Genomic DNA, 68,830 nt, shown 5'->3' on the forward strand with positions numbered 1-68,830 from the left:
AAGTGTAAATATTGTGATTGCAAATAGGTTTTTCTGATTTATTGCCGTAATTATATGCACATATGTACATTGTACATGTATGTACATATATATAAATATCTCATATTCCATACTCTGATTCGTAATCGTATTTGTATTCATATGCAAAATCAAATCGTGCGGCAAACGTGTAATTTAATGCGATTTTGCTGTAAGAAACGCCAACAACGTCGCCGACACTGACTGTGAATGGAGGAGAAGTAGTTGAAAAAGGAGAGGAAGAGAGAGAGAGGGCGACACAGATGCAGTTAGAGGTAGAGAGGGAGAGAGAAGGAGACACAGAGCAGCGACAAATGACAAAGTTGCCTGTGCACAGCTTTTCGCGCCTTTTATTGTCAGTCGGCCAGTTGCCGCATTTTCAGTCCGTCAGTCAGTCCGTCAGTCAGTCCTTCAGTCTGTCCAAGTGTCAGTTTAATGCTCGACTGACTTAACACGCAAATTAATTAAATGTGACTGCGACTGCGGCTTTGAGTGTGTTGCCAACAAATTGCTGTGTGGTTGCAACAACAACAACAACAAGTTGTTGCATACAAATTGTGGCAACATGCTGCAATTGCATCTCATAAGATTCCCATGTAAATTGCGTGTGCCTTGAACCCGCAGGTGACACTCAATTAGTTGATCTTGACCCTGAAATTGGCCCTGAACCTGACCATTAAAATGGAATCAATTGATCTCTCTTTCTCTCTCTCTCTCGCTTTTTTAGCATTGCAGGAATTATTTATTGTAAACTATTATTAAAGTGATAAAATGAAAAATATCAATAAAAAACTGCGTAAATTCTCCCTTTTTTTGCCAAGCATAATTGACATGTTAAATATAACTACACTAAAATATAAAAACCTTGATATATATTAATAAGTCTTTAAAAAATGTATTCATTTCAAATTACAATAATCTTTTGTTATTGAGATATTTAAATATTTGTATTATTAAACTCGGGTTTTACTGATCCTAATTGTAATATTTACATAAAGTCATTTCGAGAAGTGCAAATATAAGGTTATTCCAAAAAATTACAATTTTATATCTAAATACTTGTGAATAAAAACACACAATTCTATTTAAATAAATTGCATCATGTTATTATTCAATCGTGGGAGTGAAATTTAATTTATGATTTTTACAAATCAACTATATATTTCTTTCTTGTACAAACAAACTGTCAAACCAACTTTAGTAAATACAATCACATACTTTGTAGCGTCTATTAAACCAGCTTAAAAGCATGTTTACTTTATATTTTCTCGCACTGTATTTTATTCTGTCTTCAGCTACTTGACATTGCACTTCTGTCTGAAGGCAACTGTCAAAATGCGACAGCAATGGGAAAAACAAACAATTACAAATGTCGCTCATCTCCATGCCACACTGTGGCATCGTCAGCCTCTTAATTGATATTTTTTTTTTTTTTTTTTTTTTTTGTGCAACACTCTTCCACCATAAGGTGTAGTTTTTCTTATCGAATTCGAATTGGAAGTGGAATCGAAATTCTTTTGCCGTCAGCTGGCGGCACATAAAAAAGAAGTGGAAAAGGCTATAGTCGAGATTCCGACCATATTATACCCGTTACTTATTTCAATATATATAAAAATGCTTTAAAGAAGTTACTTGTATTACTTTGAAAACATTAAATCGCCATAACCGCCGTTTAACTTGTCCGATCTTAATGCGATTCAGTGGGATAATACAAAGTTTGTTATCTGTATTTCTTTCAGTCTCTGAGATCTAGGCGCTCACAGGGACAGACGGACAGACAGACAGACGGACAGACGGACGTGGCTATATCGACTCGGCTGTTGATGCTGATCAAGAGTATATATACTTTATGGGGTCGGAGATGCCTCCTTTTCCCTGTTACATACATTCCAACGAACACAATATACCCTTTTACATATTTTTTAAGTAACGGGTATAAAAATAACTGACGCTGTGTACTCGTTAATTAACTCAGGTGGAGTGAGAGCTCTACGAAATTAATTGATTGCATTTTATGCTCGTTCATATCTCGAACTGCAAACTGGAACTCAAACTCGTAACAATTGCCCCAATTTCAGAAGGCGGCATCGGCATGTGCCTGACAAGGGGCGTGGCAGCGTCAGCGGCTCTAATTGGAGTAAATTATGTTTACACATTTGGTCGTGCAATTAGGTCAACACTCCGTGTGTGTGTGTGTGTTTGTATTTGTGATATGATATGAACTGCATGTTGTGGCTCGATTTTACATAATTAAGAATTAAGTTGAGCGGGGTAAGAATTCAGTGCGGGTCGTGTGAGGTCTCAAAGTGTGTTTTATCTCGCATTTAGATTTTGGAATATTTAATTAGTTCTTGCGCTACAATTTATAGCGAGTCTTACGAAATGGGAAATGTAGAAACTGCTTTAAGTAATATTTTCTCAAAAGGTTAAGCAGCATAAAAATGTCAGCAGGTAGTTAAGAGAACCATTCCCCATCATGGGTTATTCAGACAGTCATTAATTGCAGGAAATCGAAAAGTTATGAGTTTCTCCCGGTTTCAATCTCAATCTCTGACTCTCAGCATTCGAGAAATATAAATAAATGAAGAACAAACAAGTATTCAGCTGGTTTTTTCTAATGTGATAACACGTAGATTGTCTTTAACATTCTCCGACTGACTCACGGGGCCGTAATCGTAATCGCAATTGAGATTGCACGTGTGTGTAATGCAGACCCGAGCGATTTTCACAGTCTACGAAGACAACGCCCTATTCGAAAACTTTGGAAAATCTGACTGACTGACTGCTAGACTGACTGTCAGGCAGTAGCAATTGTGCATATTTTCTTTATATAATTAGAAGCAACAATGCCGGGGGTTTTTCCAATCTCAAGCTGGAACACACTTGATGCCTCAATGCTGCTGCCGGCAAATTGAGAGCCAAGAAAGTTCGCAGTTCTCGTACTCGTTCTCAACTGGGAAGCAAGCAAAGTGACAACTGGTTTTTTTTCCTTACAACATGCGAGAGCGCACCCACTGTGCATGGAAGCGTTCTCGTAGACCGGTTATCTCGACAAGCTCATCCGCAGCTTGAGAGCTTCACGCTCTCAGCTGAAATTCGCCTTTGGCTGTGCTCGACACTTTTTGCAAAGATCAGTTTTGTATTAAAGCTGTGATCGAGCTGAGCTGACTTTCAAACGGACGGTGTCCCAACAAAAAAGAACAGCACAAAAAGCGAACAAAATAAACAAGTTCCCAGGGTATTCCGAATACTCAGTACTCAGTTCACAGTTCTTAGTTCTCCGTTCTCAGTTCTCAGTTCTCAGCACTGAGCAGCAAGTAATTGGCAGCCATGTCGTGCAAATATTGTAAGCAGCAATAGCAATTGTGGCGACTGCTTCCAGAACTCTAACCAAGTCTGTTTTATAGCTTCTCCAGCCCTGCTGCTTCTCTTGGGTAGCAGCCTTTGTCTGCTGAGTGGATCCGTCAACTCCACCGACGTTTATACCAGGGTTAACAACGTTGTCTTTGGCAATCGCGAATGGGAGCACAGCGAACCAACCAGTTTTCAGAGCAGATCCGGACTAGGTTCTCCAGTCTCCGCTTCGGCACCGGCAGTTTCTGGCCGTACGGACTTGCAGCGTCCACAGCCGGAGCCGGAACAGTCCTGGAATGGTAAACGTAATCCAGTACGTCCAGCAGCTTCCGCATACGCCCCCGCACCCGCCCCCTTACCCGCCCAAGACCACGCTTCTGCTGCTGCGCCTATTGTAATCACCGGACAGAACCCGGATAACCGGAGAGTGAAACCAACTGTCAGCACTGCGGGACCCACACGTGCTCCGGCACAATTGAACTACCGGGAGCGCTTCAGCTCGGTGCTCTTCCAGCCCATCATTCGTGGTAGCTCGCAAAAGAATGTGGTCTACTCGCCCTCCTCAATCCACGCCATGTTAGGCTTGCTCTATGGCGTGTCCAGTGGACAAACTAACCATGAGCTAATGAGAGCGGGCCAATTTGTCCAGAGCCAAATCGATGTGGCCAGAGACTTTAAGCGGGTAAACGAACTGAATCGACAATTGGACAATGCACTCTTGATTGTGGCCAACAAGTTGTTCTACAACCGTGAATTGGCGGAGCTTAATCCCGACTATAGGCGCTTTGCAAAGGAATACTATGGCGCAGACATTGAGGCTGTCAATATGAAAAGATCGGCCAATACGGCGGCCAGGATCAATGCCTGGGCATCGGATGCCACGAATAACATCATACGGGAGCTGGTGAGTCCCGCCGACATCGATGTACAGACCCAAGCGATGCTGGTCAATGCGATCTACTTCAAAGCTCGCTGGGCCACAGAATTCTCAGCCATGGACACCACTCCGGCAAAGTTCCAGGTGAACCGTAATGCAGCTGTCACGGTGTCCATGATGTACAACGACGATATATTCGCCTATGCCGAGCTGCCGGAGTTGGATGCCACGGCAGTGGAGCTACCGTATGCTGGCACCACGGCAACCATGCTGTTGATACTGCCCAACCAGGTGGATGGTCTGGCCCGGCTGGAAAGTCAGTTGGCCAATCCCATGAATGATCTAAACGTAATTGCATCCCGTCTGCGCCGTGAGACAGTCACCGTACGTCTGCCCAAGTTCCGCATTGAGTTCGAGCAGGACATGGTGAGTCCACTGCAGCAGATTGGGGTGAATCGTATGTTCACCAGAGAGTCAGAGATTGATTCCATGCTCCTGCGTCCGGTGACTGTGTCCAAGATCTTGCAGAAGGCCTTCATCGATGTCAATGAGGCTGGCTCCGAAGCAGCCGCCGCGTCCTGTAAGTACCTCCGAAAAAAGGATTTACCTTCCAACAATTAACTGATTCTATTCGCAGATGCCAAGTTTGTGCCTCTGTCGCTGCCGTTGAAGTCACGCGAATTCATTGCCGATCATCCCTTCATCTTTGCCATACGCACCCCCGAGTCGGTACTCTTCATCGGACATGTGGTGCTGCCCACCCAGCTGCCTGGGACCCAATAATGGCCTCTTCCCTAGCTCTTAAGTTGTACGCATTTTAATACTCTATACTACATACTCGTAATCGTAAATACTTCATTATAATCCATCTGAAATTTCTCAACAAAGATTTGAAAAAAAAAAAAAAAAAAAAAAAACTTATTCAGTCTGTGTATATATTCTTTCCTGATAACCTTTGGCCTGCTGATTGTTCAGCTTTCGAACCTTTTCCAAATGCAGCTGTGAGTCGACGCTCTTTGTTTGTCTCAGTTTCTCAAAACGGTTTCCACAACGCAACCCAATCGAAGTCGAGCTGGTAAACCCGTTTTGTTCGCCGTGATGGGCACCCCTCTGGCGTATGCCCCCCGTAATGGGTGCTGGGAGCTATAAATGCAAATTTCTCAATCACATTGGCAAAAAATACCTTCCTCATTGATTCAACAGTCGAAACGTAAACATATTCAGGTTCAACTCGGGAAGTCCAGGCTTGTAGCATTTGAAATGAGTAATCTAAAAATTCCCACTGAAAAGCCAATAGTTTAACTAATGTTTAATATATTGTATTGCGTCATAACAGACTATTAAGAATTGTTATTGATAGCCGCTGTAGAGAGAGAGAGAGATTGAGAGAGACAGAGAGAACAAAGTTCTAGTTCGAAGCGGAGAAAACGATCTTGAATCAACTTATTTGTTTATTTAGAATTTCCACTGATAAGAAAAAACCAGTTTCTCTGTTAATAATCCCATTAAAAGCAAACATTCCAATGCGCCTCATAAATAATAAATAATTGGAGTATATTAACCATCATTGCCCGTGTAAAAATACTCGTAAGCTTAAAAATAAACTTTAAATAGATCTAAGTAACATTTGCTTATCTGGTTAAATGATTGATAAAAATTATTGTTTTATAATTATATGATAATATTTATGCATTGAATGATGCAAAAAAATTGTGAGCAACCATTTTGCAAGCTGTATTTCCACTTATAGGGGAAACATTCTACAATGTCTAATATAACTTGCTTAATTTTTTTTTTTTTTTTTTTTAATTTGCTACAAGCTGATGCTTATTTTTTGATTTCTAATCACTCGGTATGGTATGGTATAATTTAAGAAGACTCCAGCAGGCTTTTGAGATCTTAAATTATACAGATTCTAGAAGTAAGACTAGCCAATTAGGTCACTAACTAGACTTTGATTAAACCGTTTCATTCAACTGCCTATCATCTCAGTGACTCTGCTCTCATATCAGCTACGAAATTCAATTAAAAATAATGTCGAGAGCTTTTTGTTTGGACTTGGCCGGCTCAATGCCATTTGCTGAGAGTGCTGTGAGTGTTGTGAGTGTTGTGATTGTGGTGATTGTGGTGTGTGTGTGGAATGTAAGTCGCAGTTTAGTTGTGTGCGAGCCACAGAAGCAGCAACACTTCTAGTATAATTGAAAGCTTGGAATTACCCAACTTAAAGCATGACCACCGACAACTGGAGACGACTTCACGTTGCCGCCTTGTTGTTGCTGGCACTTCTCGCCTTCAGTTGCCCGACGAGCGGCAATCTGGCAGCTGTGAGCGTCTCCAACGAACGCTTTGCTCTGCGTCTGGCCACAAATTTGGGATTATCGCAGCCGAGTGGCAATGTGGCAGTCTCCCCGTTGCTGCTGCAGTCGGCGCTGGCACTGCTCTACGCCGGAGTCGCCGCCGATGCGGCTGTGGCACAACAGCTGCGGGTGGCATTGGAGTTGCAACACTTGGGAACTGCAGAGCAAGCTTTGCGTCAGTTTGAGCAAGTGATTGCGCAACTGAAACAATCTGCGGCAATTGGTTGCAAGCTGCGGCTGCTCAGCGAGTTCTATACGGCACAACGTTATACGTTCAACTATCGCGATGAGTTTGTGGCACGTGCAGCGGCATTGGGCATCGGAGTGCAACGCCTGGACTTTGGCAATGTGGCAGGCGTGGCACAAACTATCAACTATGAGTTTCTCACACGCAGCAACTTCAGTGTGGGCGAACTGGTTACCAGCAGCCTGTTGCATGCCACAACTGGCTCCGACACGCCCCTGCTGCATGCCTCAGCCCTGACATTCCGCGCTCCCTGGGCCCAGGGCTTCGATCCGCGGCAGACGCAGCGCATCAAGTTCTTCAGCGATCGACAGAGTCACAAACTTGTGGATGCCATGTTCGTGCAACATAGCTTCCGGTATGCCGAGTTGCCATCGCTGGACGCATGCCTCATTGAACTGCCCTATGCCACAGCCGATCTCAGTCTGCTCATCATCTATCCCAACCGCGTGGAAGGACTCGCTCAGCTAGAGAGTCAGCTGCAGAGCCTTGATCTGCAACAGTTGAGGCAAGAGTTGAGTGTACGCAAGTTGGCCTTAACCCTGCCCAAGTTCACTTTATTGGCACACACCGAACTGCAACTATTGCAACTTCGTTTTATTCACTTGCAGCTGGGCCTGGGCAAACTCTTCACAACGGAGGCACAGCTGCACAATGTGTTCAGCTCGCTGTTGGCCAGCTCCATGCCACACTTGACGGCCGTGCCACATACGGCGTTGCTTGAGTTGCAAGAGGCAGGCGGCGTTGTGGAACGCACTTTTGGTAAGTTGCATGAATCTGTAGCGCGTTGAACTCTCTTTGATCAGCTGCACATTTCAGTGGCAGCCTTCACCGATCTATTTCGCAGCACCCTCTCGTTGGTCATCAATCATCCCTTCTTCTACGCCCTCGGCAATGGAAAGACTCTGCTGCTGGCTGGCCATGTGGTCGACATCTAGTCGCCGTTGTCTAACTAAAGGTTATCGCCTTATCAGCGACTCAGTAAACAACATGCCAAAGGTGATAAATGACGTGTAAACAATTCAAACGAACAAGCTCAGCTGTGCTCTGAGTGAATCGCAATTTAATTCTCTAAACTGAATCCAAGTCCGAGTCTCAGTTTCAGTTTCAGTTCACATTTAGACGCTCAACGACGCCAGTCAAAAATAGTGTAAAGCGCAAATTATCAATAAAGAAAAAACCGAGTCTATATAGACTATATATATATACGTATATATCAATTAAGACGATCATGACGTTCCACAGACTGCAATGTCTCTTACGTAAGTCTCAATCTGTGATCTTTATGAGTTTGTGATCGACTCTGACAACGAGTTATAAAAGAGAGTGACAATATTTATTGCTCGATTTCGGTAAAATCTCAATAAAAACTCAGTCAGTCTGTCTGGCTGTCTGTCAGTCTGTCCGGCTGTCAGTCAATCTCTCTATCTCAAGGTTCAATGTATTGTGCTGTCATAAAAGAATCCAACACATAATTAAATTGGATTTTTATGCCAAGCTATTTGTAATAAATGCGCATATTTCGTAGCTCTTAAGTGAATGAAGAATTGGTGAAAATGTTTTTGCAGTTTCCTTGACGCTCATCGTCGGCTGTTGTCACGCAACAAGCTCAGCCGGTTCGGATGCCGCCCGGGATCGCAATCTGCTGGCAGCGGATCTCTACAATGCGGTGGGTGCCGGGCGGCTCAATGAGAATATTGTGATCTCACCGGCGGCCATACAGAGCTCCATGGCATTGGCCTTCTACGGTGCCAAGGGAACGACGGCTATTGAGATCAAGGAGGGCATGAGATTGGGCATTGGCGATGCTGATCAGGTGGCCCAACGAATTGGCAGCTTCCAAAAGTCGCTGACACGCGACAACAATCTGCGATTGGCCAACAACATTTACATTAACGAGAATCTGGAGTTCAAGGGCGCCTTTCGCGATGTGGCACAGCGTCAGTTCGACTCGAACATTGACAAACTGGACTTTCATCCGCCGTACAACAAGCGCACAGCCGATGGCATCAATCGTGGCATTGCCATCAAGACAAATGATCAGATCAAGGATATTTTAAAGCCAGAGCTGCTCAATGATCGCACCGAGGGCGTCATTGTCAACGGCGTGACTTATTCGGCCCCCTGGCAAAAGGCCTTCAAGCTGGACAAGACCCAGCGTCGTTCGTTCCGCACCGGCAATGGCCAGTCCGTCCAGGTGGAGACTATGTGGACACTGCAGAACTTCAACTATGCTGAGGTGCGCAGTCTGGATGCCAAGGTCGTGGAGTTGCCATACCAGAACTCTGAGTTCTCCATGCTTCTGCTGTTGCCCAATCGCAAGGACGGACTTCGTGCCTTGCAACAGAGTCTCGTTGGCAAGAATCTGCTAAGCGAACTGGGCGAGATGAGCCAACAGAAGGTCGAGGTACAACTGCCCAAGTTTAGTGTGACCTTCGGACTTGGCCTAGAGCAACCCTTTAAGCAGGTAAGTCAATGCCGTGAACAAAATTTGAATGCAGAATCAATTTAGGGGCCGATACATGAACAAAATGACATTCCGCATGAAAATCGGTTGAGTTTTGAAAAAGTTATGAGAGATCAAAGTTTTTGAAAAAATGTCAAGGGGTTGGTATGGAAAATTGTATAAAATTAGGCTTGTAGTCGAAAAATATGAAATTTTTTGAGTGTATAAAATTTGAATGCAGAATCAATTTGGGTGCCAAAACATGAACAAAATGATATACCGCATGAAAATCGGTTGAGTTTTGACAAAGTTATGAGAGATCAAAGTTTTTGAAAAAATGTCAAGGGGTTGGTATGGAAAATTGTATAAAATTTGGCTTGTAGTCGAAAAATATGAAATTTTTTATATGTATAAAATTTGAACGCAGAATTAAATTGGGGACCAAAACATGAACAAAATGATATACCGCATGAAAATCGGTTGAGTTTTGACAAAGTTATGAGAGATCAAAGTTTTTGAAAAAATGTAAAGGGGTTGGTGTTGGTATGGAAAATTGTATAAAATTTGGCTTGTAGTCGAAAAATATGAAATTTTTTGAGTGTATCAAATTTGAATGCAGAATCAATTTGGGGGCCAAATCATGAATAAAGAGACATTCCGCATGAAAATCGGTTGAGTTTTGACAAAGTTATGAGAGGTCAAAGTTTTTGAAAAAATGTCAAGGGGTTGGTATGGAAAATTGTATAAAATTTGGCTTGTAGTCGAAAAATATGAAATTTTTTAAGTGTATAAAATTTGAATGCAGAATCAATTTCGGGGCAAATTATGAACAAAATGACATTCCGCATGAAAATCGGTGGAGTTTTGACAAAGTTATGAGAGATCAAAGTTTTTGAAAAAATGTCAAGGGGTTGGTATGGAAAATTGTATAAAATTTGGCTTGTAGTCGAAAAATATGAAATTTTTTATTTGTATAAAATTTGAATGCAGAATCAATTTGGGGGCCAAATCATGAACAAAACTACATTCCGCATGAAAATCAGTTGAGTTTTGACAAAGTTATGAGAGACCAAAGTTTTTGAATGCAGACCACACAATATATACTCTACCGTTCTTAACTCCCCATTTTGTATACCCTGTACAGCTGGGCATTTCGACCATGTTCTCACGCGATGGCGACTTTGGTAACATGTACCGCATGTTTGTCAGCCACTTCATCAATAGCGTCGAGCACAAGGCGCACGTTGAGGTCTCCGAAGCGGGCTTGGAGCAACCTCTTGAATCGGGTGGTAAGCTTGTTAAATATCCATTAATTTCAATTAATTAATTCAGCAACTTTTCTTTCTTTTTCGCAGTTCTTAAGAGTCTGTTCTCGCGCTCCAAGAAATTCGAGGCAGATCATCCGTTTGCCTTTGCCATCAAATACAAAGACTCCATTGTTTTTATGGGTCACATTGCCAACTATGCCTATGTGTGAAATATGGAGAGTACCCCCCTTTTTCCCTCAACTTCGCTGGATCAATTTGAGGTGTAAATTAATCACACGAATTGTTTGATTTTGTTAATGAATGCAAATTGGTTCAACACTCAAATAAACAATTGACAACTTTTTGCGCAAGTTCAAATAAATATTAATTTAAATTTATTAAAATAAGAAGGGCATCGAGACCGACAAAAAAGGGGTAGTTTAACAATAAAAATCTATAAACAATTTACAATCCAATAAATAAATAATCTCTGTAGAAAAATGCCTAAAATGCATAATTTAGGAAATATTCAGATAATATTTCTAATTTAGACTCAGACATTTTTTAATAAGTACAAAAATTAATTTAGCTATTTTTGAAGTATGTCGAAAACATATTTACATTTGTATAATATTGCTTATCCCAGTAAACTTTTTCAATTAGCATACTTATAAGGCAATATAATTTTTATATAGGACAGTATTAAATAATATTTAATTAAGTACGAAGAAGCTTATGCTTAAAAAATCCCTCTCAAAGTAATAGACAATTAAATTTGACCATAAAGTTAAACGTTAATTCGGCACTTGTAAAAGCTTAAAAAATTTGAGTTATTGTCTTTTTTTAATCTATTCACAAGAGCACATTTTTTTTCTAATAATTTTGAAGGTGTGGGTTAGACTTTTTTACTCACCTTTCAAGCTCGAGCGGAATTTGATTTGTGTTATCCATTTTTTTTGCTGGCAAATCCTTTTCTCCTTTTTGTCCTATCTAAGCGGTTTATCAGTTGATTTTGTGTTTTGTTTTCGCTTGATTTACATTTATCTTTCACACTGCACAAATGCACACATAAATTAACATTAACCGATTGGGACTGATTTAATTTTTTTCTTCTCTTTTATATTTCTTATTAATTTGCCTGCCACAGACTGTGGCAAATTTGTAGATTGGACTGTGCGCAGGCGCAGCCTTTTGGCATTTGCTTTAGCACATTTGTTTCGTATTCTTTATGCCTTTTATTTTTCGTATGCTTAAATAAATTATATACTTTTTGTCGCTGGTTTTCTAATCGCGCACATAAATCAACTAAAAAACCGCGAACAACTGGCAACAATTTTGAGCCAATGCGTTTATGGTATTACTTTTAAAATTATTTTTATTTTTTTATTTTTATATTGTATGTTATTTTGCGCTTTGTGTTGTTCAAAAATTTGGTTCATTGCCCGTCGATTTGTGGCCTGGGAAACTGGTTCGATTTGGGCCGAATTACATTTGGCTTTTAGCCGTTAAGCTGAATTGTATTTAAAAGTAATAGTGATTGGTGAATTAAAAATTTGAATGGATGTTTGCGTAAAGAAGGAAGCTCAGCATGTGCTGACAAATTTTATGAACACGATAAATTATTTTCAGCATTTGTTTTCAACATTTTGATGGACTTTAATTAAATGCAAAATTATTGCACTAGTAAAGACATTTATGACCATTTAAAATTGCATTAATTGATGCACATTTTCCATATTTACAGCTGCCACAAATTTACACAACACACACAAAGTAAGCACTTATTTGGTTGCAATTTAATTCCTGGCTAGCTGCCGTTTTATAAGGTAACCTGCAGCATGCAAGGCACCAAAAACAAACAGCTACCGATTCTTTTGGCCAGATAAGAGAACACACGCGTGGGCGGGATTGAGGAAGTGAAGAAGGAGGCACGGGACACGGGGCACGAGGCACGAGTTGCACAGGGGCAGAGATCTGACGCTGCAGCGTTTTTCTGCGCACGCACGCACATGCACAACAAGAAAATGCGAGGCGAACAACGCGATTAACTCTTTTGCCGCCAAATTCGTCTGTCTCGCTTGACACCAATACACAGACTGAGCGATCCTCGCTCGTATTCGCATGCACGAACAGACGCGCTCTCTCGCTCATCCACTCTCTTTCAGCTGTTGCGCTGGCTCCAATCGGCGACGCCAACTCCAAACAAAAACAACTCCAACACAGCGCTCTCTCGCTCTCGTGCGCTTGCTTTGCTGCGAAGAGCGAAAATACTGGTTAATTGCTGCTGCTGCTGCTACAGCTGAGAGAGAAAATACTGGGCACGCTTGCTTGGTTGTCTTTGACTGGCTGCATGTAATTGTCGTTGTAATTGTAATTCTTGCAGCGCGCCCTCGCTTCGCTTGTGGTCAGTCAAGCACTGTCTGTCCTCTGTCCTCTCTCCCCTCACCCCTTTTCCCTTGCGTGTCCCTTTGTTAGATTTCGTTTGTATTGCTTGACAAGTTTTTCTTTGTTTCATGTTCGCTTTGTGACTGGAATTTAAAGTAGGTTCCTCTCCCCTCTCTCCTCTCTTCACTGCTCCCTTGCTACTCTTGCTTAAATTCGAACTGCAGCAACAGGCAGAAGTTGCAGCAGGTGCAGGCGCAGGCGCTTTTAAAACAAATACAAATACCACAAATGCTTCAAGGGGCAAACCATTATCTGCTGCATCTGATCTGAACTGATCTGAAGTAACCCGAAACCCGTTTACACCCCAGCTAAACCTCTGTTTAGCTGATCCTAATGACTTGGACTACATTGTGATGGAATTAGATTCATCTCAGATGTCAGCTTTAAATTTAAAAAAGGTTTTTCAATCACATATCATATTATTAGTAACGGCGATTAACTATTCAAAATAAATACTAATATTTCAGTTTTGTTACTGTGTTTGTAATCACGTAAAATATTTTAATAAATACTTATCGAATGCATTAGCTTTGTTTGTTAAGCGCTTTAAATTACTTGTATTTCTTATTAACTTTATTTAGCTTTTGTTGTTTCATTTTTGGGTCACACGTAATTCCATCGAGACATAACTTAACCCAAAATTTCCTTTTGTTTTTTTACCTCTTATATGTTATGGTATTTATTTTTAGCCCGTCCAAATATTGAACGTGTGCAGAGGCTACAAGAAGGTTCCAGTTAACAAAGTAATTTAATTTTAACAGCTGGAAATAATCAATGTAATGTGATAATATCATGCTGATCCTAGGCTTATTAAGACTCAGAGCTCTCTAAGTGATTCCAAGATGAAGTTCGTATTGTTGCTGCTAACACTTTTGGGTAAGTAATTGTTATATGTATTAAATATGCATGTAGATCACACTCTTTCTCTCTTAACAGCTCTAACAGATGCAAGAACTTCAAATTGTAGAAGTACTTTGCCCTTTCTAGAAGTCTGTGCTTATTTCCGCTGCTACTTGAACATAGCTCAGAGAGATATGGAATATCTAAACTGTGATCGCGAGCTGAGAGGTAAACCGCGTAAGTGTCTAACTGAAATACTAAGGAGTTGCTAAATTAACTAATCGTTTGGCTTTAAATTAATCTCAACAGCCCTGCAGTTCGTTGCGGAGGGAAAATGTAGTGAATTGTTAATACCAAAGTGCCACGAATTCGATTTCAAGTAAGACTCGCATGAAATTTGAGAATATTAATTGAAGTTTATTAAAGTTATTGAAAATATAATAATATAATATGAAATGTGTATAGATTATGATTCTTAGTCTAGAACTTGACGATGTGTCCTGTGAAATAGACCGCGTGCTGATCGCGAATGATAAAGACAAACGGATGATCGGCCACAAAGGTCTTGGGATCCAAGGGCAGAGACATGGGTACACCAGCAGCGTCTAGAAGGGAAATAGATATACAAAAACCTGAAGAAGCATTTCTGGAAAGTAACAACTTACAACTGATGCCAGCTGCCTCGCAGCCAATCTCATTGACATCGATGAATGTCTTGTGCTGCAGCTTCGTGATGCGGGTGCCAATGGGTGAATCGTCAAAGATGTTGCTAAAGTCCGCTGCCGTGGAGAACATGGCATTGATGCCCAGCTGCAGAAGTTAGAGTCTATAAGAGAAACCCTTAACTGATAACACTCAAAGCTATAGCTTACCTTGTTCAGTGTGGGCTTCAGATCGGTGTCAAACTCGAACTTGAACTTGGGCAAATAGACGGCAACACTTTGCCATTGCCAGCGCTCCTCGAGCAGCTTGAAGTCGACGCCCTTGAGCTGCTGCTCCAGCTGCTGGAGACCCGTGCGCTTGTTGGGCAGAATGAACCACATGGTCATGTTGATGTTCTCGAAGAAGAGCTCAATGGCCTTGGCATCCAGCTCCGGATAGTCGGCGTAGTAATACCAATTGTCGGCAAACATTGTGGGCACCTGAACCGCTTGGCTCTCACTTAGCCAGAAGTCGCGATCCTTGGTGTCCTCGTCGTTGAAGGGTCGCGCCCAGCGTGCCTTGAAGTAGATGGCATTGATGAGTGCCACATTTGTGTCGGGCTCCAGTTTGTCCACCACATGCTCAATCTTCTGCTGCGTCTTCTGTTTCACCCAGTTGTTGATCTGTTGCACCGCTTGCGATTCCTGCTCAAAGTTGAGAGCTTCCACTTCGGAGTCAAAGTACTTTGCAGCCACTTGGCGGAAATGTGGCGCCACCTTGAGATTCTCACGTGTGTAGACCTTGTTGGCGATCTCCAGCACCGTCTTGGACTTGATGTATGAGTGCAACAGACGGTGGTAGCTCTCGGCCAGCCCATCTTTGCTCTCTTGCGCCGAGGCATGCAACGTCTTCTGCAGCTCCGTTGCCGTCTTACCCTCCGCCCCGTAGTAGGCCAGGCCCAAAGCCAGCTGCACGGATACCGGCGAAATGATCACATTCTCCTCCTGACGATCGGTGGCCAAGGTCTGAAAGAGTTCGGTGGCAAACAAATTGCGCTCCTTGATCGTATTTGCCACACAGAGCAGTGGCAAGATCAGCAGCAGCTGCAACACAACTGAAAGCAAACCGATCATTAAACATTACTCCAAAACACCGCACTGGGATTACACTTACAGCTCAGCCGGTTGTGGTAGTTCATTGCGCCTGCGTTGACACCTCGCGACTAAAAGTGAAAAGGCTGTAGAACCTGTCATTTATAGCTGCGCCAGGAATCGGAATCACGACGCGGCAGCGCATGCGCTTTGCATTTCAAGTGGAACAACAACAACAAGACTCGGACTCTTGAAAGGTACAAGAAAAGCAAAGCAAAGCAAAAGCAAGAACAAGTAGGAAAAGCTATAGTCGAGAATCCGACCATGGGATACCCGTTACTTATTTCAATATAAATAAAAGTACTTTAAGGAAATTACTACCTAACGTTTTTGTTAGGTGATTGTATTGAAATAATAAATTTATAAGTAACTTTGGTTAGCTATTACTGCCGTTCTACTAATCCGATCCTGCTGCGTTTACTTAAGCTAATAGATAATATTAATAGCTAATTTTAATATCCATAAAAAACGTATTATCTTAAAAACTATGGGTGTGGTGGTTTTTCGCAATTTGCGGGGGCGGAGAGGGGCGGGGCTTGAATTTGAAACAAACTTGACCTGCGTGGGGTCTATAGATATCTGTGTGCCAAATTTGGTTACCCTATCTCTTTTAGTCTCTGAGATCCTGTTGTTTATACAGACAAACAGACGGACAGACAGACAGACGGACAGACGGATAGACGGACAGACACACTATTTGGCTATTTCCACTTTTCTGTTGATATATATGTTGAATGAATGTTGAATATATATACTTTACGAGGTCGGAAATGCCTCCTTCTCCCTGTTACATACATTGTAACAAACACGACATACCCTTTTACTTATTTTTTAAGTAGCGGGTATAAAAAGAAAGGCAGGGCAGCAAAAGGAATCGTACGTGCATTGCTTCTGGGCTATTCTCGTTCTGGCTGTGAAGCACTTGAGTTCATGCACTTGCTGTGTAACTTTGTGTTTGAGCTTGAGTGCCTTAAGCTACGTGCATCCATCAAAATGTCTGATTTTAGCCTTATCCAATTTTTTATCATTCAAAGGGAAAGGGAAGGGGGGAAAGAAGAGAGAAAGAAGTAACCAGCGTTCGGTATCAAAGTCCCGAAATTTGTTATTTATGCACAGTTTGTGTGAAATGCTAATAAATTTTAATGGAATTTTAAAAACATGCTTTATAGCCTTGTCCGCTCCCTGTACATAAATATAAATCTTGACCAGGCTGGCGCAGCGACTAACTTGGCCAACTGCCTCTGTCTTCCTTTCATTTTTTGTTGTTGTTGTTTTCTTGTCTTTTATGGTAGCATAAATTGACTTGGCTACTGTATGAAAGATTTTTATTAATTGTGGGTGAATTTTTGAAAACACTTTCCGACTTTCTACCAGTTGATAAACCAGATTGCAGCTTGGCCTATGCCTTATATAACTAGCTGTCTGTCTGTCTGTCTGTGTGTGTGTGTGTGTGTGTGTGTGTGTGTGTGTGTGTCCTGGCAACGACCGGAGCTGCCAAAGCGCTGACCGTTCTGATTGAATGATTTCACTGATCGAGACAAAACATGTTAAAGATCGTGATCGTTGTGGCTGCCAGGCTAAAGCTAAAGCTGAGGCTGAGGCTAAGGCTTTGGCCATGGCTCTGTCTGTGGCTCAGAGGCAGTCTGTTGTCTTTATAGATACACAACACGGCAGCCAGCAAAACAAAACAAAATCAAAAAAGAAAAAAAAAAAAAAGGAATGCCGATAAAAGAGTTTTGCGACTGGACACAAGGCACAAGTTGATGCAGCAGGTCGACACACGAGGCAAGAGCCAGGCGACGGCAGATAGGAGACATGCAACAGGGAACAGGCGACAGGAAACAGGGGAACAGGGGGAACAGGGGCTAATGCTTTGGCTCAGTTTGTGGCTTTGGCTGCATGCAACGGCAGCAAAATGATGCTGATAAAAATAACTTGCCACAAAACTTCTGCTTTTGAGCCGTGCGGAAAAGCACAAGAATGATGAGCCAGCTCCAAGAACAACAACAACAACCACAACAGCCATAACAACAACACGAATTATGTGATCGTTGCAGCATCTCTCATGGATGGAAGCTCTCAGAGAGTGTGGGTTTCTTTGCCTGCGTGCAAGTAACCCAAAACCAGTTGATGATAGAGCAAAAAACACAACAAAATTAAACCGAAGAAAACAAAGACCCCAAAGTGAAAGAAACCGAGCCCAAAAATACATATAAAAAAAAAATACAATGGCAACAATTGCGCCTCCTTTCTCTCTCCCACTAACCCTTTTCTTAATCTCTTTCTTTGCTGTTGTTACTAAGCATAAACCATAAAATTTCACATAACTACACAAAAATAATTGCAATTTGCATAGCAACAATGATCAACGATCAAGCATCAAGATCAGCTTAGCATTAAGAGTTAAGATTGTCCTACTTGGAAGATCTTTTTAGTAGATTATGCTATTCACTTAGTCAGAAGTTGACCTAAACATTTAAGCTGTCCGTTATGCAGAAAGTTGACTCTAACAATTAAAGCAAATATTCCAAAAATATGTTGATTAAATTAAATCGGAGGATTTACATATAATTTATAGTTCATAATTTATATTTAATATTAAATTTATTCGAAATTCTTAACTTAATTTTTATACGTAGTAATTTTTTCTTTGCCGACAGCTTTAAGTCATGCATAAAAAAATAAATGAAATAAATATGTGCATGGAGAGGAAAAAGGCCAAATATCCTAGAAATCCGTTTGGTCCTACAAACAATAACATAATTTCTTTTAGTAAAATTAATTCGTTAATTTCAACTCTTATTTTTCGATCAAATAAGAAATGTTATACAATAATAATAATTAAATTTTTATTTGAGTTTTAGTTTTTTTTTTTTTTCGTTACAGTTCATAATTTATTTTTAATTGTATTTGTATTTTGAATCTTTAACTTAATTTTTATACTTGGTAATTTTTTGTTTGCCGACTGCTTTTTGTCGTGCATAAATAAATAAATAAAAAGTATTATAAAAATCAAAATAACAAGTTTTTCTCAATTTTAAAAATAAAAGTATAAAATTATTTTTAAATTTGCAAAACAAAAATTTAAAAACACTTGAATGTAAATATCTTTTGATCAAAAAAACGTATTTCCAATAAAATAAACCTTGTTTACGATCACTTATTAAAAGTTAATATAACTAAAATTTGTTTAATCATCAACTATGCGGATGTAAAAATTGTTGGCTAGTTAATTGCCATTTTTTAAATTATACTCTATCTGAATTTTATATAATTAACTAAATATTTAAATTCCTCTTTCAAGCAACACTCGCTATCATGTTGTTATCATGGCCAATTTGACTTCTGGCTATAACTTAAACTAATATTGCTTATTAGGCTCATAGCAAAAACAACTGTAAATTTGCAGTCACAACTTTCTTGGAGGCGGTTCGACAAGTGTTAGTTGTGTGTGTGTGTGTGCGTGTGTGTGTGTGTGTGTGTATAATTAGCCAATTGCAATGGCCAATGCTGCAATCTAATCGATAGTTTGGCCAGCACTTTGCAGTGAAAACAAGGCAAACTTTCGTTCAATTTCAACATCAATATCGATATTGACGACAGTCAAGCAACAACAACAACCACAACAACGACAACAAATCAAGCAAATGGAGTTTTATGCAAAACCAAAACTCGCCACGCTTCACGAGGCGGCAACAAACACGGGACCAAGAGACACTCAACCACTTGACCAGCGGAGACGACCGAGGACTGAGCCCAGACCGAGCTTGTTGACAAGCGCAACAGCAACAACAACAACAGCAACAACAACAACTGAACAACAACTGAACAACAACGACAACGGATGACACAAACGACACGTCAATCTCAAGCGCTGCCCACATGCGGCATGCAACATGGAACAGGATTTTCCAATTCGAGACAAATTAAGCTGGAAAAATGCAAGTACAACTGCAACAACAGCAACAGCAACAACAACAACAACAATATACACATTATGCGTATTTAGAACTCGTTGTAGTTCTCGTTAATTAGCACTAAAATAAGTGGAGACTGTGTACTGGACCCTTGAAGAGCGCGTTGCACGTTGCGCGTTGCACGTTGTGCGTTGCATGCATCAACGTTTGGCATCTCGATCGGCTCGATCCTTTCAGTTTCTACGAAATCGGCGACATCTTTGCAGTCAAATAAGGCGACAAGGCTGACGCAACATGTTGTTAATGTCCGTTAAGGCAACTGACAGACGCCCAGTCAATTGATAGCTCCATGTTGCATGCAGCATCACAAGTGGGCATGTGCCACATGGGGCACAAACCAAAAAAAAACTATCAATTTCAAGAATTCATATCTGAACTGAACTGGACTTTTGGTTAACCTTCAATCAATTTGATTTGTCCATCCATCGATTGATTTGTTTGCCAATGTACAGTGAAAACTGTCCGTCATCAAATGTCAATTAACTGATTGAAATCAATGTATGCGCTATTATTTCAATTTATAACCAACGGCAAATTACAGCATCAATAGTCAAACAAAAACCAAAAACTCAAAGTCAAACTCAAATTCAAAGAGAAAAGAAAAGCACAATGCAATGACAAGATCAAGATGCTGCGCCTACTTTGTGTGGTACTTTATGTAACGATCAGGCTTTCAAACATTTTCCGCTTTGAATTGCAAATACAAATGTTGCACAGCTCGCAGCAGCAACAACAATGGCACACGCGATCATTCTCTCTCTCCTCCAGATGCCCAACAAATGATGCTGTCTGAATGGAAGTCCCTTCCCCCCTCCTTTATCACTCAAAGTAGGTGCTGCTCCTTGGCATTCAGTCTTCTTTCCCTACGTATGCTAATTTTCATGCCAAAACATCGATCAAAGCTACAAGAATGAGCAAGAGGAGCAGTTAGTGAGGGAGAAAGACAGTGTGTGAGCTGCTTTATTTAACAAGTCCACTCAAAAGTAGGCAACTTTTTTTCTACTGCATATTCACTAATTATTTTAATATGGGCGCTCAAAAGCATGCTACACTTTTATTCTGTTTAATTTTTGTTGCGCGCGCTCGAAAGTAGGCAACGCTTTCCATTCCACATACTTCTACTCAACTCTATTAAAAAGCGCGCTTGAAAGCATGCAACACTTTTGCTGCCGCCAACTAGACAGGCAATTTGGCAGCTTCTCAACTTGCGCCTAAATTGAACTGTCAGCTTTAGTTTGCTGGCACCACCTCCACTGGACAATTTATTGACGTATTGGCACTGCTTTCACGCGGATTTCAGAACGATTTTAGAACGATTTTAGGCTGGCGTGTGAATGCCAACAGCAGGCCTTTTCCCAGGCAGACAGTCGCCTATCCCCACTTAATATGCAAATGGAATGAAACAAAAGCCGCCTTTCTATGCGCACATGTGTGTTTTAAAAGCGGATTTCCAAAATTGCCGCACACAACTCGCGTTATTTTCTTCGTTTTTTTTTTACGAGCAGAGTTTCTGGCTGGGGAGGGGAGCTGAAATTTATTGTGCGACACGCCTGCGAAAATAGTTTTAGAGAGTGCGTTTTATGACGCTGACTTTGGTGTTGCTTTCGCCGCACTGAAATGTGTTAATGTGCGAGATTCGGATGGCGACTTTTTGCCTGCGCGTCACGCGGAAATTTTAGAGCTAAAGCGACTGCCTAAAAGTATGCAATAGTATGTGTTGGCTTTGTTTGCAGCTGACTCACTCACACACACGCAAAGTTAACAATTGCAAAGTGTAAAATGTGTTAAGCCAACTGAAATGGGGAATAACGAAAGCCTTCCCCTTTCCCCTTTCCCCTTCCCATTCCCATTCCCTTGGTATTGCAGCTTAGCAACTTTTGTTGCTGCCCTGCGACTTAGTTTTGCTTTGATGGATGTAAAGCTCCATTGTGATGTGTATGTGTGTGTGTGAGTGAGTGTGAACGTATGTGTGTGAGCGTGGGTCTGTGCTTTCTTGCTGGATTTATTTGTGGCAACACAAAGATTTTTTAATGGCATCTTTTGTAGCTATTTTTTATACCACTCCAAAAAAAAAGAGAAAAAAAAAGGAAAGAAGCCATTTCATAAGTGCTCATGTGTGTTAATGTGTGTGTGTGTGGGTGTGTGTTGATATGGGTGCAGACTCACATACGAGGGTGGCTGGAGAACTCTTTTAAGCACAAATAAACTTGCCACATTGTTGCCCTTTCATTCTGTCGACAGCACCCCGCTGGCATCTTGACGATTCACAGAACCTCCGGGAATTGAGAGTGCGAGTGCGAGGAGTGTGCACTCAAGCAAGGTGTTTGCCTGTTAAATTATATAACAATGCAATGAACTGTAAAATACGCAGCTAAGTGCTGCTGCTTAGTGCTTAGTCTCAAATGGAGACGCTGCAGTCAAAGCTGCCACTGGAAAATGCCATAAATGGACACAACTCATACATACGTATGTGCGGGGTTAAGGGTGCTTGTCACAAAGCCATTATATAGCTTAATTATGGCACACGTAAAAGTGCTGAAAAACTGCTAAGATGTAAAGTAGAAACACAAAGAAAATTCAAGCTTCAAAAGATTAATTCAATTCCCAAAATTAAACCAGCTAGTTTTATAAATCAAATTTAATTTTAACGTAAACTAAACTATTTATTTGCCCCTGAAATTAAAAACTTCCTATTATCCTCCAATTTTAATTAATTTTTAAAATTAAATACAACAAATTCTCTTCAAGACTTTTAAAATTTAAATAAAACAAAATGATTATAGTTGATTTATTTCATACAGTTGCATTAATTAATATTTTTATTCAACAGCTGGCAACTAATTAATAATTATGAATGATATCATTTGTCTTCACTTGATGAATCGCACGGCACATTAACATTTTCCGTTCATTTCAAGGTCGACCACTCCCAAAAACTAAACACGCTTCCAAATTGACAAAAAAAAAAGAAAGTTTTTTTCAAGAAACACGCCACAAAATTGTGTTAAATAATGAAAGACTAAATTTCACATTTAGATAAAAGAAAATGTGAAAATTATGCAGTGCCTGCGCCTAATTTATAAAACAAACACAAACACACACACACATGCATTTATGTTGGTTATAAATGTAGGCTAAATATGAATTACCGAGAAAATAGTGCGCAGTTAATTAAAATATAATGAGCATTTAACATGCAGCCTAAAAATCAATTAAAGCATAGCATACTTTCGGGCTTCGTGTAGAAATTCGTGTGTGGAGCGTTCAAGAAAAAAAAGCTCGCACTCAGATACTTTGCGGTAAATGCTTTAATGTGTGATAGCAAACGAAGCACAAGAGCAGAAAAAAATAAAAAAAAACAGTCGCAATTTGAATTCAAATCGAAATGGAATGACTTTACTTAGATCTACTTATGTGGAAGATACTTATGAGGGGGAGATTGTTTTGGGGGTTGCCCAGTTTTTCCCCCTCGAGTTGTGCGACAAGCATGCCGCCCTCGAATGGTCGCCCCTTAATTTAAAGATTACTTTTGCGCTGCTCTTCTGCTACCCTCACCCTCACCACACAGTTTTCTGTTTGCTTTCAATTGTTTTTATCAGTTTACATTTAAAAACAAAACAGCACAACAACAACAACAACAAAAGATACGACAAATACGACAAACAAATAAAAGCCATGATGCTTTTTTTGCCAATGCTCGCAGAGATTTAGCTGTGATTTAGCCAGCAATCGTTGAAAAAAACACATAAACTTTTTGCCTCTTTGCTTTCGTTTTATTGGCATTGCTTTTTAGGGGGGAGTGGACTTTGTTTGTATTTGCTTCGATTTGTTTCGGCAGCGGATTGAAAATGAGCTTAGACTGAGGCAAGTGCAAAGCCTTCAATATAATTGAAACTTTGCTCATTAAATGTTTTTCAACGGCAGCGGATTGAAAACCCTTAAAAGGGTAGCTTTTAACTGTGGTTGGATAGAAAGTTTTATTAATTTGAGAAATGCTGTAGAGAGAGTACTTTATACATATTCTAAAAGTCTTTAAAGTGTGTAGAAAGTATAGAGTATTGTTATTTTTGCATGCCAGCGACAGGCGACAGAAGTTGGGCTGCCATTACTCATCTGTAGCCAAGAGAGGGTCTTACATACTATATATTTGTCTACTAGTTGGCAAGTAAGACGTCTGCAGTCATGAAATATAATGAATGATGTCAGCAGACGAGCGGCAGCTTGTCAAGAACACATGCGTCCGTCTGTCTGACGTGCACATGACTCCGCTCCGAACACCAAGAGTATAACTGTATACGAGTATACGAGTATAACTGTCAATGTGGCGTTTGGAGCAGTCAGCGCCCTTAAAAGTAGACAATGATAATGATTGCCGTGTTGGAGAAAACTTCCCTCTAACTGTAACAGTTACACGGCACGCTTTGCCGAGCATCTGACGGCTGAGACAATTTGTCATTTGTTGCAGACGCGACGCGACACGGCACAAGCTCGAGCTTTGTGCCACTTGCTGACAATGGCAACCAACTAGTTCAGGGCTGTAGTCGAAAAAGCTCAGCTTGTGTCCCATGTGTGTGAGTCGTCTCATTGATTGGACGCACACAGAGCGCAGCTGTTGCAAAAAAAAAGTAATAATAATGCAAAAGTGGCAACAACAACAATAATAAAACTTCAAGTGCGGCAATGCAAATAGCTGCGAGTCGTCTTTGGCGGCTTTAAAGCGGCTTTAATAGCTGCCCAAATAGCTGCAGGCCAAAGGCGCAGTCTCTGAATGGCCACAAAGGCGATTATATCGCCGGGTGGACTCTGAATAATTATAAAATTTCAGAGCACAACAAAACGCACACACACAGAAATACACACACACACACCCGCTGCACACGCACGACATTCATGAAATGTATAAAAATGTAATGGCATTTAAGTGGCCGTTGGCGTCGTTTTTTCTTTTCTTTTCTTTTTTATTTTTATTTTTATTTGAAAAGCAAGGCGCAATTAATATTATGGCGTGGCAGCAAAAGTTGATGTGCCACCTCAGACCACTTGCGACACTTGAGAGAGTGAGAGAGCGACAGAGAGAGAGTGAGAGAGTGAGAGAGACGGCGGCCGGAAGCACTTAGCGTCACAACATGCGAAATGAAAAATTGTGTTGCCTACTTTTTTGGGCGGAGTAAAGCACAGCCATTGAACTTGCCACAGTGCCACGGAGCCGAACAGCAGCAGCAGGCACTAAATAAAATGTAGCATAAATAATAAAATGCTAAAAATTCATAAGTGCTTGCCGTAATTCATGAGCTGCTGCCCTGTCCAATTACCGTGTCCACGAAATTGCCTTTGTTCGTTCGGTCTCCTCAAAACTTCTTATCAGACGTCGCGTTTATCAGAGCTGCAACTGTTACTGCCTAGTGCATATGGTGAGTACGAGTTGCGATACTCTAATTGAGCTAATTCCCTTGATTCAAGTCGCGAGAGCTGCGAACTTCAAGCTTATGCAAATAAATATGGCGAATGTACGTGACCAAGTGCGTAATATGCAAAAAGTTGAGCTCGCTCGAACTCAGCCAAGTCATCATTACGCTGTGCGAATCTCAAATGAATGTCAGCCAAAGGACACTGAGTCCTTGTGCGACATGGAAACAAACAGCAACGACAGCAACAACAACAACAACGGCAGAAATAGCAGCCATGTAGGCGACAGCATTTGAATTCCTAAGCAGACAAACGCCAACTCAAACATTGCTCTCTCGCTCACTCTCACACGCATCTATGCTCATATATGTAAACTATATACACTGTTAGAAAAAACACAAAATTAAATTGAATTAAACGCTTTTAAATTCATTAAAATAACATAAAATAAATAGATTAAAAAACAATAAAAAAAATATTTATTAAAAAACAATTATAAAAATTATGAAAAATATATAAAACAGTAAATTAAAAAAATATTTATTAATAAACAATTAACAAAATTAAAAAAATAAATAAAACAGTAAATTAAAAACAAAAATAAATAGATTAAAAAACATTACAAAAAAATGTATTAAAAAACAGTTAAAAAAATTATAAAAAAAAAATAAAAAAAAATAATTTAAACAGTAAATTAAAAATAAAAATAAACAGATTAAAAAACAATACAAAAAATATGTGTTAAAAAAAATTTAAGAAAATTATAAAAAATTATTTAAGAAAAAATTAATAAAAAAAGTAGATTAATAAATAAAAAACAGTAAAAAACAAAATAAAATAAAATAAACTAAACAAAATAAATGCAGCAAATTATATTTGAAATTTTGTTTTTTTTTTTCTTTAATAAAAAAAATCAGTTTAATAATGTTATGTTTGTTTTTAAAATATAATAATACTTAAATTAAATATAAAATATATTTAAATTGAATTTACTCATATTTGTTTTCGATTTAAAGTGCTTATACTTTAAATCTACTAAATCCTTGTTTAAATCATGGAGCAAAATAGTTAAGTCCATGTGAATATATTAAAATTTCACAACATTTTTCTAACAGTGTAGCTGCGTTTGTCTGGCAAAAGTAAAAGTTTTCATTTAATTTCACAATTTGTTTTAATTTGCAGCAAGTGAATGACGTTGCTGTCGTTCAATTAGTGCGAGCTAAAAATAATATGGCATACAATTAGACGAATTATTCACAAGCAAGAAGAAGCAGCACATGGGATCGGCAACAGTAGAGACAGACGCTTGACGACAATTCCCTAGCTGTTCCCGCAGCAACACAAAGCAAAAGTTGCAACACGGTGCGTATGATTGATGTGGTTGCGCCTCTGTGGTGTGTGTGTGTGACGCAAATGTAATTTGTGCGTCTCTTTTGGGAGCCAACTTTGACTGATGAACTTTGCATAGTTGTGGCAGCAATAACTTAAAGCCAACTTGCCACTTAAAGCCAGTAGAAAAAGTCGAGACAGTCGAGACAGTCGAGTCAGCGCATCGATCTTCATTTCGGTTTTGCTTGGAATTCAATCAAGTTTTTCCATTTGCTGGCAAATTGAAAACATATGTTGCACACAGCATTTTGCCTCATGTGCTGCGACAAGTTAAAACAAACGCCGCCATAGAACAAACATACTTCATGCATTGAAGCAGGAGCAGGAACAAGAGCAGGAACAGAAGCAGGAACAGAAACAGGAACAGAAACTGACAAACACGGAAAGAAAAGCTACTTAAAAATGTTGCACACGTACAGCCAATTGTGAGTTGGGCCAAAGAAAAGCAGACCCAAGACACACACACGAGAGAGATAGGGAGAGAGTGAGAGAGAGAGAGAGAGAGAGAGGGAGACTCAACAACTTTGCCGACAACGTTGCAAAATTCCCTAGAGCCTGTGAGTTCGAGACAGGAAAGCAATGGCAACTTCATCAGGCGCTCTGTTACGGCCTTGGTTGTGGCAACATCATCATCAGCATCATCATCATCATCAGCAGCATCATGATGAGCATCATCATCATAAGCAGCAACATGTCTAAGGCGTTTGCTGTCCCTCCAATCATTCACACACAAGCTCACCAAGGACTACTAAATTTCACGCAATCACGACTACACACACAACACACACACACACACACACAGCTCACTCAAGTTGTTGTTGTTGTTGCTGTGTCGTCGACAGCCTAATAAAATATTTAGTTGCTGCTCATTGATAAGTTTGCAGACACTGACAGCATTTCTCTCTCTCTCTCTCTCTCTCTTGGATTCATTCGCTTTGTCTGTGGCTTTTGTGGTCTCTTTATGCTCGTGTCTGACATTTGTGGCAGGTGTCGCTCACTCGTTTAGCCTAATCATTTACATGGTGGCAGGATTTTACTTTTACGAGCCCATCAATTCTATTAAACGCACATCAAATCCACAGGAAATAATGAAAAATGCAAAACCAATATTTAAAATGCCATCAAATCAAACAAAGTGCAACAACAAACTGCGAGTGTGGGTCAAATGAGAGACAGGGAGAAAGCGAGAAAGGCAGAGGGTGTCTCACATAAACAACGTTTAATATCTCATCAAGTGTTACGCTTTACGACTACTTAAAAACACATAAAAAATGCCAAACAAAATCAACGATGAAAGCCATAAATTCTTGTGAATAGAAATGAAAAGCCACTGAGCGCTGTTCGGGACAGAAAAACGAAAGCAGCAGTAAAAGCGAAAAGGAAAATGGAAAAAGAAAAACCCAGCAATAACCGCATCCCACACAGCGAACAGATTTAATGATGCAGCATGATTTGCGCATAAAAAAAGAATGCCACAGACAGGAGCAGCATCAGGACGAGGACAAGAACCAGGACGAGATTCAGAACTAGAAGGAAAAGCGAAACTCTGACTCTGACTCTCACTGAGACTGACAGCAACTGGTAACGGGTAATGGGTAACGAGTAACGGGTAACGAATACTGGGCGCTGTCTTGCTTTGATAAACTGCACTCACTCACACACACACGCATACAGATAAACACACACACACACACACACATACAGGGTCTGTCGTTTTAGTTGCGCATAAAATGTTAAAGGCGTTTATTTAAAAGCTAGCAAGAAAGTTTTGTGCAAACGGGTGAATAAACTCTATGTTCACATACAGCTAAAGCTTAAAGCCACAGTTTACCATCTCTAACAACTCCTCTGTGAACTATATGAATATCATTACTGTGTATTAGCTTAAAAATAAGTCAAGGTTTTTCAATTGAAATATTTCAGAAAAAAATAAAATATTGGAATATATATATAATATATATAATATATATAATATATAATATATTATTGATGAGGATAAATTACCATAATGCGTTTATTATAAATTTTAAAAATTCTGTAAAAGCTCAGATTTAAATATTTTTTTCGGGGAATAACCGCTACCGGAACCGTTAACCGAAATTAATCGTTTCATTTTTAGTACCGGAACTGAAACCGACACCGAATGAAAATTATCTGTCAAGAACCGAATACCGAAACGTTTGTACCGGTACGGTTGTGGTAAAGTTGCTAGGTCAAAGAATTGCCCAACTTCAAACTGTCATAACTTGATCAAATCTGAGCCGATTTTCAAGCGGAATGTCATTTTGATCATGATTTGGATTTTAAATTCATTCTGCATTCAAATTTTGTTCACTTAGAAAATTTAATTATTTTCGAAATAGATTCGATTTTTATGGTAAGGGTCCCCCCTTTGAAATTTTGAAAATTCAAAATTTTAAATCTCAAGTTTTCACTTTTAATCAACTCCTTATATTGTAATTAGTATAAAACAACACTTTAAACTTGATTCTGAGACCTTTCATTTTTTTGTAAAAAATCATGTGAAATTGAACAAAAATTTCGACTTATAAAATAGCTAAATCGGCAGTCTGACCAACTTCAAACTATCATAATTTGATCAAATCTGAACCGATTTTCAAGCGGAATGTCATTTTAATCATTATTTGGCATTTTATTTCAATATGCATTTAAATTTTATTAAATTCTTAAAAAAAAACCTTTTCCTCAAAATTCTACTCGATGTTGATTTCGATGCTAAGGGTCCCCCCTTTGATATTTCGAAAATTCAAAATTTAAAATCTCAAGTTTTCACTTTTAATCAACTCTTTCTATCAAAATTAGTATAAAACAAAACCTTAAACTTGACTCTGAGACTCCACTTTTTTGTAAAAAAAATCATGCCAAATTGAACAAAAATTTTGACTTGTAAAGTGGCTAGTTGGTTAGCTGGATTGATTAGCTGAAAAGTAACATTGATATGGCTAACACTTTCAGAGAGAATATATTTATAATAAATATTTGTTTGTTTATTTTTAAATAGCAATAAATTAAGGCTCGTTTATGAAATATTTAAAATACAGATTGAAGAAAATACCTAAAATTATATTTATTTGGATACTTTTTACAAATCCTCTGTAAAAATAAAGTAAATTTTAGTCGAGAATTGCGGTCTTTTATCAAAAAGCCACGTCATTGATAACAAATAATCTCCAGTTGGTATAGAGTGCGGCAGATAGTTCGATCTTAGATAAAATCCATTAACAATTTGTGGACCCTGACAATGTAAAATGTAAGCTTTGCATTAACTAATAGGTAAGATATTTGTTGTTGAATAAAAATATTTTAATTCTATTACCTAGAACTAATTAATGGGTAAAGGGTATGATTTGATTTGTATACTTGCCACATAAGGACAGGAGTGATTAAAGTTGCTGAACTCCTTGAAGAGATTGAAAACTATTTTGGCAACTGGATTGTATGCCCTTTTGACAAACCGACAGATATCAAGCTCAGCCTTAACCACCCATGGCTTATATCCGTTGGCCTTCTTAAAAATTTGAGCATGAAGACCAATGTCATAGGCAGGATGCAGAACCGTTCCGTTCAGGTTCAAGGTCGTTTTATTTCTACTCACAGCCTTTAGGCGACATTTGTGATAGACGAACCAGGATTCATTGTAGCTCTCACAAACCGCATTAGTGAACTTGAATACAATTGCTTCCTGTGGAAAGCAATTACATTACTTAAAATAAAAAAAAAATTACTACTTACCAACATACTTACATTGTAAGTTAGTTTGAGAGTTACCCAAATATGAAAGAATCCCAATAAAATGAATATGGTGCGCATGTTGTCAAAATCTCTAAAGACTTTTGATTACTGAAGTATATTTCAAGTTGCACTCAATATATAAGCTTTTTCTGCTTGAACAATCTGACTAATTTTGAAATGTATGTTAAGTACTTAATTTAAATGGTAAATGTGTATGAGTTCATTGAGAATATAATTATTAAGCAACGTTTATGTCATTTGAATAAATTTTATTTAAAAATAACGAATGGCAGCAATATTTGTATAAAATGATAGGTATATTTAAAAAGATGGTCTGACAGAATTTTGGTTGTAAATACATAAATGTACATTTAATCTAAAAGCATTTAATGCTTGATTTAGTTGCCTAATTGTGAGTAATCAAAGTAAGCACAGATTTAAATATTTTTGTCAGGGAATAACCGGTACCGGAACCGTTAACCGAAATTAACCGTTTTATTTTTAGTACCGGAACTGAAACCGACACCGAATGAAAATTATTATCTGTCAAGAACCGAATACCGAAACGTTTGTACCGGTACGGTTGTGGTAAAGTTGCTAGGTCAAAGAATTGCCCAACTTCAAACTGTCATAACTTGATCAAATCAAGCGGAATGTCATTTTGATCATGATTTGGATTTTAAATTCATTCTGCATTCAAATTTTGTTCATTTAGAAAATTTAATTATTTTCGAAATAGATTCGATTTTTATGGTAAGGGTCCCCCTTTGAAATTTTGAAAATTCAAAATTTTAAATCTTAAGTTTTTACTTTTAATTAACTCCTTATATCGTAATTAGTATAAAACAACACTTTAAACTTAATTCTGAGACCTTTCTTTCATTTGTAAAAAATCATGCCAAATTGAACAAAAATTTGGACTTGTAAAGTGGCTAAATCGGCAGTCTGACCAACTTCAAACTATCATAATTTGATCAAATCTGAACCGATTTTTAAACGGAATGTCATTTTAATCTTGATTTATACTTTTATAGTTATAGTTTTTTTTATAAGAACTTATTCTTTTTTTAAAATGATTTCATAATCATTAAATTGGTAAATTCTATCAAAAAGTTAAAGACACCTATTGTAAATCCTTACAACAAAGGTTGGATCAATTATAATTTTTTTATACCCCAGACGTAATTATAATTCTTTTTCCCATTTAAGTTTATAATTTAATTTAATATTAATTTCTCTTTCATTTCAACTAAAAGTTAATTAGCTGAATTTACTTTTCATTGATAATAATTATTTGTTTGCTTATTTTAAAATAACAATAAATTAAGGCTCGTTTGTGAACTATTTAAAATACAGATTGAAGAAAATACCTAAAATTATATTTATTTTGATGCTTTTTACAAATCCTCTGTAAAAATAAAGTAAACTTTAGTCGAGAATTGCGGTCTTTTATCAAAAAGCCACGTCATTGATAACAAATAATCTCCAGTTGGTATAGTGTGCGGCAGATAATTCGATCTTAGATAAAATCCATTAACAATTTGTGGACCCTGATAATGTAAAATGTAAGCTTTGCATTAACTAATAAGTAAGATATTTGTTGTCGAATAAAAATATTTTTAAATAAATAAAAAATTTCATTCTATTACCTAAAACTTTGTAAAGCATATTACTAGTTGTACGAGATACGATTGAACTAATTAATAAGTAAAGGGTTTGATTTGATTTGTATACTTGCCACATAAGGACAGGAGTGATTAAAGTTGCTGAACTCCTTGAAGAGATTGAAAACTATTTTGGCAACTGGATTGTATGCCCTTTTGACAAACCGACAGATATCAAGCTCAGCCTTAACCACCCATGGCTTATATCCGTTGGCCTTCTTAAAAATTTGAGCATGAAGACCAATGTCATAGGCAGGATGCAGAACCGTTCCGTTCAGGTTCAAGGTCGTTTTATTTCTACTCACAGCCTTTAGGCGACATTTGTGATAGACGAACCAGGATTCATTGTAGCTCTCACAAACCGCATTAGTGAACTTGAATACAATTGCTTCCTGTGGAAAACAAATACATTATTAAAAAAAAAAAAAAACTACTACTTACCAACATACTTACATTGTAAGTTAGTTTGAGAGTTACCCAAATATGAAAGAATCCCAATAAAATGAATATGGTGCGCATGTTGTCAAAATCTCTAAAGACTTTTGATTACTGAAGTATATTTCAAGTTGCACTTTAATATTAAAAGCTTTTTCTGCTTGAACAACCTGACTAATTTTGAAATGTATTTTAAGCACTTAATTTAAATGGTAAATGTGTATGAGTTCATTGAGAATATAAATATTAATTATTAACGAATGGCAGCAATATTTGTATAAAATAATAGGTATATTTAAAAAGATGGTCGGACAGAATTTTGGTTGTAAATACATAAATGTACATTTAATCTAAAAGCATTTAATGCTTGATTTAGTTGCCTAATTGTGAGTAATCAATGTATATAACGGAAAAATACTGCCTATGTGAAACAAATCAAAACTAAATTACTTATTAAACAACTATTTTAACATAGAAAACTGTAAATACCCCTACAGATAGTGTGATAAATTTGTCCCCAAATATGTAACTCATTGAAGAGTTTATGAAAAAGTCTTTCAAAAATATTGTTTTTTGACAGAGTAATAATAATAATAATAATAGTGGTCTGCTTTTGTTTAACTTTGGTCTAAAAGTATAAAATAAAATATAGTTTATGTATAACCGAAGTAATTGGTTAATATATGGATAAAAACAAACAAATTTATGTTATTTCTAACACAACAAAGATTTAATTTTATAATTCATCTAAAGGGGTCTCAGAAAGACTTCTTCCTTCAGTTATTTGGACACTGAATTAAATTTTCTTTCCAAACATAATCAGTTCAGTTTGTCTGGTGGTGACACATGACAAGAGCAGTTTGTGCATTTTCAAATTCGAAATGTGCCAGTCAAAGTCTGGTAATCAAGAAACACAACGAAGCAGGCAAGTAACCGTCCATTTCTCCATGGGCAGCTAGGCAAACCGACTAAATATTTAATTACACACATTTTGCTACAACGCTCGGGGCTAATTTGATGTTTAACTGTTTACGTTTAACTCCAACTTTGTGTTAAGTTTGTCGTTTTGTTATTGCCTATTCAGAGCCAGACTCGACTTCAAGTTGTATGCCAAGTATTGGTTAAAATGCTAAAATATTCAAACCGTAAACACAGAGCGGGTTCTTGAATTGTTTTACTTGTTTTGGTTGCCAGAAGTTTATGTCATAGTTTCACAATCAATATGAAGACCACAATTTAAAGTTCTCAGACATTACATTAGCGTGAAAATGTAAAGAAAGGCATGGATCAAATTAATTGAATAGCTTGACATACTTACAAGAATATCATTGTACTGACAGGTGATTCATTAATTCTCGAGCTTTTTAAGTTGTATTTTTATTATTAATATTATAACTTCTATACTATATAGGTTACTGGTATTCTTTAAAAATTTGACAATAGGTTTTTTTTTTGATTTAAAAGCTCTACTTTTTTAATGCTTATCACACAAGGTCATTACCCTGTTAGAATCTAAAATGTTGTTTAAACAAAACTAACCTATCCTAATTTTATTTAATTAACGTGTTCTTTCATTGCATCAGCCACTTTCTTATCAATCCTATCGAATAGTTGACTTCTTCTTTCGTTTGTTATCTCAAATGTCTCGAGCACCACTTAAAGTCAATATATGTATACAAAAATTTCAAGTACTAGCTCGTGAGTTTCTTACCTAATTGCCAAATACTAAAGTAATCAATCTTAGATATAAAACAAATATAATTAAAAGAACATATTTATTCAACAAATCATAACAGATTATATATTTTATTAATTAAAGCTTTTCTGAAAATGTTTTTTAAATTAAGAGAAGGTAATTTTAAAATTTCTTTCAGGGAATTAGCAGATTCAACACATTCTCCTCATTCCCTAAAATCCGCAATTTTCCAATACCTATCGTTAAATCCCTAACCTTACTAATACTAATAACTTGTTATGATACTTTATACTAGTCTAACATTCATACCATTGTTATTAACAATACTAATCTTAATTGATCTGATTGGGTTTTTCTGGGTTTTCCCCAATCCTAGCAACAAATGTTGGATCAATTATAATTTTTGTATGCCCCAGACGTAATTATCATTCTTTTTCCCATTTCAGTTTATAACTTAATTTAATATAAATTTCTCTTTCATTTAAACTGAAAGTTAATTAGCTGGATTTACTTTTCGTTGATATGGCTAACACTTTCAGAAAGACTATATTTATAATAATTAATTGTTTGTTTATTTTTAAATAGCAATAAATTAAGGCTCGTTTATAACTATTTAAAATACAGATTGAAGAAAATACCTAAAATTATATTTATTTTGATGCTTATTACAAATCCTCTGTAAAAATAAAGTAAATTTTAGTCGAGAATTGCGGTCTTTTATCAAAAAGCCACTTCAGTGATAACAAATAATCTCCAGTTGGTATAGAATGTGGCAGATAGTTCGATCTTAGATATGCTCCATCAATAATTTGTGGACCCTGATAATGTAAAATGTAAGCTTTGCATTAACAAATAAGTAATATAGTTGCTGTCGAATAAAAATATTTGAATTCTATTACCTAGAATTTTATAAAGCATATAATTAGTTGTACGAGATACGATTGAACTAATTGATGGGTAAAGGGTATGATTTGATTTTTATACTTGCCACATAAGGACAGGAGTGATTAAAGTTGCTGAACTCCTTGAAGAGATTAAATATTATTATGGCAACTGGATTGTATGCCCTCTTGACAAACCGACAGATATCAAGTTCAGCCTTAACCACCCATGGCTTATATCCGTTGGCCTTCTTAAAAATTTGAGCATGAACCCCAATGTCATAGGCAGGATGCAGAACTGTTCCGTTTAAATTAAAGGTCGTTTTATTTCTATTTACAGCCTTTAGGCGACATTTGTGAAAGACGAACCAGGATTCATTGTAGCTCTCACAAACCGCATTAGTGAACTTGAATACAATTGCTTCCTGTGGAAAACAAATACATTATTTAAAATAAAAAAGAACTACTACTTACCAACATACTTACATTGTAAGTTAGTTTGAGAGTTACCCAAATATGAAAGAATCCCAATAAAATGAATATGGTGCGCATGTTGTCAAACCTCTAAAGACTTTTGATTACTGAAGTATATTTCAAGTTGCACTTCAATATATAAGCTTTTTCTGCTTGAACAATCTGACTAATTTTGAAATGTATGTTAAATACTTAATTTAAATGGTAAATGTGTATGAGTTCATTGAGAATATAATTATTAAGCAACGTTTATGTCATTTGAATAAATGTTATTTAAATATAACGAACTGTGGCTCAACTTTTTAGGATTTGATTAGTTTTTATTGGTAAAAATATTTGTATAAAATGATAGGTATATTTAAAAAGATGGTCGGACAGAATTTTTGTTGTAAATACATAAATGTACATTTAATCTAAAAGCATTTAATGCTTGATTTAGTTGCCTAATTGTGAGTAATCAAAGTATATAACGGAAAAATACTGCCTATGTGAAACTAATCAAAACTAAATTGTTTATTAAACAACTATTTTAACATAGATAACTGTAAATACCCTTATAGGTAGTGTAATAAATTTGTTCCCAAATATGTAACTCATTGAAGAGTTGATGAAAAAGTCTTTCCAAAATATTGTTTTTTGACAGAGTAATGATAATAATAATAATAATAATAATAATAATAATAATAATAATAATAATAATAATAATAATAATAATAATAATAATAATAATAATAATAATAATAATAATAATAATAATAATAATAATAATAATAATAATAATAATAATAATAATAATAATAATAATAATAATAATAATAATAATAATAATAATAATAATAATAATAATAATAATAATAATAATAATAATAATAATAATAATAATAATAATAATAATAATAATAATAATAATAATAATAATAATAATATAAATGATAATAATAATAATAATAATTTAATTTTTTTTCTTTACAGTTCATAATTTATTTTTAATTGTATTTGTATTTTTAATCTTTAATTTAATTTTTATACTTGGTAATTTTTTCTTTGCCGACTGCTTTTAGTCGTGCATAAACAAATAAAAAAATAAATAAGTCATATACAATATATATAATAACATTTACATACTATATATGTTGTTTTTGCGATGAACGCAAACCGAATATAAATGAGAGTGCTCAATTTGGTTATGTCAACTATCAATTGAGAGCATCAAATATTAGACAAGTCACTTCTCTCATTTACATCATGTGAAACAGAGAACTGACGACTGAATATAACCGACGAGACAAACAACTAATGAGTACAAAGCAAGGAGGTAATAAGTATTAGTAAGGCTAAAGGAAACTGTACAAAATCAATAAATGACGATTAGCGATACATATTAGAAATGTTAGGTAGACATTTCATCAGACAATTGCCAAAACAATTATGCCAAATATGGTCAAATTTGATAAGAGGTTTTCGATGTTATTCTTGATAGTGTTACAAACAATTAATATAAACATATAATAAATACTGATTGTACACCTTCATTATCAAATAAATAAATCGTGAGAATGCTTTGTGAAATCATTTATGGGTCAACCATTCTTAATATTGATAATTGTATTATTTAACTGAGATTCCAAATGTTGATAATTATATTGATGAATAATTTAAGTTAGCACAGACTAACAAAATTGATATCGCGTTAAAAAGTTGTTTGGGATGTTTTTTGCTCCAGAATAAAATAATAAACCAGAATGTAAGGTACATATAATTAAGCTTTAGACGCCCGAAAAGAGTATATGCTAGTCGAGAATCTTTTTAAATGTTTTGTTTTTTATTTGAGCTTTGAGAGTCTAATCTAAGAGAACCACCGGCAAAAAAAAAAAAAAAAAAAAAAAAAAGATCCAACACAAACAAACACAAAGCAAACTCTCAACAGGTTTATTTTCTGCCTTGATATTGATATTGAAACTGGGAGCTGTTTCAAGTGCGCACATTATCGCGGCAAACTTTATCTATATGCGAATAGATAAGTACAGCTGAGTAGTCACATGTACTTCTTTAGAGAGTCACCGTATAAAAGCTTGTTTGTCAATTTGTGAAACATTAGTTTCAGCTGTGCATTGTACGGGAAAAGACCTATAATACTCGTATTTTTCAAGGTCAAATTTAATTGATTTTCTTAAATATGGATCTGATTTATGTACTGGCCTTTGTGGGCCTGCTTTTGCTGTGGTTCTACAAGTGGGCCACTGCCAAGCATAATGAGTTTGTTGATCGCGGATTGCCATTTGAGAAGCCTTTGATCCTTGTTGGAAATAACCTGGACATTCTGATGGGCAAGTGCTCGTTCCAAAAGCTACAAACCGATTTCTATGCTCGCACACGGCAACAGTGAGTACAAAATGTCTTATCTCGAGTGTAAAACATATTTGTGAACTGATTGAATTTAATTCGATATCTTAGCAAACTCGTGGGATTTTTCAACTTTAGTACACCAATGATTCAAGTGAACGATCCAGAGATTATTAAAAAAATTACTGTCAAGGACTTTGAGCATTTTCCCAATCACCAGCCATTCTTTACAACTACAGAACGTCTTATTAACGATATGTTGAGCTTAATGAAGGATCAAAAATGGAAGCATATGAGAAATACTCTAACTCCGGTCTTTACCGCCGCCAAAATGCGCACTATGTTTGGACTGATGAACGAGAGTTTCGCCGAGTGTATGGAGCATCTGGAAAACCAGGGAACAGCCAGTAAAAGTGGTGAAGGCTTTGAACTGGAAATGAAGGAAGTTTTCAATCGATTGTCCAATGATTTGATTGCCACAACTGCCTTTGGACTTAAGGTTAGCTCCTACAAAACACCGAATAACGAGTTCTTCAAAATTGGCCAGTCCGTGGCATTCTTCCGGGGCAAAGCTATGTTCAAGTTCATGTTGTCATCCACAATGCCCCAAATCTTCAAGGTAAGCCGCTTTGTTAGATTTCCCAAAATCTTTATTTAACTTTTTCAAAACTCGACTTTCAGCTGCTTGGTTTCAGTATTTTTGATACGGACAAAACTGAATATTTCACTCGTCTCGTTGTCGACGCGATGAAGCAACGTGCGGAGAAGAACATTGTGAGGCCAGACATGATCCAGTTGCTTATGGAGGCCAAGAAGGAGTCCACGGAGAAGTGGACCGACGATGAGCTTGTGGCACAATGTTTCATCTTTTTCTTTGCGGCTTTCGAGAACAATGCCAGCTTTATTTGCACCACAGTCTATGAGTTGCTCCAGAATCCTGACATACAGCAGCGTCTCTATGAAGAGGCCAAGGAAACCCAAGAGTCCCTGAAGGGAGAACCGCTCAACTATGATGCGGTAATGAAGATGAAATACATGGACATGGTGGTGTCCGAATCCTTGCGAAAGTGGGCACTTGCAGCTGCCACCGACCGAGTATGCTCCAAGGACTACACTCTACGCGATGACGATGGCACTGTGCAATTTGAGTTCAAGAAAGGTGATCGCATCAATATACCCATCATAGGTCTGCAATGGGATGATCGTTACTTCCCCCAGCCCCAAAAATTCGATCCAGAACGTTTTAGCGATGAAAACAAGGACAATCTGGTACCCTACACCTATTTACCCTTCGGCGTAGGACCTCGTAATTGCATTGGTAAGTCCTAACTAAAGTCCTACTTATGATTTTCCTATATTTCATGCCAATTTTCTATGCAGGCAATCGTTACGCTCTGATGCAGGCTAAGGCCATGATATACAATCTGTTGCTAAAGTATAGAGTCGAGAGGTCCCCCAAGACAGTCAACGATCTGATGAGTGACTCACGGGGTTTCCAGCTCACTCCCAAGAGCGGTTACTGGGTGCACTTGGTGCCCAGATGAAGAATTGACTTGTTTAACACAGAAAATAAGAACTTGTTTTAATTCATTTGACGTTAAAATACACATATATGTATAATTTATTTTTGATTATGTTTCCATATACACTGACTTTAATTTTAATGTTAAACTTAGACAATAGTCGAAATGATTAAAATAAATTACAAGTAATATAACTCATCATATGTTTGCGTTTCATTACTAAAATCATGTTTGTTTGTAAAACTTTCAACACAAAGTTTTTTTTTAAGTGTTTGTTGTTGTTGGTCGAGCCATAAATTTTCGGTGAATTTTTATTACAAAACTTTCAAAAATTCTTGACACATTCCTTTATATAACTCTTTCACTTTCACGCTTGGCGAAAGTTGAAAATTACATAAATTCGAAAAACAAAAGAATCTCTGCTAAAACTTGACAACAAAAAAGAAACCGCAAAAAAACCAAAAAGCTACCTTTTTTCGGTAATATATATGTATAGAATAGTGTATATATTTATATGTTAGGTATATATATCTATGTAAATTGTAACTGGAAGTTCCTTTTCTATACAATATAAAATTTATTGCACATTTTTGCGATGCGAAGACTTTCGCTCTCTTTTTCGTTGGTTTCTTAATGATTTCTTGGACATTTACAAATTCTTTTGTTGGCAGTTTTCGTTTGTTAATTTGTTGATTTGTTTTTATTAATTTATTTATTTATAGATTTATTGTTCGTTGATTGCGTTTCTTGTTTTGTGTTCGTTTCGCTCGATTAAAAGTGGCAGATTCTTAGCTTTACAACTACAATACTTAATCAGTTACTATATAATAATAATATATAGATAATATTATATATGTGTAAATGCAATATTGATATATGTTTTAGCTTTGTACAGAGTTCTGATAAGAGCTGAATATCTCTGCTCTTTATCTCATATGTTGAAATACTTGTGACTTACGACATTAAATAAATGTGAAGTTGAAAATATGGGAAGGAATATAATGTACAGTACAGCTAACCGATTTTAAGATTAGCGTTAATATCATGCTCTATAATACAGTATTCGATATGTTTATTTACATTACACGAATGATAATGCTGATTCATTCATCACAATAAAAAAAAAAAAAAAAAAAAAATTCACTCCAATCTAGATTCTAGACGTTGTAGAGATGTTGTCCATTGCCGGAGCGAGATTTGCCGAGTCCAAAGAAATTCCAGACACGCCTCAGACAGCCGGGCTTCTTCTCGGGCAACAGGCTGAGACTCTGCTCCTCCAGAATGGTGTCCAGTATGTAGTAGCTGCTGAGATTCAGCGGCGGTGGCGGCAGCATGGGAGGTGGTCATGATATAGTGCAGTTCTTGCTCTCGTGCATGATCGCCGGCATGCCCGACGCTGCTCCCAATCCGCTGCCAGGTGCTCCGCCCAGCATGGTCGAATCACTGGCCTGGGCCTGGGCGTGCTTCTTCTTGCGCTCGTAGGCGAGTGCATCATTGGGCACATAGGCGACTCGAACGCCTCCGTAGTGCTTGCGGGCGGGCAGCCTGTAGACGTAGTCGTCCATGTCGCTGGAGGAGCTCGAGGAGCATGTGGAGCAGATGCTGGCCACATCACAATTGTCCAGATTATTCAGCAGATTCAGTGCCCCGCTGCCCGCCTGCGTCTGCGCGTTGTGCAGGCGAAGATTCGTCTGATTGATCTGCATCTCGGAGGAACTACGCGACTGATTGCGACGCCGACGACGACGTCGGGCATTCGAGTTGTCCGTGTAGCTCTTGGAGCGGGACATGGTGTCCTGCACGCTGTGGAAGCGCACCTCCTTTAACGGCGGTCGGTTGTCCAGCTGCTCCTGCTCCTGCTCCTCGTCCAGCTCGTCGCTGCAGTTGCGATTGCTGCGCTGTTTGGCGGCAAAGAGTTGCTCGTAGCCATCGTGGGGCAGCTCCTGCTCCCGCACAGACTCGTTGTCCAGCTCCAGCTCATTGGCCAGCTCCTGGGTACTCTGTGTCATGTCCGAGTTGCTCGGCGAGTTGAGATTGATCTTGTCTATGCTCTGATAACTGTGCGAGTCCTCAGCCTTGGACAGCAGCATGTCTGGCATGGATGAGGTGAGTTGTGCATCGCCAAAGATGGACTTGTCGCCTGCGCAAATGTTGTCCAGACTAATGCCCAGCTCGGTTAGATCTATGGGCGGCGGATGGGCGGGTCGTGGCATGCCTGGTACACCGCCACCCAACAGCAGATCAGCCACGCCTGCCGCCTCCATGCGCTTGCGCTCCTGCCGCTCCAGCAAGTCGCCCGCACTGCCCGCACTCTTCCCCGGCTGCCCCACATATGCATGTCCATGGCTGCCACTGCTCTTGCCCGCCGTGCCACGCCCCGTCGACTCGCCAGCGCGTCTGGGCGATCTCGCTATTTGACTGGAGGTGGAGGCGCGATGTGTCGGCCTCAGCTGAGGCCCCGAGCTGGTGTCCGACGGCGTTGGCGGCTCACCCTTGCTGCAGGCAATGGAGCAGTAGATGGTGCCACGGCGTGGCAAGAAGGGGCGACCCAGCAGCGAGCAGCGGCAGGTGCAGCAGGAGAAGCACTGATCCGTCGCATGCCAGTGCTGACCGTCGTGACTCATCTGACCCTGATCGACGCCAATGACCTCGCCGCAATAGTCACAGTACTCGGCGAACATGGTATCAAAGCAGCCCAGGCAATACGGCTTCCCCTCCCGCATTATGTACCGCTGTCCGCCCAGCTGATGCTCGCACTCCTGGCAGGCAAAGTGCTTCATGTGCCAGGTGCGACCTTCGGCCTCTGTGCACTCGTCTGAAAAGATGATCTGTAGGACGAAAACAAAAGCATTCAATCCATTCAGCATGAGAAATTACAAACAGACAAGAGATAGAATGCGACTAGTGCTTAAACTTTAAGTAATCTTATGTACTTTAGCGCTAGCAAGAAATAACAAAAAAAAAAAAAAATAATAATAAAAAAAAAAATCCAATTTTAAATGAAAACTTGATCTGTAGGACGAAAACAAAAGCATTCAATCCATTCAGCATGAGAAATAACAAACAGATAAGAGATAGAGTGTGACTAGGGTTATAACTTTATATAATCTCATGTACTTTAGCGCTAGGAAGAAATAAAAAAAAAAAAAAAAAAAAAGTCCCATTTTAAATGAAGAAATGATCTGTAGGACGAAAACAAAAGCATTCAGTCCATTCAGCATGAGAAATAACAAACAGACAAGAGATAGATTGTGACTAGTGCTTAAACTTTAAGTAATCTCATGTAGGAAAAAATATCCCAAAAAGAAAAAAAAATAAAAAATCCTATTTTAAATGAAAAGATGATCTGTAGGACGAAAACAAAAGCATTCAATCCATTCAGCATGAGAAATAGCAAACAGACTAGGGGAAGAATATGACTAGTGCCTAAACTTTAGGTAATCTCATGTTCTTTAGCGCTAGGAAGAAATTCAAAAAAAAAAAGAAAAAAAAAGAAATGTAAAAAGGTACATTTTTAAATAATTCAGAATTTGAATGTGACTAGTGCCTCAACTTTAAGTAATCTCATGTACTGTAATCTCATGTACTGTAAAAAAAAAAAAAAAAAAAAAAAAAAAAAGAGAAGAAAATCCTATTTTAAATGAAAACATGATCTGTAGAACGAGAACAAAAGCATTCAATCCATTCAGCATGAGAAATAACAAACAGACAAGGGGAAGAATATGACTAGTGCCTAAACTTTAAGTATTCTCATGTACTTGAGAGATAGGAAAAAATTAAAAACAACAAAAAAATAATAATAATAATTAAGAAGGTGCAATTTTAAATAAATTAGAATTAGAATGTGACTAGTGCCTTTAAGTAATCTCGTGTACTGTAATCTCATAAACTCAAAAAAAAAAAAAAAAAATAAAAATAAAATTCGAAGAAAATGCAATTTTAAATGAGGTACAAACTTAAAGTTCTAAGGTAACTTTCAGGTAAGCGTTTACATTAATTATATTCCAAACCTAACAATCGGATCCTTTGGTTCTGTGGTTTATTTAGTCTCTGGACTCGTACTCACCTCATCGCATGCGGAACAGCGCGGCTTCTGGGTCTCGGCATGATGGCGGCCACAGTAGAGATTGCCATCGCGCTGAAAGTATATCAAGTCGACGAGCAGCTCCTTGCACACGCTGCACACAAAGCAGCCAGGATGCCAACACAACTGGGCGCCCAAGCGCTGGGCAAAGACCACAATGTCACCACCGGATAGCTGCTCCTCGCACTGTCCAACCCGAAGGTGTAAAGGGAAGAAAGAGAGAGAGGAGAGAATGGTAAACCGTATAAATAACAGAAATATGCTAAAGTTGTACAGACGTCAGGCGATAGAAATCTGCAGCGTCTGCTCTCTCTTGGCCAAAATATATTTAAGCGGCTATAAATGCTAAATAACGGTAATAAAACGCTTAAGCCCCCCAAGCGAGGACATGGCAAACCAGCACGAGAACACAGTTGCCTCTCTCTCTCTCTCTCTCTCTCACTCTCCAGTGCTTTGCGGTTTTGCTTTTTCACAACGGAAATAATGCAAAAATAGCTGACGGCCATCTGTGAGGAGAGTCGAGGCTACCAAGTGTTCCCCAGAGACAGAGACAGAGAGAGAGAACGAGATGGGAGACTTTAAACAGCCAGGAAAAATGATATTAAGCTGAAAACGGCCGCAAGGAATATGGTAAATGGTAAATGGAAAATGGAAAATGCTGCTGTGTTGTGTCACGGAGTGAACCTAACGGAAGCGCTGCTTTTAATGACTCAACCGCAACCTCAACTCGTTAAAGCCAAAGGCATTCGCATAATGAACTCATTTATGTAAGCCATGGCACCTAATAGGGTCAACAAAGCCTTAGAGTTGCCTTGCTACCACCCGCAAACCCGTTTAAGACGTTTCCAGTGGTAACAGGTACATACAACTTAGTACATACAACTTATATCCATTCGAATTTGCCAACATTTTGTGAGCGTGGCAAAGCAATTAGCGCAATTGCCTTGATTTATGAATGCCTTTGGCCCAAAAAAGTTTAACACATGCGACGCTAACTGGCAACATTTTGTGGTAGCACAACCTCAACCCTAGGCGGTTCTTTTTCCCTGACAAAGTCTCTGCCAATTTGCGCCATTTTAGCTTCAACTTCCGCTTCCGTCCGTCTGTCCGTCCGTCTGTCCGTCCGCCCGTTGACTTGTCTTCTTCATTTGGCGCACGCAAATTACCCGAGCAGCGCCACAGAAGCCACAAGACGTTGCAAGGACGCGAAGGCGTTGCCTGTGTGCAGCTTCTTAACTTTCCAGGCTATTAAACCTCAGTCCCCCGCAATCAACATTTACTTTTGCAAGCCATTAAACATTGACAGCAAGTGCCCATCCTGCCTGCTAGTACAGGGTTGATAATTTCCATGGCAACTCAGCTGCCTGGTAAGTAGCTCCTAACTTGGCCCACTGCATGCGTCGTTAATTGTTGCCAACTCCAGAATTTATCGCCGAAAAAGAACTGCGCAGCAACCAAGCCGAGCACTTTAATTAGGCTCAGAACTTGGAACTGAGAACTGAGAATAGAGAACTGAGAATAGAGAACTCAAACCTTGCCCCAAAAATGTTGCTAATGATGTATTTGAATGTGTTGCTCTGCCTGTTGCGGTTGCGGATTTGCTCGTCCTCTTCTTCTTCTTTATCTTGCCGTTTTTTTCTTGCTTTTGGTCAGCACTTTGCTGTGGTTTTCCACACTCAGAACTTTGGCCCGGGAAAAGCGGTTTAAGTAGTTTCTGTGGTGACGACATTGCAAGTGCAAAAGTTTTGCTGTGATTGCAACTGCCACAGAATGTGTCCACTTAAAAGGACATTTCTCACAGCTGCGCTAAATGTCAGTCGAATCACAACAATCGCTGCTCATTTATCTTATCAATCCAATTAATCCCAGTCGCAGTCGCAAACAGTTGATGACCCCGAACGCCGAACACGATTCGCCCTGAACTCAAATCCTCGAGCACTGCAGACAATTATGCTATTGACAAATTGACGCTGCCTGCCGTGGGGAGGCGCCACCTGACTGTCGACGGACTGTCCCGACTCCTGAGCTCTTGCTAACCCTTAATCCAACTTTGACGCTCTTCCCGACAAACTTCCCAGCAGACAAGCAAGACAATTTCCTGCCCAGCCAGCCCATCCCTTAAAGCCGTGCTGTACAGTGTACACTGTGCAGTGGCTCAAATTATTAATGACGCTCGTTATCGTGCCCTTTTCAGTACATAAACTTTTTGCTTAACAGGCCCAGACACGGGCAGCAACAAAAAACTAAGGGCAGGAGCATTAGGATCCAACTTTTTACTTATTTTTTGGCAACAGGCAAGCACCTCATTCCCATTCCCAATCCCAGGCTAAAAGTATATTTCAACCAGCTGAGCACTGAGCGCTGTCTTTCTTATAATTATTTTGTATTTCATCGTTGGCAGGACGACCTTTAGTGTCACATCCTTGTCAAGTTCTGCTGTCACATCCGCTCTGGCCATGCTTCAATTTTGTTGACTCCATTGTTGTTCGTGTGGAAAATCGGACTTGGCCAAAATCATTGCCAGTTGGCACTGACAATCTCCATCTCTATCTCGTTCTCACTGTCGCTGTCTCTATCTGAACCTTTCACTGACTTTGACGCACGTTTCTGGTCATTTACGCTTGAGTGAATATGAGTGCTTTCTGGCAGCATCATTCAGGATCATTGAGCGTTTTCATAAATTTCCTTTAAGTATAATTTCTGCCTGACTGTCCTCGCCTTCTCACTCTACTCCTTCTCCTTCTCATCCCTCTTTTCCTGCTGCTAGGGGAGGGAAGGACAACCTTTGCTTTGTTCGCATTTTAACGTCCGTTTAGCAGGTCGGTTATGGTCTGTGAATTTAAAGCAGCAGTTCAAGTGACTTGCTCTGGTTCGTCAATCTTTCCTCTAGCATGAAATCCGCTTAAGCTTATCATTGATTTCATTAATTATGCATTAATCCATAGTCATTCTGGAACGCACTTGCAATGATTAAGTTCGGCCTACTTCTAATTTAATTGTGTGAAATATTCCAAATTAAAATCCATCGAAATTTTTTTATTTTCTGTTACTTTTTAACATTATATTAAGTTTTATTAATTAAATATGTAATTCTCAAACTTGTTAGGATAACAAATTAACAGAGTCAGATAAACTACTCTAAAAAGTAGAAATGCCGCTAGACCTTAGAAAAATCAACATTATTAAGGTGTGTTCTACAAATCTCTAACCCAAAAGAAATTTTTGGTGTTTTTGAAGAAAAAAAAACAATTGCTTTCAAATGTCTAAAATAAAATTTGAGAGATTTGACAAAGTTAAATATTTATTTAATTAAAATTTAATTATCTTTAAAAACAGTTACAAAAAAAATGTTCGAAAATAACAAATCTCTAACATTTAAGGAGGTTATTTTCATAAGCATTTCTATTTAAAATCTCTAAAGATTGTAAAAATCTTACATATATCATTATTAACTTTTTTTCAATAGTTAAACATTTTTTTTAGTGAACTGCTTTTACTTAACGTTAAATAAACAAAATAAATAAATAAATGTCGGCAACTAATGCTGCAATTTGGAATTTGAGATTAACTTGCCACAGATCATTTATCAAGCAGCTAGATAATTTGGTATCTTATAAAACCTGTCTTAGCCAATCTTTATCTAATTTTTTTTTATGGATTTTGCCAATAGTTAATGAGTTTTATCGTGTTGATTGGCTACCGAAAAAGTGAACACCTGTTGCTCATTAATTTCATGATAAATCAGGGAGGGAATGTTGGAATTAAGCGTGTTTCAAAGTTTTCTTTAAGCAAATATTGTTCTTTAGTTACACTCAAAATTAAATAGATACCAACGAAATTATCTTAAGTATATAGAGACTTTGGCCAAGTTAACAGCTTGAATCATTGATCAAACACATGAGCTCAAATATTTAGCTGCTCTTTGACATTAAACATGAGGCGGCAAAAGTTATTGAAAACTTCACACGCTCTGCGTCTGTTTAATGAACTCTAACCTGTCCTGGCTGCAAGTGGCAAGTGGCAAGTGGCAAGTTGCAAGTTCTGGCCATAAAAGTCGCTGTGGCAAGCAAGTAATGAATGCAAGTTTCCTGCCAATTTGGACTGTCCGCAAGCAAACCAAACGAAACGAAATCACTGAAAACTTGCGCACAACTTTAATGCGGCAAGCAGCTGAAGAAGTTGCAACGCCCACGCACGTAGCTGAAGATGCGGCAGCAAATGGACAAATGGACGTGGCAACGTCCGTGTACGTGGCAGACAGACTGGCAGCATGCGGCATAAACTTTTTAATAAGTTTTACGAGTGGCGAATGTGAACACAATAAAATCAAGCTCCACAACCAAGCGTGGCAGACAGCAATATGGATGTGAAGCTGGCCAACAAGCTGGGTTGCAGTGTCAGTTCCAGTTCCAGTTGCAGTTCCAGCTCAACTTCAAGTTGTAGCTGAAGTTGAAGTTGAAGCTGGAGCTGGAGTTGAAGTTGGTTAGCCAGCACGCACCAGACTCTCGTCCAGACTTTCGCCCAGAGAGACTGTCAGCTAATAACAATGCAAATTTCTTGCGTGAGGACAATCAAAGGGATTGGGGGCAAGTTGAAAGGGTAGCTCTCACTGCCACTGCCACTGCCACTGCCACTGAAAGTGCCACAGCTACAAGCAGAGAGCTACTATTTTATGCTACTACACTGTAAAAAAAGAACAACTTCTAAAATAAAAAACGTACATCTTAAATATTTTGTTATTAAAATAAGCGCATTTTAAGAACATTTTACTTATACTAAGAATATTCATCTAAAAAATCAAAGTTCTGAATACAAGAATTAAAATCTTAAACTGTTCGGAAAGTATAATTATGTACAATTTCATATGAAACAAACAGTTGTCACGTGGCGTTCTGGTTAGAGTCGCCGCTTCAGTTAAGAAGCAGCAGTCGCCGGTTCGAATCCCGATCGAAACTAATCAAAATAACATTTATAAAATTACCAAGTAACAAAAGAAAATTAATTTTATAAAATTACCAAGTCAGAATAAAATGTATAAAAGCAAATTTAAAAAAAATTATAAATTTTAAAATTTAAAAAATTTAATTTAATTCTTTATTTTTTGATTTTAATTTTAAGAACATTTATTCTTAAAGTAAGAGCTTGGTCTTATTTGAAATGTTTTTAAGACCAAAATGTGTTTTCTTATTCTATTCTTATTCTAAATTTAAAAAAAAAGTATTCTAAAATTACCAAGTCAGAATAAAATGTTTAAAAGCAAAATTAAAAAATAAAAATTATAAATTATAAAATTATTTATAATTCTTTATTTTTTTATTATAATTTTAAGAACATTTATTCTTAAACTAAGAGCTTGGCCTAATTTGAAATGTTTTTAAAACCAAGATGTATTCGACGCATTCTTTAGACCATAATTCTTAGTTTTAAGACCAAAATCTTGATTTAAGAGAATTTTTTTTTAACAGTGTAGCATTGTGCTTTAGTGCCATTTCACTGCGTTGCACAGCACATTCACTTTTACGCCATGGCATAGACAAAAACATCAACTTGCAACAGTCGTAGAGTACGGACGGAGTTGGAGTCTCAGTCGGAGTCACAGCCTTTGTGTTGCAAGCAAAGCAAGTTGGCTGCAATTGTTTTTGCAACAACGTTTTTCATTTTCTTGCAGCACTTTGCCGTTTGCTAAAAGTGTACTTAATGAAATCTTTTTGTCATCTTTTATTTGAAATGCTGCCAACTTGCAACACTCTACCTCTCTCTTTCTCTCTCTTTCGCTCGCTCGCTCGCTTATTGTTTCTGTCAGGCGCCATTGTCAATTTCTTTTGGCTTTTTTAAGAACCACCCACTCTAATATATATATATATATATAGGGATTTCAGCAGCTAAACCTGCGGACCTGTCAAACTTTGCGCAAAACTTTGTCCTGCCTGGCGAAAATATGAAATCGAAACTTGCCATCTTGAAGGGGGGAGTACGGAAAAGGGGGGACTGCCTTTTGTTGCTCATAATAAAATGCAAATTTTGTGCTCACAATTAAAATGGCAGCGAGTACTTACCCCCTTGCAGGGCCTTTCATCGGACAGCAACCGCACCGCGCCCCTTCCGAGCGCCTCGCGTTTCCTTTGGGCCGAGAAGATGCGCAGCTCCTTGCGCTCCTCGTCGCTCAGCGAGTGGCAATAGCGCACCTGCAACATCCAAAGAAAGCAGCCAGTTACTTGTATTGTAAATTTTAATTAAAATCTCTTTTACAGCAAACTCCAAAAAGGCAACGGCAACGGCAACGTCAACTTTTTTAATCTCGTTGTTGCTTTGATTTTTATACAAAATTTATTTTATTTTTTTTTTCGATTTCCTTTTGTTGTTTTTTTACAACTTGGCAAACATTAACTGCATTTTTATGCTTGGACTCTCTTTGTCGCCGATTGCGTTGCCATTGCCATTGAGTGCTCCGTGTTGCCTGCTGCTTTCCTTTTGGCCCTGTTGCCTCTTTTGGCTAATACTCACTTCGTTATCTTGCGGCGGCAGCTGGTGCAGCAATTGTTTAACGCGATACTTCTCCCCCGGACTGTTGACGTAGGGCACTTTGTCGTCCGGCAACTGGCTGAAGTACAAGCGAACCTGTTAACGAGCAGAGAGCAGAGTGGAATGGTTTAGAACAAATGGCTTAAAGTACTGCAGTTATTGGCTATAAGCTGTCACTTCAAGTTGGTCCAGAGCCGCCAGTCTAAGTTCATTTATTGCCATTTTTATTGACCCATTTGACATGGTCATTTCGTGATAATTGTGTTAATTCATTACAGACAGACAGACGGACAGACAGACAGACAGACAGACAACTCATAACGAATTAATCAAAGTGACAAAACGCTTTCACCAACTTGGCTAAAACAACAAAAAACGCCCACAGCTGGACCACGACAAAAAGCCACAAAAATTGATGTGAAACGTGCGAGAGTGGAAAATGTCGCAAAAGTCATGATGCTGGCTGCCTGCAACATGCAGCATGCAACATGCAGCTGACAGAGTTGAGCAAAAAATGCAGAAAAACTCACAAAAACTCACAAAAACTGTCGACCATTTGACTGTTTTTCCCAGCGTTTTTCCTCCCATTGACTTGGCCATTATGTAAGCGTCTTTTTCATTTCGTTTTAGTTTTCTATTTTCAGTTTTCAGTGTGCGATTTGGGCCACCACCCCGACCACGATTGGCCGTGTCTTGGCCAGGTCTAATTGCAGCCAAATGCGGCAGCGATTTAATTACAAAACGCTTTCGCTTTCAATCGATTGCCAATCGATATGGAGCGATAATTTTCCAAATGCCCAAAAATAAAGAAATCCGCTTAGGCCGCAATTAAAGTTGTCGCTGCATTTCCTTAAACGTGGCCAGGCATTGAACTGGATTCGCTTTTGAAAACGAAAGCAAAAGTCCAGCCCATGAACCACAGCAGGTGGCCAAAACCGAAATGTTCAGCGTTGCGGGCGAAAACAAGCGATTAAGTCGAGCGCACTCGACAGTAGAATATCCTAGGCCTAGGCTTTTAGATGTCGTTTGGAACATTTTCGAGCAATTTTTCCGATGACAGCCATAAGATATAGTGAACCGCCAGATTGGTTGATATATTTCAGAAAACAAAGATCTGTTTAATACTAAAACCTGATATAGTAGAACGATTTGAAACATTTCTTCTTAAATGCTTATTCTGTCAGATTGGTTGATATATTTCAGAAAACAAAGATCTCTTTCATACTAAAACCTGATATAGTGGACCAATTTTTAATAATTTTTATCGGGATGTATAAGACCAACTTTAATGCTTATTCTGTCAGATTGGTTGATATATCTTAAAAAACAAATAAGGTTTTTAGTACTATTACTTGAGACCAATCATTCCTTTGACAATTATATGATATGGTGGTCCGATCCACAAATAAAAATTGCTGCATCAGCGTATACAATCCAGGGATCTACATACCAAATTAAAAGTGTCTACCTCTTAGTGCCGGTTTTTCAATGTCTAGTTAAGGGGTTTGATAACTAAAGTATGTAATACATACTATGTATATGTTATTAGAGAAATTTTTACGTAAAATGTATAGAAATTAATGTCAAATTTGAAAATATCTCTAAAGTATAAGTATAAGGAGACATTGAAAAACAGGTCCTTATAATCATAAGACTGTAAGGTGTTGTAGGCTTATTCAAATTACGCGCTTCTAGAGGGATCGTGGCAAAATTTGAATATAAACTCGACCTGGCTGACATTAAAATTAATCTGCATTCCAAATTTGGTGCGTCTAGCTCTTACCAACTCCGAGATCTCGGTGTTCACACAGACGGACTGTATCAACTCGGCTGTTGTTGCTGATCAAGAATATATATATTTCTTTCTTCGTTCCTTCTAACTGTTACATACTCTGCACAAACTTAATATACCAGCACAGGGTATAATGAAAATTAAAACGTATACGAAAACGAAAGCACATGGAAATCGACAACGAAATTGCTCCCCGCTGGCAACATTTGATTTCACCTAATTAGTTGTGACAAATTGCTATATATAGGAGTACACGTATGTGGTGGTGTTGCCAATGACACGCCCTGCCTCCACAGTGGCAACTCTGTAGTTCGCTTTGGCCTTACCTGATCTGGTCGCAGACCCGGCGGCACCCAGGTGTACTCCTCGAGTGCACAGCCGCTGTCATCGTCCGACTGCGAGTTGCGCTGAAAGTCCAGCTGCTGATGGTGGCTGTGATGATAGACGCTGGCGGTGGAGGCAGCCGTCTTGTAGCTGGCGGTGCGCAGCGGTGATGCCACCACGGAGTTCAGTGGCAAGTGATTGGGCGGCTGACAGTGGCGTCTCTGCAGCGGCGACACAAAGTGCGCTGGTGTCCCGCTGCTGCTGGCCGTCGATGGTGCATCCAAATTGTTGCATGTTGCTGTCGAAACTGTCGCCTGGCTGCCACCGCTTGCCGACGTCGACGTCTGCTGTTGCTGCTGCGATGTGGAAGCCAGCAGCAACGTCTGCTCGCCACGTTGTGGCGGAAAGGGCGCCCCACCCCCCGCCTCCAGTTGCAGCAGCTCACTTTCCGTTTGCGTGTAGTAACTGCTGCCGGCTTGTTGCATCTTGTGGTGTGTGGTTAAGTTGTTGCTCTTGTTGTTGCTGTTGTTGCTGTTAGTGTTGCCGCTGCGAGGCGCTGGAGTGGGCTTATACTTGATATTTGGCTGAATGCTGCAAGCAGAAAAATGAAAGGAAAGGAAATTTTATTAAGCATAATTTATATATTTTTATTTTTATGCAAAGTATAAAAAAGTTTAAGTATGAGATAGCTTAACCAAATTAATAGAATATGCATTTAAGTTGCTCTTATATATCCTGACCAAATTTGAATCAAATCAGCTTACTATATCATGTTACTGTCATAGGAACATTTAATCAAAAAATTTAAAAAAAAGGGCACAGCAAGAGCATTGAATCTTCTGCGTACCAAGAATTTAAGTGAATTGACTTAGGGTTTCCTACAGTCGAGTAATCTAAATATATTTAAATTTTTAACAGTCTTAGGTTTTTCCTTAGTAAGTACGGGATCTCTGTCAGTCTGTAGCACGGCGAGCGATGCGAGCAATGGGCGGAGCCCCCTAGTTATTTTTTAACTCAACCTTTTTTATGCACTTCTGAAAAACTTCTCTGAAAAACTGTAGCACCGTGAGCGATGCGAGCAGAGCGCGGAGCCCCCTAGCTATTTTTAACTCAAGCTTTTATATGCACTTAAATTTATCAGGCCTGTTCTGGTTTTCACTTTCCGCAAGATTTATCGTTAGTAAAAATCTTCGTCCTGTTTTACTTTCATTTTAAAAATATTTTGCATATTAAATCTCTTTTAAATTGATGAATTTAAGTTTAATAAAGTGAAAATATATAATTTTGAAGTACTTAGCATAAATGCAGCTTGAGAAAATACCTTTTATGAAATCCTATAAAAGTGGAAGTGAAAACCGGAACAGTCCTGTATATTTATTACAACTTGTATTTTAAAAATATTGTTTTTTTTATACCCGTTATTATTATTTAAAAATTGTTATGCAAACTATTTTGTTTTTATTTATTTCTTGTTATGTTTGCTATGTAATAGATATTCGCTTCATTTATTTCCTTATGTCAAATTACAATTACTTGCCCCCCAGCCACTTGTAGCATGTGGCATGTTAATTTGTTAACATGCAGCCTAAAAATTGATCGTTGAGCTAATACGAGTATGAATATTCATTCACATGAGTATGATGAATGCTGACACAATTGCAATTCCATTTGCAATTAGCCAGCTGAGCTACAAAACTCATTCGAATTCAACGTTTTGGCCATTTCTAATGCGTTCTGACTGCAATTGTAAACAAGTTGTTGCTGTTGTTGTTGTTGCAGTTGTTGTTGTTGCTGTTGCAGAGTTGCAGCTGCTGCGCATGCGTGTTGCTGTCCAATTTATGAAATTTCGAAATTGCCAGCGCATGTTTGTTGCGGCCATCAGCATGTGGCCAACACCATCACCATGTATATACACACTTTATCTACACGGACAAGAGTCATCAAGTTGACCAATGGAATCTTCTGCTTTCTGTGTACTTTCACTCTGCCACACTCGGCGATTATGCAGTCAAGCAGAAGCCACAACAACAATAACAATTTAAAAAATTCCAGCAACTGCTTTTAGCCCCGTCTACATATGGCACCCCGACTTGGCCATGTTTTAGTTTTAATTTGCCTGCTTTTTTTTTAATTTTAGCCGCTGGCAACAATTTGAGTCTTAGTATTATTGTAATTAAAGTCATTTGTGTGCGTTATGCGTTTTGTTGGCTCAAATTAAAGATGAGCTCAAGTTGCAGCTGACTTGACTGACTTGTTTTCCATTCATTTTCATTCAAAGCCCATTTTGATGGCTATCAAATTGCACAACATTTGGAGCATGAATAACAAAACAGAGCTGAACAGTTGCCAGTGTTGGCCTAATCAACGTGAGAAGCTGGCCAACAATTTGCCAGCATGCTAAGCGATTTATCAGCATAACTTGTAAATTTATGCAAATTAAACAAATGAATAATAAATAATATACGGCAACTGCAAGTGGCAGCTGCTTAAAAATAGACACTAGTTTGTTAACGCATTTAGCAAAGGCCTACACGCATTTAGGCCCTTTCCCTTAGCCAAATTAATGGCCATGGCAAAAGTGAATGTCTGCTGCAAGTGGCAAATAGTTGTGGCAAACACATGTTGCCAGTGATGGACATTGCCACAACCATTAACGCGCTAATGTGGCTCAGCAAAGTTCGAACCCCAGGTCAGAAAAAAACAGTCTATTCGTTGGTACTACGTGGGGTGATAGTGAAAGTTTTTACGAATGCAAATTAATTTGTTTTGTTCGATAGTGCCAAAAGTGTACAAAGCTGAAGACTTGTCTACAATCTGCGTGCGATCAATCAAATGGGCCTGAAAAGTGCGCTTACATGCTTTCTAAATTGTGATTGTCTACAGTCTACAGTCTACAATCTACAGTCTACAGTCTTCGGTCTGTTGTTGGCCCAAACAAAGTCAAGGCATAATCTGTCACAAATGAATTGTGCGACTGTTGATTGACTTTGATAGCAAACGGTGGCCAACTGGCCAAGTGCCAGCCCAATTCAAATCTACCAAATTCGAAAAACCGTTTGCCAAATACGGCTCAGATTGTTTGGCCATAGTCACAGAAGCTGCCCGCCAGCAGACACTCTCAGCTTTCAGCTTGTTGGCCTGACTAAGGCGATTTACTGGCTGGTTTTCTCTTTTATTTTTTTGTATGTGCCAAAATCATAGCCATAACCAAAAACCTGTTGACTCTTGACGTTTGATTTTGCTATGCGGCATGCAATTTGATTCGCCAATATGCCTGCCCCAAAATGCCGCTGCCTGATGTTGACGTGCATCTGGCCAACTATGGTCACATCTCTGACACATGCATAAATTTGGGTTAAGAAGATTTTGATTTTGAGTTTATTTGGCCTGATGCCTGTCATTTCCTTGATGCTTTCATGTCGCAAACACTGCACAACGAGTTCGTCTAATCGCACTGCTGCGGATAATTAAAAAGTGCTTGACACTTATTGCAAATGGAATTGAATATGGAAATGGCAGTAGAAATAAAAATACTTTGGAATGGTATTGGAATGGCAAGACGAGTTTTCACCAGCGGACAGCTTAAGTCTGTTTCTAATGAACACAGGCTGTCAATTTTTATGTTTTGGCATTTATGTTGTTATTATCCGTTCTTATCCGAAACTATGTAGAAGACTTTACAAATAATTTAAAGTTATTTGTGTGGATGCAACGATTTGCATTCGACAATCCGAAATATTTCTTAACTTTCTCAATCTATATATATAAAACTCTTTGTCCTGACTGACTGAACATTGAACTGGTCAAACCGTTAAGCCTACGACCTTGAAATTTGGACACAACATAGCTAAGATAAATGTATGGTGAGATTAGACGGCGTTTTGAGAAATTCGAATGGCAAGTGGGATTAAATGCATTTATATTTGATTGTGTTTTACTAATCAGTGCATAAAGTGCCGACGTAGCGGAGAGGATGTGTGATAGATTGAGTCACGAGCTCGAATCCCGCCCGGCGAATCGATACATAAGAAATTTTGTCGCGTATTTAAAATATATTTGACAAACAAAGACACATACACAAGACAGCCGGGAGTTGGCAAGCGAAGCGAGCAGGGGGCACAGCCCCTTAGTAAAATAATAAGTTTATACCATAAATTATTCGTTTTAATATAAGAATGCATCGGAAACAACATATTTAATATATAAATTTGCATTTAACCTTAGTATTGTCCATATTCAAGTCTTTCTGTTGCATTTCTAACTCATACTCAATTATTTAAGCTATACTCAATAATTTTTTATTCGTATTATTAGAACCACTTAAAGCCATTTTGCTGCACTCAAAATTGACTCATCTGGTCAAATGGTTGAGCATTTAAAGTCTTATGCAACTCAATACACAGCTCATTAGTTAACATTTCAGCAATTGCGGCACGTTCAATTCAAATGCCAATGCCGTGCCACACAACTAATAATATCTCTCAATTATGCACCGCAGCAGCAACAATTGCTGAGAGTACTCCAATGATTGGCAGGGCACTCAGGAGTGCAGAGCAGCGCGAATCTATTTCAATGTTGCTTTCTTTCCTATGGATATTACTGCGATTTCATTAAATTTTTAGACACGCAGTTGCCATAGAACTGGAACTGGAAACCTGCAGTAGGAGCTGGAGCAGGAGCAGGTACACGTAACTGGTTCAAAATCATTTAGGCACACACACAGCGAGAGTCGCACATAGATACAAAGATATAAACTCCAACCAGTTTCCCAGAAAGAAGTGCACTACGACACGCAGACGGCAACGGCAATTGAACTACGTGGAAATTAAAACGAAACATGCAATTCCTTGTAATTGAAATAAAAAGAAGACAGCGTAAGAGAGAGAGAGAGAGAGAGAGAGGGAGACAGAGACAAGAAGAAGAGCAACAAAGTTAAGGAACTTTTGAAAACGAATCAATCCGCATTAAATTACTTTCACAATTGGTCAAAAGATAAACGTCAGCTCCCAATTTAGCCAAGTCTATGGACTTGCAATCCCAGCATTATCTTCATAGCGTAGCACACGATCTTTCTATAGATTGTAGCTGCCATTTAAGAAGATTTCGTGGAGCACGCCTCATCAGACTACGAGTACTCCAGAATCGAATGCTGTTAAATTAAAATGTTGTGCTGTGGGCGTGTCAAGCAACCCCCCTGAGCCCCCCTTACCCCTATCACTCCCCCCTCTGCCATACCACTGTTTGTAGACTTGTCTTAACGTCTTTCCCAGTCCATTACGAAATCGCTGGCCACAGTCTAAGCCATAATCTCAACCTTAGCCTACGTCGGTTGCCCTGACCTTGTTGCGTGTTTGCAGTCCCTCTCTCTCTCTTCCTCTCTCTCTCTTTGTCTTGCCGAAATGCCTTAAAAAAGGGCGTGGCCACGTTGACTGTCAAATAAACTCGAAAAAAAAAAGAAAACGGAACCAGTTGCAGTAAAAAAAAGACGGCGAGTGTATAATATTTAAAAATGTTTTAGTTTTTTGTTGAATTTTATTTGACTTGGGGCATGGGGCAACTGCAGCGTTTGACTGAGTTTACGTCACACGAACAATGGCCAAAAGACCAAGCAACCAAACGACAAGAGCGATAAGAGTCGTACATGCAACCACGTTGCACATGTGCCCCTCCTCCTCCTCCTCCTCTCTGTGTGTGTTTGTGTGTGTGCAACACGTGTTGATGTCGCTCAAACTTTATGCATTTTTTATGAACATGCACACATTTTGTGTGAGTTGTTTGCCGTGTTGCTTGTTGCTTGTTGCCTGTCTGTGCGTCAGTTGAGTGCTTCATGGGCCCAACCTGTAGCTGGTACCTGCCCCAGTCCGTTGCACAAGCTGTGTGTGCAACAGCAACGCCTCTCTAAGTACCGCGAGTGATTTAGTGCAAGAGTGCCGTTAGACAAGCAGCCTGTTGCCTGTTGCCTGTTGCCTGTTGCCTATTCCCCGTTTGCTGATAAGCTGCATTTGCGCAGTTGCAACATGTAGCAACTGCATCGACATTAGCCGCATCAGCATCAGCTTCGGCATCAGCATCAACATAGTCAACAACATTGGCTAAAATGCATAATTAATCTGACTGGCAGAAACCGAGCGAAGCCGCATCTTGAGTGTCTCGCTTGGTTGCATGCAGCATGTGGCCTTAGTCCCCCAAAAACTTAACTCAAATCGAGTCGTTTCATTGAGTTGAGTTTGTTTACTGAGCTGCTATTCCTGATTCCGTCATTAACAGCTTTTTGGTTAATTTTATGCAGACTCACCGCAAACTGCAAACCAGAACCAGAACGAGAATGGGATCTGCCCTTGCCCCATGCCCCATGCCCCACTGTGTGGCGCTGTCAGCGACTTTGGACACGTTTCAGCGATTTCCATGTTGCATGTGCTACGCTCTAATTTATGCAAAATGTTGTTGTTCTTCCTCTGTTATTCAAGCCCCTCTTTCATCTATCCACCAATTTTGTTCATCGAATTCGTTTAGCAAATTCAATATACGAATTTTGGTTTCAAGTTCATGTTTTAGACCAAGTCGATGGCCAAGTTTTTATTGTTAATTTGGCGTTTTTTCATAATAAAAACCAAATAAACTGGATTATAATGAATAGTTTTTGTTTAGGAGAATGGTGAATAGATCTTTTTTACTGCTCTTTCAAAGTAAAACAATCAGAGCTGTGAAATATTTAGCCAATTAGCTGGCAATTTGATTTAAAAACTCGTCGGCCGGTGCTACAGTCGAGCATACTCGACTGTCGGAGACCCCGTACTTACTATGGCAAAAACTAATAATGGAAAAAGTTTTTCATACTAAGACTTGATTTTCGTCCGATCGGTCCTATGACAGCTATATGATATAGTGGTCCGATTAAAAAAAGAAACAAACTGAATCTGCCTGCAATATTGAGGAATCTACATACCAAATTTGGTGTCACTAGCTTTACAATTGTTCTTATAATTTGGATATGAATTTTTGTTTTCAATTTGTGGGCCATAAAGGGGGCGTGGCCGCATTTTGAAACAAACTTGATCTGCTTGCAATATAGAGGAACCATCATTCCAAGTTTGGTGTCTCTAGCTCTTATAGTCTCTGAGATCTAGGTGTTCATACAGACGGACAGACGGACAGACGGACAGACAGACAGACAGACAGACGGACATTGTTATATCGACTTGGCTATTGATGCTGATCAAGAATATATATACTTTATAGGGTCTGCCACGCCTCCTTCTGCCTGTTACGCACATATTCGTTAAAACAAACCCAATAGACCCCTGTACTTTTTTTAAGTACGGGGTCTAGCAAACGGCCTTTAGGTCTTATTAAGCTAATTTAGCTGGTTGCAACTGCTGGCCGGAGTCGCCTCCCATTCGCTCCCATTCTCAGCATACAGAATTCAGCTTTCAGCTCAGCTTAGTTTGGAATGTAATTGCTGTAGATTGGATGGCGATGATATGCGAGTCCAAATAGATATCGTGGCAAGAAAAACTCCCACAGTTCTTAGACATAAATTAGATATTTTTCTATAATTTGATGTACTCTCTCAGTTATGAAGATGATGATGATGCTGCTGATGTGACAATGATGATAAATGTAATTGCGTTGCGCTCTCATCAAATTAAGGCACATCAAACAGATTAAATTTTGAGCAATAACAAATGAAAAACGAGGAACGAAGCAAGTTGATTAAATTAAGAATGAATAAAGCAAAGCACAAAGACACCAACGAAAATAATTGACACAGTAAGTAAGAAATTTTCGTAGAAACGAAACGAAAAGAAAAGAAATCGGAGATGTAGAAAAAGAAGAACCGAAAAAAGTAACGAATAATAAAAGATAAAATGCCATTAAATTTATTGTCTGGTCTCGTATGACAAACGCGGGCAGCAAATCAACGAAGCGTATAACATCATTGCTGATGGATGTGTCTGGAACTTGGACTTGTTGTTGTTGTTGGCTTTACAGGTGCCACAAGTAATACCTGTTGAAACGTGGGAAACTCGAGACTCGTTGCGACCCCTAACAAAGCACTGAGAAAGACAAAGGAAGAGCAACAATTATCAAAAAGCTGGGCCAACCCTGGAAGTAACATAGAAAAGGAACCGCAACCTACCCTATTGTGTGATTGCAACAGAGTCAGCTGACCATGAAGCAAGTAACACGGTGCAGCCAACTATGACCGACCAAATGGGATGCGCTTCGTGTGTTGCAAGTGCAACAAGAACCTCCAGGGGCAACAACACTTTGCTTGCGAGAGTGGCGAGCGGAAGTGTGGCATATAATTAATGATGGCATATGCATCATGTGGCATCAATAAACGCATAGAACCTGCAGTGAAAGATACTTTCAATACTTTCTCACAGTTGCAAACGGCATTTGGAAATGCACAGTGCACTGAGGCGTAAAAGGATTAACTTTGCAACACACACTTTGATATGCCGCATGCCCCATTTTGACTTCCTTGTTAACTGTAATGCTAGACAAGCTGCAACCATGTGTGGGTCCCTCTAACAAACAAACAAACAAACAGCAACATTTCAATTAACCAAAAGAGGCAGCCAACTGGCTAGAAGAGAGAGAGCGAGAGAGAGGGAGAGAGGGAGAAGAGACATAGTCTAATCGCCGCCTGTCAAAACAAAGTTCTCAAAGCCCAGAGACAAACTGATACATATAAAACACGTCTGTCCGTCCGTCTGTCTGTCTGTCCGTCTGTCTAACTCTGTTAAAATGCGCAATTAAGTCATCATACGCGTTGCAAGCATCTCTTGCAGCCAAGTGCAACGCATTAGCCAAATGCACAACTTGGCCAGGCAACCAGGAAGCCAGCCAACCAACCTGGCCAACAAGATAACCAGCCAACTTGTTGAGAACTTTTACTATTTGACCAAGTCAAACTGGGTACTGGCCAACTGTTTGGCTAATGAAGCCTGAAGCGCAAATCTCGAGCAGCTCTGAATAGAAATTAGTGAACAGGATCTAACTTCTTGTTAACGTGGCACTGAGCAAAAATGCCGTTAGTTGCGCATAGTTCGTCGCCCAGTTTCTCTCCATAATTCGTAGTACTTACTTTTCAGCAATTTATCAAATGCAACTCTTTTTGGGCTCATTAACGTGCCACTTGCCACTTGCGTGGGCGTCACTTAAAGACACTGTTGTTGTTGACCTGTTGATGTTCTGGCTGTTTGGCTTTTGGGCTTTTGGCCATGCCACTCACGCTCTTAACTATCCGTGTACCTGGCCAGTTGAGTTACACATGTTTTTTCAGCTTAATTGTGAAGCGAACGCGGACTTGAATAACAAATGCACTGCACTGATAAAAAATGGTTTAAAATCAAGATTTTGGTTCTAAGAAAATTGGTTTTAAGAACATTTCAAATAAGACCAAGTTCTTATTTCCAAAATAAATGTTTTTGAAATTAAATTCAAAAAATAAAAAAATTAAAAATGACTTAAATTTATAATTTTCTTTTTTTTTAACAACAACTGTTTGCTTCATATGAAATAGTACATAACTATACTTTTCTAAAAATTTAAGATTTTCCTAAGAATTTAAGATTTTTATTCTTATATTAAAAACTTTGACTAATAAGATTAATATTCTTAATCTTATTAATATGGTCTTAAAATATTATTTTTTGTTTAAACAAAATATTTAAGATGAATGTTCTTAATTTTTTTTTCAGTGTGATCTCTTAACTGCATTAGGTTGCACTTTTTTGTGGAGGGAACGAGAGAGCAGTGGGGGGAGGGGGATGATGGAAGACACTTGTGCACAGCTGCTGTTAACAATTCAGCGCAAACTACTCGTATCTTGGCCAAAACAGCAGCTTGGCTTGATTCCACGATGTCCGCAAAGTGGCAGAAACATTTCAAGAAAATCACGATTTTCAACTCGAGATCTTTTTGGCTACTGTCTCAAATATGAGAAACGTTGTGAGGGAAGAGGGGCAGCTATTGATAGAGGGGCGGTGGCGGGAATTTGCTGTGGTGTCTTGGTTCCAGTTCGATTCGACACTTTCACAATTCGCGCAAAAGTGCTGAAATATGGCTTAGACGACATTTGTTCCACTTTGGCGAGAGAGCCAAGAATTTGCATGAAATTTCATTTGAGCCACATTCGAAATGTGTTTTTATTTATTTATAGACTTGAAGATTTAACGAATTAGATTTGAAATGCAATGACAAATCAATTTGATATTGCAATTACTTTCAGTTAATTGTCGTAATTGTCGCAATTGTTGAGGCTGCCCTCGGGCCAACACTTTGGCTACTTTTTGGCCAAATTGTGTTGGCAATGCGGGGGACACTTTGTGTGGGCGCCAAAAGCTTTATTTATTTATTTAATGTATGTTTTTTGATTTGGCCAAGTGCTGCTTTTGTATTACAAAATGATGGCCATTAAATTAATTAATTTTTGCTTAATGCCTTACCTCAATTTTCAATTAAAGGTTGATTACAAAAGTGCTCGACGTCTTGGCTAGAAACTGGTTTTATTCTTTTTTTGATTTTTTTTATTGTTCTGTTGCTTATTCATTCGCTTTGCCGCCGCATAAAAATAGCCGCATAATCGGCGTTTATCTTACAGATACACGTACTAAACAAGCCACGACCTCTGACTGACTTATGGCCACTAAATTGCGTCTATATGTGTTGGCCTGGCTGCTAGCCAGTTAGAAGGTTGTGCAGAGACTGTGGCATATAATAACAATAATCAAAGAACAGGAAACATAATAAGCTCACAGCAACGCCCTTCAATTTTCCCTTTTGCCTGTTTGCCTGGTTAACACCCCTCAATCCGTCCTGCACCACTTCACCCACCACTTTGACTCTTCTTTCGAGTCGAGCTATACGCTAATTTCATTTGCGGTTTTTGATTTTATTTTATAACAAACATTTTTGACTTTGCTTTATTTTCTTTTTGCCAATTATTGCTTTTGCTGCTTCACTGGCTTTTAGCCTCTTGGTCTGTTCGCTTGTTGGCTTGTTGGCAGCATTTTTGATTGATTTTGTCGGCTTTGGGAAATTCAATTTAAAATACACACAAAAATCAATCAGCCAACTTGTTTTCTGGCTTTGTTTAGTCGTCGACTCTGTCTCCATTCACTTGTAAATTTCTGTCATTCTTCGGTTTGTTCAGCTAATGTATTTTATTGGTTCTAGCCAAAACTGCTGAATGTTATGCAATAAATTTGCCAAGAACGCTTTTGGGCATTACATCAACCTCAACACCTGGAACAGAGACAAACAGAGACATACCAAACGGTTCGCCCATTAAGTTATCATCATCAGAATGTGGCCCCAGATGTGACTCAAACTATATACACTCAGAAAAAATATTACAATCGCTTAAGAAATACGCTTTTGATTTAAAATAGTCAAATTTGTAAGAAAAATGTCTATTTATTGGAAATATTTTATTTAGTTATAAAAAAAATCACTCTGAAAGGTGTTGATTAAAAGAAAAAGCTTGAGATTTAATATTTTGAATTTTCTCTTACCATTAAAGTGGAACCATGGTCGAAAAATAATAAAAATTTTTAAATTTAACTTTGAATCCAGTATGAATATAGAAGCCAAACCATGATCAAAAAGATATTCCGCTTGAAAATCGGTTGAGTTTCGACAAAGTTATGAGAGATGGAAGTTTTTGAAAAAATGTCAAGGGTTAGGTATGGAAAATTGGATGATAAATGGCTTAGTGTCGAAAAAATATCAAATTTTCTAGATGATAAAAATTTAAATGCAGAATCATTTTAGAGGCCAAAACATGATCAAAATGACATTCCGCTTGAAAATCGGCTGATTTTTGATGAAGTTATGAGAGATGGAAGTTTTTGAAAAAATGTCAAGGGGTAGGTATGGAAAATTGGATGATAAATGGCTTAGTGTCGAAAAAATATCAAATTTTCTAGATGATACAAATTTAAATGCAGAATCATTTTAGAGGCCAAAACATGATCAAAATGACATTCCGCTTGAAAATCGGTTGAGTTTCGACAAAGTTATGAAAGATGTAAGTTTTTGAAAAAATGTCAAGGGGTAGGTATGGAAAATTAGATAATAAATGGCTTAGTGTCGAAAAATATCAAATTTTCTAGATGATAAAAATTTAAATGCAGAATCGTTTTAGAGGCCAAATCATGATCAAAATGACATTTCGCTTGAAAATCGGTTGATTTTTGATAGAGTTATGAAAGATGTAAGTTTTTGAAAAAATGTCAAGGGGTAGGTATGGAAAATTAGATAATAAATGGCTTAGTGTCGAAAAAATATCAAATTTTCTAGATGATAAAAATTTAAATGCAGAATCGTTTTAGATGCCAAATCATAATCAAAATGACATTCCGCTTGAAAATCGGTTGATTTTTGATAGAGTTATGAGAGATAGAAGTTTTTGAAAAAATGTCAAGGGGTAGGTATGGAAAATTGGATGATACATGGCTTAGAGTCGAAAAAATATCAAATTTTCTAGATGATAAAAATTTAAATGCAGTATTTATGTAGAGGTCAAATCATGATCAAAATGACATTCCGCTTGAAAATCGGTAAAGTTTTGCCAAAGTTATGACAGTTCGAAGTTGCTCAAGCCTATGACCTAGCATCTTTACCACAACCGTACCGGTCCAAGGCCCTTATTTTCAGAAAAATGGTATTACACTACAGAAAAGATGAGCCACATTTTTAAGAAATGTATTTTCTGTTATGAAAGACAAATTGCCGTTGATTTCGGGGCTAAAAATGTGTCTTTTTTCTGAGTGTAGAATTTATGCTTTAATTTCCAGCGTGTGTTGGCTTAAATTCTAGTCCTACCATTTGCTCGGCGTTTAATTGTGGCACGTCTCGTTTTACGATTGCCCATAAAACAAGAGGCAATTATGAAATATGCGTAATTGAAATTTTGACTAGTTTTATAGAGGTAAGAGAGTGGGGGGAGGCTTACACAAGAGCCGCCAATCACAGTTGATAAATGGCCGACAGTTAAGGAATGTTCAAATGTGAACGCCCCTCACGTTTGTTGGACAACTGCAAAAAATTACACATACGCCCATTTGGAAAGCCGAAATAAAAATTAATTACAAAATAAAAAAAAAAAAAACTATTTGCGTTGCGCTTCTTTTGGGGCGGTCATTTGATATGTCTGCAAATCAACTGCCATTTCATTCTGCAGTCTCCATTCCCCGCTCCTCTTGGCCAACTGTGGCCTTTGCCATTTCAATTAAAATGCCATATATCATGGGGAAAAAGAGACTCGCAAGCTTTGTGCGCACATCGAATGCAATTAAAATCAAACGCTTGGCTCCATTTTTAAATCAAAGCAAATCGTAAAACGATAAGCCTGGCAGCCAAGAGACCCTCCCAAGACCACCCGGCTAAAAAAGCCAGCCATTTCAGCCATTCAGCCATTCGAGCCACTCGCATTTCCATTAACTTGTCCCGCTCCCTCCAATTCCAAGTCCAAGTCCAAGCTCAGTTCCCATTCAGCCTTATTTATATTGTACTTCTATTTTATTGTACACATTTCGCTACTATAATACAGAATTCCAATGCAAAGTGCTGCTGACGGTCTTGACGGTGGTGACGGTGGTACCGCTTCGCTTAATTACACTTTAAGTAGCCGCAGTCAATATTGACTTTGGTTTATTTGACTTGAGGCCAATGGAAATTCAATAGGACTTGTCTTCTGGCCAGTGTCCAAAGTCCACTGCTAATGAGTCGCTTGAACCCATTCCAATGCTAAAGATATTACTGGAAGCACTGGAAGCATTCGCAGGCAGCTCGAATTTCGTGGCACGTTTTGATTTTTATCAACTGGCAAATTTATGCCACACTTTGACTGCAACAAACTCAGTTGCCGCTTTTGCCAAAGTGGCCCTTTCAATCAGCATTTTATGACCGGGCCAAAAGTCATTAAGGCGGAAATCTAATTAAGCAGTCGACAGATTTATGAATATCGCCTGTTTACCTGCTAAAATGCACAACTTTTGGACGGCATAAATCAGCTGGGGCAAGTGCAATGTGGCAAAGTGGCATGCTAACAAAAGATTTTCAGCTACTGCGAACAAAACCATGCAAATGATGCGATAAATGAAATTCTGCTCTTTAAAAAAATAAGAAAAGCAAGTTGGAAAGGCTATAGTCGACTACAGGATACCCGTTACTTATTTCAATATATATTAAAGTACTTTTTAAAAATTTTTACCTAATTAAAACTAATGCATACTTTAAGGTGCTTGTATTGCCTTAATTTCAATGACTTTGGTTAGCTATTACTGCCGTTCTACTTGTCCGATTGTCTTGTTGGGATTAAGTGGGATTATAAATAATGTTAATAGATATCGTAAATAACCATAAAAACCGAGCTATCTCGAAAACTGTGGATGTGGTAGCTTTCAAAACAAACTTGAGAGAAGTCTGTATGCCATATTTGGTTACTCTATATGGACTAGCTATATAGACTCGGCTGTTGATGCTGATCAAGGATATATATACTTTATAGATGCATAAACTATTTTTTAAGTAACGTGTTGAAAAATTGACTTTTATACCGAAAAAAGGGGCTTGATTAAAGTTGATTAATAGATAATAATAATAGATAACGATAATTAAAACAAATTATCTAAAAAAAAACTGTAGACGTTGTGGTTTTTCGCGATTTGGTTGCTCTAGCTCTTGTAGTCTCTGAGATACTTTCATTCATACGGACGGACAGACGGACAGCCGGACAGACAGACAGACATATTGATGCTGTTGATGATGATCAATAATATATACTTTATAGGGTTGGAGCTGCCTCCTTCTCGCTGTTACATACATTTCAATGAACACAATATACCCATTTAGTTATTTTTGAACGGGTATAAAAATAAAGAGGATTGGAGCATTTGCATCTTATCGAAGCGATCCGAAACGATGCGCGTCCAGTCATGTGGCAAAGCAGAGATCTTAATTTATCAAGAGGCGGCTTAACGAGGGGCATTCCTAAATATGATGTTATTAAAAAGACATATGGTATTTATGAGAGCCAAGAAACTCCGAAGCGGGCCATGCAAATACGAAATGACAAAGGAAGATGTGAACAGGGCAGAGAATGGAATACAAAGCAGAATGATATTAAGGTAGAAGTGTGAGCTGAAGACGAAGTTGAAGTTAAAGTTGGTGCTGGTCCTTGGGCATTGAAGTTTTGCCAACTTATTTAAGTCTGGGCCACTTTTGAACTGCTGTTGCCACTTAGTTGCATGCAATTCATTTGGCTGTTAACAAAACTTGACAACAGGATTTTCCAATGAGGTGCAGCCTGCCACAGACTGGAGAGCAGTCTTTGTGGATGCCACGTGCTGAACGGTTTGATAAATAACTCTTGGTGTCAGCTTTGCAAATAGCCGCGCATTAATAACGCCTTTTTAGTGCCAACAAAGACGCTCTGACCAGGGAAATATGAAACCCTCAGTGCATTTCATTATGACAAGCCTTTGAAGTCAAAGGGATTAAGTTGCAACAAGCTGCGTTTATTTATTTAGATCCTCTTTTCCAGCTATTGAGTATCTTTTTTTTAACTTTTTAGAACTAGGTAATTAATATTTATACTCTGCCTGTCTGTTATTTAAGGATTATTTCCCAACTTCCTCCATCAATTTAAAATTTTTTCAAAAATATTTGTTTAAACACTCGACAGCTTTCTTAAAATTATGTCAGGCAAGTTGTTGCAAGTCTAGATTTTATAATATAGAGTCACTTTGGTACATTATAATGGCAACTTTTTCTTTAGCAAGCTACACATAATATTGATTAGAATATTTTTAAAAAATTTAAATATTAGTTAACACACACTTTGTTAATTATTTGTGCTTAAGTCAAACCACATAGATTTAGATTTCTTGGGCAATTCTGGCAGCTTTTACGAGCATTTAAAAGTTCGGCACATATAAAGCTATTAAACAGCCATTAAACTAGTCCATAAAATGTTCTAAACACACTCGTAAACTGGCAACATTAATTCCATTTGAGACATTCCCACAGGTTCTTTGGGAGACTACAGCAGAAATTGAAAATTGGAATGGGAATTGAAATTGGAATTGGAATGTAAAGCGCGTCAAACGCATTTAAAATTGGACTTTGTGTTGTAGTTGTTGTTGTTGTTGCCTCTCCAATTAAGCTAGTCTCCAATTTGGTGGCTTATCTTTGGGTCTGGCTCTGGTCTCTAAGAGTTATAGCCATTGAGATAGGCAGACGCTTTTCAAAGTGCACTCGAAAGTTGAACTCACGTTTTGGCAGCTTTGTTGCAGCAATGTTGTTGCTGTTGTTGCTGTTGTTGTTGCTGTGTTAGCGGCACCTTTGAGTGGCCATCAAACTTGGCCAATTGTTCTTCAATATCGCTTAATTGCATATCATCAGCAATGGCCGCATTCACGTAACCGTAACCGTAACCGTAACCGCCTTCCACATCGGACTCCGTGTGGCGCCGCAGCAATTGCTCCGTATCCGTGTTGTGCAGCCAAACGGCGCTACGATTCCGGCAAACATTCAAGTTGCGTAATTGTTGCGGCACAGTGGGCAACAATCGCACATGTTGCTGTTGCTGTTGCAGCTGCAATTGTTGCTGCTGTTGCATGCGTTGCAGGCGTTGCAGCTGTGCGGCACTGAGGCTGCCCGTAAGCATTGCCACCTCGACATCGTCGTCGGTTTCACCATTGCAGGAGATGCCCGATGAGTGGAACTGCTCCTCTTGACCACTGTGCCGCTTTCCCGCCGAACCGTGACTCAGACTGAGGCTGCAGAGATCGCTGCTGATCAGACTCGACTGCTGCGAGTGCAGCGCCATGGCCAAGCTGGGAGCAGGTTGCTCCAGCGATGTCTGTGCCGGCAACTCCAGCGCAATGTCATAGGGCGCCAGTGTTAGTTGTTTTGGCCTCGTTTTGGTC

General features: G+C 38.5%; 9 protein-coding genes across 12 annotated transcripts; 4 read left to right on the forward strand and 5 right to left on the reverse strand.

Annotated features, from left to right (window-relative positions):
- Positions 1-3,171: 3,171 nt before the first annotated feature.
- Positions 3,172-5,166, forward strand: LOC117785555 (alaserpin). 2 transcript variants are annotated; one of them, XM_034623637.1, is made up of 4 exons: positions 3,172-3,298; positions 3,330-3,364; positions 3,426-4,829; positions 4,887-5,166. In XM_034623637.1, the coding sequence occupies exons 2-4, from the start codon at positions 3,349-3,351 to the stop codon at positions 5,030-5,032; spliced, it is 1,566 nt and encodes a 521-aa protein (XP_034479528.1). In that variant the 5' UTR covers positions 3,172-3,298; positions 3,330-3,348; the 3' UTR covers positions 5,033-5,166. The 2 variants fall into 2 exon arrangements, with proteins under 2 accessions (XP_034479528.1, XP_034479527.1); XM_034623636.1 differs by having other exon boundaries at positions 3,223-3,364.
- A 1,308-nt stretch (positions 5,167-6,474) lies between these two features.
- On the forward strand, positions 6,475-8,019 carry LOC117785556 (serine protease inhibitor 42Dd). Of its 3 annotated transcripts, none has more exons than XR_004617515.1 (3): positions 6,475-7,364; positions 7,462-7,612; positions 7,670-7,786. XR_004617515.1 is itself a non-coding variant. In XM_034623639.1 (3 exons), the coding sequence occupies exons 1-3, from the start codon at positions 6,478-6,480 to the stop codon at positions 7,786-7,788; spliced, it is 1,164 nt and encodes a 387-aa protein (XP_034479530.1). In that variant the 5' UTR covers positions 6,475-6,477; the 3' UTR covers positions 7,789-8,019. The 3 variants fall into 3 exon arrangements, 2 of the variants coding, with proteins under 2 accessions (XP_034479530.1, XP_034479529.1); XM_034623639.1 differs by having other exon boundaries at positions 6,475-7,371; positions 7,670-8,019; XM_034623638.1 differs by having other exon boundaries at positions 6,475-7,612; positions 7,670-8,019.
- Positions 7,922-10,931, forward strand: LOC117785557 (serine protease inhibitor 42Dd). The gene is made up of 4 exons (XM_034623641.1): positions 7,922-8,112; positions 8,419-9,317; positions 10,441-10,585; positions 10,652-10,931. Exons 1-4 carry the CDS (start codon positions 8,082-8,084, stop codon positions 10,771-10,773), a joined length of 1,197 nt encoding a protein of 398 aa, XP_034479532.1. The 5' UTR covers positions 7,922-8,081; the 3' UTR covers positions 10,774-10,931.
- Positions 10,932-14,224: 3,293 nt separating this feature from the next.
- LOC117784056 (serine protease inhibitor 42Dd) lies at positions 14,225-15,668 on the reverse strand. The gene is made up of 4 exons (XM_034621655.1): positions 15,644-15,668; positions 14,701-15,584; positions 14,494-14,638; positions 14,225-14,433 (listed from the first exon to the last, which is right to left on the reverse strand). Exons 1-4 carry the CDS (start codon positions 15,666-15,668, stop codon positions 14,309-14,311), a joined length of 1,179 nt encoding a protein of 392 aa, XP_034477546.1. The 3' UTR covers positions 14,225-14,308.
- A 13,828-nt stretch (positions 15,669-29,496) lies between these two features.
- LOC117785919 lies at positions 29,497-30,224 on the reverse strand. The gene is made up of 3 exons (XM_034624193.1): positions 30,159-30,224; positions 29,779-30,096; positions 29,497-29,649 (listed from the first exon to the last, which is right to left on the reverse strand). Exons 1-3 carry the CDS (start codon positions 30,222-30,224, stop codon positions 29,497-29,499), a joined length of 537 nt encoding a protein of 178 aa, XP_034480084.1.
- A 1,285-nt stretch (positions 30,225-31,509) lies between these two features.
- LOC117785920 lies at positions 31,510-32,329 on the reverse strand. Its single transcript, XM_034624194.1, has 3 exons — positions 32,264-32,329; positions 31,885-32,202; positions 31,510-31,696 (listed from the first exon to the last, which is right to left on the reverse strand). Exons 1-3 carry the CDS (start codon positions 32,327-32,329, stop codon positions 31,544-31,546), a joined length of 537 nt encoding a protein of 178 aa, XP_034480085.1. The 3' UTR covers positions 31,510-31,543.
- A 2,277-nt stretch (positions 32,330-34,606) lies between these two features.
- Positions 34,607-35,374, reverse strand: LOC117785921. Its single transcript, XM_034624196.1, has 3 exons — positions 35,309-35,374; positions 34,930-35,247; positions 34,607-34,759 (listed from the first exon to the last, which is right to left on the reverse strand). The coding sequence occupies exons 1-3, from the start codon at positions 35,372-35,374 to the stop codon at positions 34,607-34,609; spliced, it is 537 nt and encodes a 178-aa protein (XP_034480087.1).
- Positions 35,375-37,394: 2,020 nt separating this feature from the next.
- On the forward strand, positions 37,395-39,196 carry LOC117783616 (cytochrome P450 9b2-like). Its single transcript, XM_034621079.1, has 4 exons — positions 37,395-37,678; positions 37,751-38,258; positions 38,321-38,957; positions 39,020-39,196. The coding sequence occupies exons 1-4, from the start codon at positions 37,473-37,475 to the stop codon at positions 39,181-39,183; spliced, it is 1,515 nt and encodes a 504-aa protein (XP_034476970.1). The 5' UTR covers positions 37,395-37,472; the 3' UTR covers positions 39,184-39,196.
- A 693-nt stretch (positions 39,197-39,889) lies between these two features.
- Positions 39,890-52,369, reverse strand: LOC117785922 (protein espinas). Its single transcript, XM_034624197.1, has 5 exons — positions 51,887-52,369; positions 49,751-49,864; positions 49,303-49,431; positions 43,229-43,432; positions 39,890-41,990 (listed from the first exon to the last, which is right to left on the reverse strand). The coding sequence occupies exons 1-5, from the start codon at positions 52,367-52,369 to the stop codon at positions 40,506-40,508; spliced, it is 2,415 nt and encodes an 804-aa protein (XP_034480088.1). The 3' UTR covers positions 39,890-40,505.
- Positions 52,370-68,830: the final 16,461 nt, after the last annotated feature.

This window comes from Drosophila innubila (genome assembly GCF_004354385.1).
Source record: "Drosophila innubila isolate TH190305 chromosome 2R unlocalized genomic scaffold, UK_Dinn_1.0 1_C_2R, whole genome shotgun sequence".
Classification (NCBI taxonomy): Eukaryota; Metazoa; Arthropoda; class Insecta; order Diptera; family Drosophilidae; genus Drosophila; species Drosophila innubila.

What these genes read in the sequence shown, in the direction of transcription:
- LOC117785555 (XM_034623637.1), top strand. An exon ending in CGAAGCAGCCGCCGCGTCCT is followed by an intron (nt 4,830 to 4,886) that starts GTAAGTACCTCC and finishes TTCTATTCGCAG; the next exon opens with ATGCCAAGTTTGTGCCTCTG.
- LOC117785556 (XM_034623638.1), top strand. Translation starts at nt 6,478, where the DNA reads ATGACCACCGACAACTGGAGACGACTTCACGTTGCCGCCTTGTTGTTG. An exon ending in CGTTGTGGAACGCACTTTTG is followed by an intron (nt 7,613 to 7,669) that starts GTAAGTTGCATG and finishes TGCACATTTCAG; the next exon opens with TGGCAGCCTTCACCGATCTA.
- LOC117785557 (XM_034623641.1), top strand. Translation starts at nt 8,082, where the DNA reads ATGACGTTCCACAGACTGCAATGTCTCTTAC. An exon ending in CAGACTGCAATGTCTCTTAC is followed by an intron (nt 8,113 to 8,418) that starts GTAAGTCTCAAT and finishes ATGTTTTTGCAG; the next exon opens with TTTCCTTGACGCTCATCGTC. An exon ending in GCAACCTCTTGAATCGGGTG is followed by an intron (nt 10,586 to 10,651) that starts GTAAGCTTGTTA and finishes TCTTTTTCGCAG; the next exon opens with TTCTTAAGAGTCTGTTCTCG.
- LOC117784056 (XM_034621655.1), bottom strand. Translation starts at nt 15,668, where the DNA reads ATGAACTACCACAACCGGCTGAGCT. An exon ending in TGAAGCCCACACTGAACAAG is followed by an intron (nt 14,639 to 14,700) that starts GTAAGCTATAGC and finishes TAACTTCTGCAG; the next exon opens with CTGGGCATCAATGCCATGTT. An exon ending in CGAGGCAGCTGGCATCAGTT is followed by an intron (nt 14,434 to 14,493) that starts GTAAGTTGTTAC and finishes TTTCCCTTCTAG; the next exon opens with ACGCTGCTGGTGTACCCATG.
- LOC117785919 (XM_034624193.1), bottom strand. Translation starts at nt 30,224, where the DNA reads ATGCGCACCATATTCATTTTATTGGGATTCTTTCATATTTGGGTAACT. An exon ending in CTCTCAAACTAACTTACAAT is followed by an intron (nt 30,097 to 30,158) that starts GTAAGTATGTTG and finishes TGCTTTCCACAG; the next exon opens with GAAGCAATTGTATTCAAGTT. An exon ending in ATCACTCCTGTCCTTATGTG is followed by an intron (nt 29,650 to 29,778) that starts GCAAGTATACAA and finishes TTACATTGTCAG; the next exon opens with GGTCCACAAATTGTTAATGG.
- LOC117785920 (XM_034624194.1), bottom strand. Translation starts at nt 32,329, where the DNA reads ATGCGCACCATATTCATTTTATTGGGATTCTTTCATATTTGGGTAACT. An exon ending in CTCTCAAACTAACTTACAAT is followed by an intron (nt 32,203 to 32,263) that starts GTAAGTATGTTG and finishes TGTTTTCCACAG; the next exon opens with GAAGCAATTGTATTCAAGTT. An exon ending in ATCACTCCTGTCCTTATGTG is followed by an intron (nt 31,697 to 31,884) that starts GCAAGTATACAA and finishes TTACATTATCAG; the next exon opens with GGTCCACAAATTGTTAATGG.
- LOC117785921 (XM_034624196.1), bottom strand. Translation starts at nt 35,374, where the DNA reads ATGCGCACCATATTCATTTTATTGGGATTCTTTCATATTTGGGTAACT. An exon ending in CTCTCAAACTAACTTACAAT is followed by an intron (nt 35,248 to 35,308) that starts GTAAGTATGTTG and finishes TGTTTTCCACAG; the next exon opens with GAAGCAATTGTATTCAAGTT. An exon ending in ATCACTCCTGTCCTTATGTG is followed by an intron (nt 34,760 to 34,929) that starts GCAAGTATAAAA and finishes TTACATTATCAG; the next exon opens with GGTCCACAAATTATTGATGG.
- LOC117783616 (XM_034621079.1), top strand. Translation starts at nt 37,473, where the DNA reads ATGGATCTGATTTATGTACTGGCCTTTGTGGGCCTGCTTTTGCTGTGG. An exon ending in CAATGCCCCAAATCTTCAAG is followed by an intron (nt 38,259 to 38,320) that starts GTAAGCCGCTTT and finishes CTCGACTTTCAG; the next exon opens with CTGCTTGGTTTCAGTATTTT. An exon ending in AGGACCTCGTAATTGCATTG is followed by an intron (nt 38,958 to 39,019) that starts GTAAGTCCTAAC and finishes TTTTCTATGCAG; the next exon opens with GCAATCGTTACGCTCTGATG.
- LOC117785922 (XM_034624197.1), bottom strand. Translation starts at nt 52,369, where the DNA reads ATGCAACAAGCCGGCAGCAGTTACTACACGCAAACGGAAAGTGAGCTG. An exon ending in TGCCGCCGCAAGATAACGAA is followed by an intron (nt 49,432 to 49,750) that starts GTGAGTATTAGC and finishes TGGATGTTGCAG; the next exon opens with GTGCGCTATTGCCACTCGCT. An exon ending in ATGAAAGGCCCTGCAAGGGG is followed by an intron (nt 43,433 to 49,302) that starts GTAAGTACTCGC and finishes CGGGTTGGACAG; the next exon opens with TGCGAGGAGCAGCTATCCGG.